Source organism: Elephas maximus, chromosome 4, assembly GCF_024166365.1.
Source record: "Elephas maximus indicus isolate mEleMax1 chromosome 4, mEleMax1 primary haplotype, whole genome shotgun sequence".
Classification (NCBI taxonomy): domain Eukaryota; kingdom Metazoa; phylum Chordata; class Mammalia; order Proboscidea; family Elephantidae; genus Elephas; species Elephas maximus.
Genome location: NC_064822.1, coordinates 85,859,577 through 85,931,665, shown reverse-complemented (window position 1 = coordinate 85,931,665; position 72,089 = coordinate 85,859,577). Strand labels below are relative to the sequence as shown.

The window sequence follows — 72,089 nt, the reverse complement described above, 5'->3', positions numbered from 1 at the left end:
CAATCCAAATCCCAATGACTTTCTTTAATGAGATGGAGAAATAAATCACCAACTTTATACGGAATGGAAAGAGGCCGCGGATAAATAAGGCATTTACTGAAAAAGAAGAACAAAGTGGGAGGCCTTACTTTACCTGATTTTAGAACCTATTATACCACCACAGTAGTCAAAACAGCCTGGTACTGGTACAATAACAGATACATGGACCAATGGCACAGAATTGAGAATCCAGACATAAATCCATCCACATATGAGCAGCTGATATTTGACAAAGGCCCCAAAACAGGTAAATGGGGAAAAGATAGTCTTTTTAAAAAAAAATAATTTTTATTGTGCTTTAAGTGAAAGTTTACAAATCAAGTCAGTCTCACACACAAAAACCCATATACACCTTTGCTACACACTCCCAGTTACTCTCCTCCTAATGAGACAGCCTGCTCTCTCCCTCCACTCTCTCTTTTCATGTCCTTTTCGCCAGCTTCTAACCCCCTTCACCCTCTTGTCTCCCCTCCAGGCAGGAGATGCCAACATAGTCTCAAGTGTCCACCTGATCCAAGAAGCTTACTCCTCACCAGCATCCCTCTCCAACCCGTTGTCCAGTTCAATCCCTGTCTGAAGAGTTGGCTTCGGGAATGGTTCTTGTCCTGGTTCAATAGAAGGTCTGGGGGCCATGACCACCGGCGTCCTTCCAGTATCAGTCAGACCATTAAGTCTGGTCTTATGAGAATTTGGGGTCTGCATCCCACTGCTCTCCTGCTCTCTCAGGGGTTCTCTGTTGTGTTCCCTGTCAGGGCAGTCATCGGTTGTAGCCGGGCACCATCTAGTTCTTCTGGTCTCAGGATGATGTAGTCACTGGTTCATGTGGCCCTTTCAAAGACAGTCTTTTTAACAAATGGTGCTGGCATAACTGGATATCCATCTGCAAAAAAATGAAACAAGACCCATACCTCACTCCATGCACAAAAATGAGCTCAAAATGGATCAAAGACCTAAATATAAAATCTAAAATGATAAAGATCATGGAAGAGAAAATCGGAGCAATGTTAGGAGCTCTAATACATGGCATAAACAGTACACAAAACATTATTAAGAATGCAGAAGAAAAACTAGATAACTGGAAGCTCCTAAAAATCAAACACCTATGCTCATCTAAAGACTTCACCAAAAGAGTAAAAAGACTACCTACAGACGGGGAAAAAGTTTTTAGCTATGACATTTCTGATCAGCATCTGATCTCTAAAATCTACATGATACTGCAAAAACTCAACTACAAAAAGACCAATAACCCTATTAAAAAATGGGCAAAAGATATGAATAGACACTTCACTAAAGAAGACATTCAAGTAGCTAACAGATACATGAGGAAATGTTCACGATCGTTAGCCGTTAGAGAAATGCAGATCAAAACTACAATGAGATTTCATCTCACTCCAACAAGGCTGGCATTAATCCAAAAAACACAAAATAATAAATGTTGGAGAGGCTGTGGAGAGATTGGAACACTTATACACTGCTGGTGGGAATGTCAAATGGTACAACCACTTTGGATATCAATTTGGCTCTTCCTTAAAAAGCTAGAAATAGAACTACCATACAACCCAGAAATCCCACTCCTCGGAATATATCCTAGAGAAGTAAGAGCCTTTACACGAACAGATATATGCACACCCATGGTTATTGTAGCACTGTTACAACAGCAAAAAGATGGAAGCAACCAAGGTGCCCATCAATGGATGAATGAATAAATATATTATGGTATATTCACACAATGGAATACTACGCATCGATAAAGAACAGTGAGGAATCTGTGAAACATTTCATGACATGGAGGAACCTGGAAGGCATTATGCTGAGTGAAATTAGTCAGTTGCAAAAGGATAAATATTGTATAAGACCACTATTATAAGATCTTGGGAAATAGTTTTAACTGAGAAGAAAACATTCATTTGTTGTTATGAGAGGAGGGAGGGAAGGAGGGTGGGAGAGGGATATTCACTAATTAGGTGGTAGATAAGAACTACTTTAGGTGAAGGGAAAGACAGCACACAATACAGGGGAGGTCAGCACAACTGGACTAAACCAAAAGCAGTTTGCTGAATAAACTGAATACTTCGAAAGCCAGTGTAGCGGGGGTAGGGGTTCGGAGACCATGATTTCAGGGGACATCTAAGTCAATTGGCATAATAAAATCTATTAAGAAAACATTCTGCATCCCACTTTGAAGTGTGGCGTCTGGGGTCTTAAACACTAGCAAGCAGCCATCTAAGATGCATCAATTGGTCTCAACCCACCTGGATCAAAGGAGAATGAACACCAAGGACACAAGGTAATTACAAGCCCAAGAGAGCGGAAGAACTAGATGGTTCCCAACTACAACCGATGACTGCTCTGACAGGGAGCACAACAGAGAACCCCTGAGAGAGCAGGAGAGCAGTGGGATGCAGACCCCAAATTCTCACAAAAATACCAGACTTAATGGTCTGACTGATACTGGAAGGACTTCAGTGGTCATGGCCCCCAGACCTTCTATTGAACCAGGACAGGAACCATTTCCGAAGCCAACTCTTCAGACATGGATTGGACTGGACAATGGTTTGGACAGGGATGCTGGTGAGGAGTAAGCTTCTTGGATCAGGTGGACACTTGAGACTATGTTGGCATCTCCTGCCTGCAGGGGAGATGAGAGAGTAGGGGGGTTAGAAGCTGGCGATATGGACAGGAGAAGAGAGAGTGCAGGGAGAGAGCAGGCTGTCTCATTAGGGGGAAAGTAATTGGGAGTATGTAGCAAGGTGTATATAAGTTTTTATGTGAGAGACTGACTTGATTTGTAAACTTTCAGTTAAAGCACAATAAGAACTATATATTAAAAAAAAAAAGCATGGTCTTTGGAGTCAGACTTCCCAGCTTTGCCACTACCTTTGTGACCTTGAGCAATTTATTTAACTTCTCTATCTGTCTCTAAAACAGAGATATTAATAATACCTACTTCATAAAGCTGTTAGGAAGATTAAGATAATTAATACTTGTAAAGCAGTACAACACTGCCTGACACACAGTAAGCGCTTAAGTGTTTGCTTTTTTTAAAAAATATATCAAGTGTATCAATATGTATTAATCAAGTGCTGTTTTAGATGCTGAAAATGCAATAGTGAACATGGTGCTTTTATTCCAGTGAGGGTGACAGAAAAACGAATAAACAACACAGTATAAAATTCAGTGTCATGAAATAATAAGCATGGGATAAAAATAAAACGATGAGAATGATTTTTTGCTTAGAATAGTTAGGAAAGGCCTCTATGAGGAGATGGTAAATTGGCAAAGACCTGAATGGAGTTAGGAAATAAACCATGTGACTATCTACAGGGCAGAGTATTCTAGGCAAAGGAAATAGCATATGCAAAGGTACTGAGGCAGGAGCATGCTTGGATATTCCAGAGATGGTCAAGAATGTCAGTCTGGCTCAAGAAAGGCATTAAGAAAAAAATGTTAGGAAATGAGACTGGAGAAGTAGACAGCAGTCATATCACACTAGGCCTTGTAGGCCATGATAAGGACTCTGGATTTTGTTTAAGAGTAGTTGCTATGGATTGAATCGTATCCCCCCAAAATGTGTCTCAATGTGCCTAGGCCATGATTCCCAGTATTATGTGGTGGTCCACCATTTTGTGTTCTGATGTGATTATCCTGTATGTTGTAAATTCTAACCTTTATGATGTTAATGAGGCAGGATTAGAGGCAGTTATGTTAATAAGGCATGATTCAATCTACAGAATTAGGTTATATCTTCAGTCACTGTCTTTTGAGATATAAAAGAGAGAAGCAAGCAGAGAGGAGAGGGACCCCATGCCACTAAGAAAGGAATGCTGGAAGCAGAGCTTGTCCTTTGGACCCAGGGTCCCTGCCCCTAGGCAAGGGGAAGATTGATAACAAGTACCTTCTGCCCCCAAACCAACAGAAAGAGAAAGGCCTCCCTAGAACCGGTGCCCTGAATTTGATGTCTAGCCTTCTAAACTGTGAGAGATTAAATTTCTGTTTGTTAAAGCCATCCATCTGTGGTATTTCTGTTATAACAGCACTAGGTAACTAAGATGGTAATGATAAGCCACTGGAGAGAGTTGAACAGTGGAGTTATGTTACCTGATTTATGTTGTAGAAGGATCGTGAGGGTAAGAGAGAAAGCAGGGAGGGTTGTGAGGAGGCTATAGCAGTACTCCAGGTGAGAGACGATGGTGCCTTAGGCTGAGTGGTATGAGTGGAAGTGTGAAGATGTTGGATTTGAAGGTGGATGTTATAAGTCTTGTCAGATTGGACATGAGGTGTGAGAGGAAGAGGAATCACTAAAGTATTCACTGTGAGCAGCTGGGGAGAATGGTGATGGCCTTCGCTGAAATGAGGATCACTCAGGAAGGAACTGGAGAGTATTCAAAAGTTTGCTCTGAACATATTAATTTTGAAATGCCAATTAGACATCCAAATCCAGTGGGCAGTAGCATTAAGATTTTATAGCAGTGGGCCATTAGTCGAAATAGTGAATGCAGCAAGCACTTCCTAAGATAGGCTTGAGGCGGTGCTTATAGGGCCCATATGGTTTCCAAGGAGTGGGTGGCAGATTTGAACTCAATAGCAATAAGTTTTTTGTTTGTTGTTATGGCTTCTGAGGTCAAAGGATTAGGGCAAGGATAAATCATTTAACCATCCTAAGCCTTTTGTTTTTGTCTGCAAGGTAAGGAAGATATACTTAATAATAGGAATAAGAGCTAATAATTACTGAATGTTTTTCTATATACCAACCAAAACCAAACCCAGTGCTGTCAAGTTGATTCCAACTCATAGCAACCCTATAGGACAGAGTAGAACCACCCCATAGAGTTTCCAAGGAGCGCCTGGCAGATTTGAACTGCCGACCCTTTGGTTAGCAGCTGTAGCACTTAACCACTACGCCACCAGGGTTTCCTGTTTTTCTATATAACAGGTTTTATATTAATCATTTTATAAGCATTGTCTCATTGAACCTTTCCAATAACTCTGGGAGACAGTTACAATAACTCTGGGACCCAAGAGAAGTCAAGTAACTTCTGGGTCACAGAGTTCTTAAGTGGTTAAGGAACAGGGACCAGGATTCGAATCCAGTTGGCCTGACTGCTACACTGTTCTTCTTCCTGCTCTCACACTCTATTGCTCTAGGGTAAAAAGTCATACCTCACACGTATGTTAACATACTACAAAGCACTCTTGAGAAGCACTGGCATGTTTAATTCAAATGGCCTTAAGGCAGCAGCAGTTTGCCAATGTCAAATGGTGTGATAGGCTGAATGATGGCCCCCCAAAGATTCCACGTCCTAATTCTAGAAACTTGTGAATGTTACCTTATATGGAAAAAGGGACTTATGATTAAGGTTTGATTACGCTGGGTATCTTGAGATGATGAAATAGTTCTGGATTATCCAAGTGGATCTAATGCAATCATAAGGATTCTTACAAGAGAGAAGGCGATGTGAAGACAAAAGCTGAGAGAGATTTAAAGATATTAGCTTCTGGCTTTCAGGATGGAGGAAGTGGCCATGAGGCAGGAAATGCAAGATATACAGCTGTAGAAGTTGGAAAAGGGAAGGAAACAGATTCTACCCTAGAGCCTGCAGAAGGAACCAGTGCTGCCCACAGTTTGACATCAGCCCAGGGAAATTAATTTTGGACTTCTGGCCTCCAGAACTATCAGAGAGTATCCTGTGTTGTTTTAAGCCACCAAGTTTCTGGTCATTTGTTACAGCAGTCGTAGGAAACTGATACAAGTTGGGTCGTATAGTGGCCAAGGACGCTACTAGATGAGGACGTTCTGAGGGAGATCTAGAATTGGAGAGGTGGTGGAAATCCCTAGAACATATTCAAGGATAGGATAGTCTGTGAGAAATGGCTAAGAAGTGACCTCAAGCTGAGGATGGCTATAATTTCTAGCAGATCACAGAAGGAAGTGCCTTGAGAAAGGTCAGGACCTGTTTTCTCGCTATTAAAGATAGTGTTGAGTCTGATGGTCTGGCCTGACTTTCTTCAAAGTTGAGGACTGATATGCTTCCAACAGGTGAGATTGGGAGCAAGATATTTTGGAGGTTATATTAATGAGGTGGGAGTAGCGTAGGGTGTGTCTTGAATCAATCTCTTTCGAGATATAAAGGAAATTAAACAAGTAATCGAGGGGAGCAGAGATGGGGGAAGAGAGATGCCAGGTTAAGTAACGGCAGCACCTACCGTAGGGCTCCATTAAATTTTGTACCATGTGTATATAAGTTTTTGTATGAGAGACTGACTTGATTTGTAAACTTTCACTTAAAGCACAATAAAAAAAGAAGTTTGTACCTTGTTCGCTCTTAGAAAGTGTGGCTCACAAGCAAGAAAATATGCATATTCTCCACATACATGCATTTCCTCAAAATTGATCTAGATCTCTAAATGAAATAAAGCCCTGAAAGAAGAAACACTTCCACCCAAGCTTAAAGGGATTAAAGAGGGTAACCAGATGTAGGGAGTGGCTCTGATTCTAAGGAAACTCATGCCATTTTTCACAGATATCCAGGCTCATGAGCATCCTGCCCTATAGCAGTGAAAACGTCAATGTTAGCAATTACAAGTTACCACTGTACCTAATTTATCACTAGCTCTGGGATAACTGCAAACATGTGCAATAATAATTTAGTTTTAATTAACCACTGTGTAACCAATTGAAATACCATTAGTTTTCAAACATTACTCAACCAGTACTCAACCATTTTAAAACAGGATAATTTAAATTTCCTAAAGTTAGATCTTATAAAGGCTGCTTGCCAAAAAACTGGGAGTATTGCTTGGTTTGCTTCCAAGAAAAGCATTAGCCACAGAATGACATTATATAGCATTGTAGAACTCTGAGAGCTACAAATACCCTTATTTTGAGTGACATTAAATCAGAACTTAATGATTTTTGGTCCATAGTCGAGAGGATTTACAAAGCAGATATGAGATACAATATGATTTTTAACTTTTTTCTGATGATAAAAACAGTGTATGTCATTGTAGAATATTTAGGAATGCAGAAAGTGTAAAATAAGAAAACACAATATAACCACCTGGGTATAGAACTATTAGCATCTTAGTTCATTTTTAAATGTGTATTTTATTTCCAGACTTTAAATGTATATATACCAATGTCTGTGTGTTTTCTTTTTTCAAAATTCATGTGATACTGAAGAAAAAAGAATACAACCTAAATTTTCATTATATCATGAAGATTTTCCCAGGTCATTAAATATTCTTCGAAAATCTAACTTTATTTACTATATCATATGGATTTACCATAATTTGTTAATGATTTCCCATTATTAGATATTTAAACTGTTTCCAAGACTCAGTAAAGAATCTGGTACTTAAATGTTTGTGAAAGCTTCTGATTATTCCACTAGCTAAATTCTTAAAATTACGGAGTCAGAGGATAAGCATTTTAAAGGTTCTGATACAGAAATGTTAAACAGTTTACATTCCCACCACACATTTACCCTTTCGGAGTATTATCTTGTTTAAATTAAAAAATAAGACTCAAGTACAAACAAAAAGACCCCATCCTCCCTTATCTGTCCAGTGATCTAAAGAACATAACAGTCTGACTTTGTGCTCCTCTACTCCCACATATACACCCCAATGGCTCCTCATTGTCTACAGCTGCTATACCAAAGAATTTGCACCTCGCAGGCTGCTCTGATCATTTGATGGTAGCTTCTAGAGTTCTGTCATGGGTAAAGAAAAAAATAATGGCAGCTCTCATTCTGTGTGTTTGGTTTTTCTAATCCATAGAATAAAAACCAAACTCTTGCTCACGTTTCCATCTTTATTTCCTGGTATCCCTTGCCTCTCTCTTTACAGGAAACAACTTTAAGCCCCGTCCCACATCACACTATTTCTGTAGTCTGTGCTTTTGCTAAGGAGTTATCCCTACATGGAATGCCCATCCCCCATCTGCCACCCATACCTCCCTCTCATGGCTAACTTCGTCTTGTCTTTCCAGACTCAGGCCAGAATGCCCATATCCTAAGAAATCTTTATTGATCCCCACCTCCTCAGTCATGGTTGAGTGAAGTTTCCTTTCTCTATGCTCCCTCTGAACTCCAAGCTTTCCTCTAACACTGAAGCTATACTTTGTCTATTTATGCATCTGCCTTCCCCACTAGATTGTCGGTTACTCCAAGGTAGAACCCATTTTCTATTCAACCCTGAATGAATACCTGTGGCTATCCTACTACAAAAAAAAAAAAAACCTGGCACAAAATACGTTCTTAAAAAGGATTGCTTAATAAACAAATGAGTGAATGAATTAAAGATGGCTGCAAATTCTTTGTCACTCTCTCCACCTAGCGGTGAGGTCTATTTCTTCACCTCTTTAAATATGCTGGGCCTGCAACTGCTTTGACCAATAGAATATGGTAGAAGTGACTCCTTGCTAGTTCTGGGTCTAACCTTAAAGAGAACTGGTAACTTCTAATTCTTCGCTCTTGGAACTCAACTGCCAACCTGTGAGGAAGCCCAGGAAGCCACATTGTTATGGATCAAATTGCGTCCCCCCAAAATATGTGTTGTAAATCCTAACCTCTATGCCTGTGGTTTTAATGCCATTTGGGAATAGGTTGCCTTAGTTATGTTAATGAGGCGGGAGTAGTGTAGGGTGTGTCTTGAGTCAATTTCTTTTGATATATAAAAGGATTAAACAAGCAAGCGAGGGAAGCAGAGATGGGGGAAGAGAAATGCCAAACCAATGACGATCACTCAGGAGCAGGAGTTCAAAGAGAAAAGGACCTTCCTCCAGATCAGAGACAGAGAAAGCCTTCTCCTAGAGTCAGCACCCTGAATTTGGACTTCTATGAGTCGGAATCGACTTGTCGGCAATGGTTTTTTTTTAAAACTGTGAGAGAATAAATTTCAGTTTGTTAAGGCCGTCCACTTGTGGTATTTCTGTTATAGCAGCACTGGATAACTAAGACACCATGAAAAGTTATTGTGGAGGATTTTTGTCACCCTTGGCCAACGGTTCTACCTAGCTACAGCTGACATTCAGTACCAAACTGCCTGCCAAGTGAATGAGCCATCCTAGAAGTGGATCCTCCAATACCAGTCAAGCCACCCCAGATAACACTAAGTGGACCTGTGATAAGCTGTGTCCACTGATTCTTGACCAAATTAGTAAGACATAAATAAATAAATGATTGCTATTATTTTAAGTCACAAAGTTTTAGGATGGTTTGTTGCACAGAATTAGATAAAACAAATGGTGTGTCTCAGTTGGCTAAAATCAGAACCTTTGATTGTGACCTTTCCCCCTTTGTTGATTACCTTGCTTTCTTTCACTTAACTTCTTTGTATTTAAATATTCTCTTGTTCATCTTTTGATGAAATGCCTGGGTGGTTAATTTGGATGAATTCTCAAAATCAGAAAATGATGTGGAAATAGACACACATTTTATATACATAGTTTCCCACTTTTCAGCAATACAATAATCCTTTTTCATCAAAAAGATATACCTTTTAAAAGATTTATCCAAAAACATACCAGGGTATCCTTTGATGCAACAAACAGGAATTTATTAAAAAGGAAATGTAAAGGTATGCAAGAACTCATGTGCCTCTGACCAATCTGTCTTATTCAGGATAGGTGGAGACTGGCTGAGTTTCCTAACTCAGTAAATGGACTTCTTTATAAAAGGTAATCTGTCCAATGAATCCAGCCACTTCAAAGCTGGGAGTGCCAACAGTCCCACTTCTGTCTTTTTGAAGCACTCCAGCATTCCAAGCTCTTGGAGCTGATAAGATATTCCATGCCATAAGACCTTAATAGGATAAAAACTTCCCTCTATTCAGAATTGATTTTAAAATTCTGACTTGCAAAAAAAAATTCTTTTATCAACAATGGTTAGTAAATTCAATATCACTTCAGGTCTGAATAAAAAAAAGAATATTAATAATTCATTTTAATTGTTTGTATATATTTAGCACATCATTTGACAATTTCACATGCCTGCTATTTTAGAGAACAGTAAAGCTTTGAACTAAGAATCCATTTGCCTTAAATCCAAGATAAGTTTGGACATATGTCTGTAAGTCTACTCTTTGCTCTTAGGGGGAAGGAGATTCTTTAGAATCAGCCCTATTCACATGTTTGTAGTAAGCCACCTTTCTGAGTCTTCCTTTAAACACAGATGAACACCTCCCACCCCCCTCCCCCGACAACTGTTTCCCCCTTCTAGGAGAAATATAGAATTTATTTTTCAGGTGAAGATCTTCACTCTAAGCTGAAAATTCACATTACTATACCTTTAGCAATGTTAGCTCATTCATTCATTCAAGCAACAAGTACTTTTTTGAGCACCTGCTGTATTTCAGGCACTGTTCTGGTCACTTTAGATGGATGCAGCCATGAACCAAAGAGACAAGGTGTATAGGACAGAATAGAACTGCCCCATAGGGTTTCCAAGGAGCAGCTGGTAGATTCGAACTGCTGACCTTTTGGCTAGCAGCCTGAGCTTTTAACCACTATGTCACCAGGGCTCCAGTGGAAGGAAATACACACCAACAACTTGGTGCCTTCTTGGGGACTAGGAGGAAGTCAAAGTGTAGGGGACTCCTCTAAAAGGCATGGCCTGTGGAGTCCAAAAACAATGTTAACTGATATCCAATTTTAAGTTTGTTCCCAGTGTGGCTAATCCCTTATGTTATCCTGAAGGGTTAAGTCAAATTTGTTACACCACTAAAGCCTTATAGGAAGCACTTCAGGAAATAGAGAAACTAGTTGGGTCCATAATTAAGCAAAGCTTTGTGAGACCAGAGAAGCAACTGCTGCACAACAAAGGGTGAACTACAGTCCAATCTGAGATGGCTACAAAAACCAGGATTATGTGGGAGTCCTCGAAATGTTTAGAGACAGAATCTGTAGTGATGCATGTTACATTCATTCACCCAACAAACATTCATTGGACTTCTGCCATACACCATGTGTCATGTCAGTATTGGGGATGCAATGCTGAGCAAAAAGGAGGCTGGCCCCTGCTCTCGGGAATTTCATTGTTATTCAACCAGGAGGATATTTGAAGGTTGCTGTTGTTGTCTGAACATTTAAAAAATTTGACCCCAGAAAGCTGAATTGGGGACACAAGACTGAGTAGAAAGTGTGATAGTTTGCCAAATGTTTGTTGTCTACTCTCTTCCAGGCACTGCACTAGGTGCTGGTGTTCAGCAGCAGCATTCCCCTTGCTCCTCCCCTCTTTCTTTAGCTTCCTCTTCACTGCTCCGTGGAATCTTTAGACACAGCATATCCCACAACCAAAATAATTTCTTCGATTGATGTGTTTTATTTGGAAGTTGTCTCATATATTAGTATCAGATACCATATACTCAATTACTCAGCAATGTCGTCTGAAATAACCCCAAATTAATGCCTAAATGCCCCCTCTCCTTGGCTTCTATTTAAAACTGTACCACTGCACAAAAATACATAGCACAGTGGCTGGGACAAAGCAGATATTCATTCATTCGTACATAACATTAATCGAGCACTTACTATGTACCAGACATTGGGATAGGCACTGACTAAATACTAGTTTCCTTTTGTTTACTAAATGTGTGTTGTACATTCGCTTGCCTATTATGGCAGTGAGTTTAGTGTGCAGTAAAAGAGTCTTGGTAAAAAGAAATAAAACTCTGATATATAGTCTCATTCTAATTTAGCCAAAGAAAGAATTACTGCAGTTCAAAGTTTCAGAAAGGTTATGCCTCTTCAGGATCTTAGGAGAACACATTTCTAGCTCTTCTTAAATTTGAATTTCCCTTCAGGTATAGTTCCAGTCTTATTTCTTTTCTTGCCTTCTCCTCTGATCTGTTGTGGATAGGCAGTCACTCACTATTAAATTTGGTCAGCTGCACACCATTTGTGATACTTATCTCCAAATAAAAGTTAGATGTGTAATTTACATCTACCTTGTAACAGCTTCTGGGAATGAGTGTCTAGGTCATCACTTGTGGACCTAGTTGATAGGACTTAGCTCCCTTTTCTTTTGCAAATGGACACCATGACATTTTGGAGAAGGGAGCACAATGTGGTGAAACACCACAACTTTGGGGCCAGGTCTGGCTTTGAGTCCCCACTGTTGCATTTACAGCCTGTGTGAACACAGGCCAGTCACTCGATCTTTTTCAGCTGCAAACCATAGTTGTTTTTTAGTGCTCTCATGAAAGCTAGAGATAATCTTTGTCCGGCAAACACTACGCACTTAACTCATGGGAGATGTTACTATTTTCCTGGTCATCCTTAGTAATCCACATAATCTCTTCGATCTATTTATATATGCTTCTGGCATTTCCACTTTTGCCTTTTTTAAAATCTGCTATGAATGTACTTATATATATATAAACCTAGTGTTCGCCAAATGTAGGGGGGAAAACCAATTAAGATTGCATTGCATAAAAGTGAATGTGCTGAAATTCAAGCTGTGAGATATTAAACAGATTAAGTACCATGGGCTGTTGGTGAGGTCATAAACCTAAAATAATTTGGCTGAGCTAACCCAGACTAGCACAAACAGACTTCTGGGTTGGCACATAGCACAAAAGGTAGTTCTCCTTATGCCCAAATATAGATGTTGACTCATACAGTCTGGGTTAAACATCTGAGGGACAAAGTGATATCATCCAAGAAGGCAGGATGACATCATTCTGCAAATGTTTCTTGTCTGTCTAGTTTTTGGTATTAGACCTTTCTGGCTGTTTCTCATGATTTTCATCAGTTGCTCTTAAGTATTCTTCTTGAGAGAGGCAACATTGTCTCCTGCCTATCTTTAAGTTTCCTGTATGTTATAAATATTTTTCCATGTCTGACAGAGTATTTGGTTTCCACCCTGCTTGTTCTATTGAAAATGGTCTTAACAGAGCCACTAAAAATAGTCTGGTTGCCCAATCCAGTAGACTCTTTTTTGTTTTCTTCCCACTGGAACTGTCTACACTGTTTTGGCACTGTCGATCACCTCCTCTTCCTTGCCCCTCTCTTTCTTTGCCTCCCTATACACATGTCATGATTCTCTTGATTCTGAAGACCCCTTCTTATGAGACTTCTTCAGTTGTTTCTCTTCCTCAACTTGCTTATAGATGTTCTCCAGAGCTATAAAGTTCTGGACCTTTTCTTTGTCCACAAACCCTCTTGGCGAGCCCATCTCCTGGCTTCCCCACTCTCACTGCCTACAATGACCTTCCTCAAACCCAAACCTATTCAGGTCATTGCCCTAACCAAGAACCTTCAATTGTCTCTGTTCCATTCAGTATAAAGCCTACACACTCTTAGGAGACTGTTCAACCCTTCATAACCTGGTCCTACCAAATCTTTTGAGCTTAATCTCCCACCACTGAGGTTTTCTGTCTCTGCTCATGCTGTTCTTTTATCCCATTGCCCTTTGCCTACGAAAGTCCTACAAATCTTTCAAAACCCAATTCAAATGTCAATTATTTTGTGAACTCTTCTTTAGCACCTTCCTCTTTGACACCCTGGCAGAGTTAGTGGATTCCTCTGAGTTTCCATAACATTTTTTTCCATACCACCAGTGTACATCTCACCACATTTTATTACTATCTGTTCTACACTTAATTGTTTCTTCCCCTAGATGGAGACTTCTTGAGATCAGTGACCTTATAGTCTTTGTCTTATTATTATCCCCACTACTCAGATTCGTGTCTTGCAGATAATTACATACTTAACAAATGTTTCTTAATTTGAACTGAAGCTATTTCTCAAAGATCAGTCTTCTAATAAGGCCCAGTTGCTTCACTACTTAAAACACAAGAGGGAGAGAAAAGTATAATCTCTGCCATATTTAGGCACATTTAGGTATTGGGTAACGGGTGTAGGCTGGAAGGGTTTTAAGGTGTCTAATAGCAAAAGCCTAGATTGCCTTGAAGAGATTGTTGGTAGAATTATGGATATCAAAGGCAGCTCTGGTGAGGGCTCAGGAGGAAATGAGGAGAGCTACAGAGAAAGTTACTATCTAGAGAACACACATGGTGCCAGCAACAGAGTGTTGCTAGAAATCAGATGTTTAATGTGCTACTGGTGAGGTTTTAAAAGAAAATGATGAATATATGATTGGACAATAAAGGAATGGCAATGCTTTTATGCAGTGGCAAAGAACTTGTCTAAATTATGTTCAGATATTTGGTGGAAGGTAGAACTTGTAAGTGATGAACTTGGATATCTGGCTAATGAGATTTCTAAGCAAGATCTTAAAGCATGGTTTCTCCTTGCTGCTTATAGTATAACATGAGAAGAAAGAGAGGGATTTAAAAATGAACTGTGCAAAATGAAAACAAAACTTAAAGATTTGTAAAATTCTGTTATACTTACTAAGGACACGTGCCCTAGAGTTTTCACCAAGGACGTGGCTACACAATCTTTTGCTAAAGAGATGAAGCCTGTGACTGATGAATCTAACCAACTACCACAGCAGAAAACCATCAGCTTAGACTGAAGGGGACAGAGAAAGGATGAAAGGAGAGAATGCTGCCTGCCTCTTGGAATTCCACAGGCAGGAAAAAGGCCGAAGAAGCTATATCCATTGTCCTCCAAGAAGAGAAAAGGACCATCCCTGGAGCACCTTGGAGATCAGCAGAACTGTTGGAAGGAGCGTGGAAGGCAGAACCTTCTTGATTTTAAAGGGTGGAACCATTGCCTGCTGGGTTTCAAAGAGTGGAGCTGTGGCCTCCTAGGTTTCAAAGAGAAAGATCTTCAGCAACTTGGTTCTGGACTGTGGGGCTGCCGTTTCCAAGTACCAGAGGATGGGACTGCTGCCCAAAACTGAGGCAGTAGGATTACCATGCCCAAGGGGCAGAAGAATGGCATGTGCTGGGGCTGACAGGGTGGGGTTGCCACTCAGATGGACTTAGAAAATCAGGCCACCCAAAGCCGAGGGAGCAGAGTTGCCATCCCAGTAGGCCTGGAATGTGGAGCTGAAGCCCAGGGCCAAGGGTCCTCCACCCAGAATCCAGAGAGCATAGCTAACACCCAGAGTCTGGAGGGCAGGGCCATTACCTAGATGGTTTCAGAGAACAGAGAATTATTTTCAAGCCTTGAGAGCTAATGTAGTTTGTTCTGTTGGGTCTTGGACTTGTTTTGTACCGATTATCCCTTCTCTCCCTCCAGTTTTTGCTCTTTTAATGGAATAGTCTATGTTGTGCCTATTCCACCATCCTATTTTGTAAACAGATAACTTGTAGTCTAGATTTCATAGGTTCACAGATGAAGAGGAATTTTGGCCCAGGATGGAATATGCCTAAAGTCTCATCCATATTTGGTTTACATGATTCAGAAGATGAGATTTTAGACTTGGAGTTGATTTAAGACTTCTGCCATGTTGTGATGGGGTGAATGTGTTTTACATGTGGGAAGACATGAATTTTGGGGAGCCGAAGGGTGGAATGTTGTGGATTGAATTTTGTCATATATTGTATTGAATTGTGTCATAATATTGAGCAATAGTATAGGTATGTCAAGCACTATGATTATGGATTATCTCATTTAATCGATAAGGTCAGAACTATTATTATTCTCGTTTTATAGATGAGGAAACTGAAGGGCAAAATGTTAAGTAACTTCCTAAAGTCACAGACATACTGAGCAGTGAGCTATGAGTCAAATGCTGAGGTCTGACTCTAGTGAATTTAGACGATATAGAGATTTTTAGAGATAGGTTTGATATCAGTTACCATTACTCCTTTATGAAATCTTAGTTACCTAGTAGTGCCATAACAAAAAATACCACAAAAGCGTGGCTTTATAGAACGTAAATTTGTTTCTCACAGTGCTAGAGGCAAAAAGCCCAAATTAGGGTCTTTGCCATGTCAGTTCCTTCTGTAGTCTCTCCTAGTTTCTGGTGGCTCCCAACAATCCTTGAGGCTCCTTTGCTGCTTATAGATGCATCTGCCTCTGGGATCACATGGTGTCATCTTCCGCCTGTGTGCGTCTCTGTGTCTGTTCTGCCCTTTTTATGAGACAGCACTCATAAGTTTAGGACACACCCTATTTGGGTATGGCCTCATTAACATAACATAAGAAAACTCGTATTTCCAAACAAGGTCAGCTTTACAGGCATAGGAGTTAGGACTTCAGCATAACTTTTAGGGGGACACAATTCAATCCATAGCAACCCAACAGTCATGTGGCGAAGGGAATGGCCAGTCAGGTCTCACTTTTTGCTTATGTATTTTCTCCCAGTCCAGTCTTAAGTACTGAGTCTGTATCAGTTTATCTGTAGAAGACTTTATTTCTTTCTGAAGCAGAAAAGGTAGTTTAGAGATGTCAAAGAAGTTAAATGATATGGCTGCACAGTTTCTTGTCAAACTTCAGCTTGTAAATATCTGTGGATAATTGGAGGCTGTACTTCAAGTTTTTTAGGTCCTTCACGGTGAGTCTGAGTGCATCTTAGCAGGAACAATTCTCCCTTTGTCTAGATCTCTCCTCCACCTTCCCAGGGGATCTCTGCATAATGGGTCCAGGGGACTCTAGTATAAGCTTGTCAAGCACTGCCATGCAATACTTCATTTAAATGGACATTTCTTTCCTAGGCTGACATTTCTCTGTTACTTTTTCCAGCCTCTACCAGAGATAGCAAAAATTCTCCCATATTGTTTTTGAAGAGGAGCCAAAAGATTTATTACTTATGCAACCTAACCCGTTCTCAGCAGAAATCTTGAAAACAGTGTGTCTTTCTACTTCCAAGATAGACTATTTGCACCTTTTTTTCCCCAGTTGCTGATTCTTATGCTCCTGGCATGATTGGTCTGCTCCTGTGAAACGTGGCTTCCTATATTGTATCTCCAAGAATGTTACCTTCTGTCAAACACATCACTTAAAAACCACCCACTGCCGTCAAGTCGATCCCAACTCGTAGCGACCCTAAAGGACAGAGTAGAACTGCCCCATAGAGTTTCCAAGGAGCGCCTAGCGGATTCAAACTACCAACCTATTGGTTAGTAGCCATATCACTTAACCACTACACCACCAGGGTTTCCATATCACTTAGAGGTTGTCATTTAAAATAGAGTTGCAATAATTATTAAAAGCAATAGTGCATTCTGTTAGCTAAAATTGCATTAAAAAATCTTAGATGAATAAATCATTAGCAATGATAGTATGGCAAAACACAAAACATTTGACAACACCCTATATTGCTGACAATGTTGGAAAACAGACACTCTCATATATTGCTGGTGGGAGTACAAATTGACATAGTTTTTCATACAGATAAGTTTTGTAATATCTATTGAAATTACAAATGCATTCACAGGTGGTTAATAGGTGGTTCATTGTAACATTGTTTTGTAATAGCAAAAAATTGGAAACAACCTAAATATCCATCAATAAGGTGTGTACAATGCAAACCTAAGAAAGATTGGGAAAGTTCTATTGGTGATATAGAATGATCTCTAAACTATAAGTGGGGAAAAAAAGCAAAGTATGTAAAGTATGGCATAATTTTATATAAAAGAGGGAAAATAATACACACACAAGTAAGCGTATGTGTGTATATATACTGTCACATGCTGTTAAACATCTAACACCTGGCTTCCCAAATGTAGTTCTATGTATGTTGGTTGACAAGTAAGATTCAAGTGAAAAAAATGGAGACATATTCCGGAGCTTCACTGGTTTGTCCATGGTGTGAGTGACTACTTTGCTGAATCAGATAATAATTTCAAATACTGGAAAAAATATTTCCACAATTTTTTATCCTGTTCACAACGTAAGGTTACGTACATGAAAACCTTTTAGGTTTAATTTCATTATTAGATTTTATCCATCAGTTATCTTAAGTCCGGAAACCCTGGTGACATAGTGGTTAAGTGCTACAGCTGCTAACCAAAAGGTTGGCAGCTCAAATCCACGAGGCACTCCTTGGAAACTCTATGGGGCAGTTCTACTCAGTCCTATAGGGTCGCTATAAGTTGATATCAACTTGATGGCAATGGGTTGGGTATCTGAAGTCCAGACAATCGACAAAACAAAAAATCAAGCCTGATTTGTATCATTTTCTGATTTCTGGGTGGAAATACTTCTACCAAGGCCAATTTTAAACTATCAGTGCAACATCACAGTGTACAGAGTTGAGAAGAGACACACACGCCTATATGCACATCCTCAGTATTTCTGCCATAGTGATATAGTAAACATAAATCATCTCAGGAACACAGGTGATAGTAAAATAATTAGGAAGTGGCAAATTTGAGTATTTATTACCATTTTTAATATAACTTATCTAATTGTAGGCTTGTTTTATTTCTCAAGAACAGCGAAGTCTAGTAACCAGCTCTAAAATTCCTGCAAATTTAACAATTGGCTCTGTGAGTTGGTATCAGCTGGCTCCAGCATGCCACTATATATATAATCAGACAGGGTCCCAGCAGAAAACAGAAAGCACACTTTAATAAAAATCTAAAGAAAATTCAATGAAGGGACTATCTGCAAATGTGTGAGCAAGGTTAAGGAAACAAAAAAAGATGCTTACAAATCTGTGAATGTACTAAAGCCATTGAACACTTTAATTGGGTGAATTGTATGGCATGCGAATTATATCTCAATAAAGAGTTTTTTAAAAAGAAAGAGAAATGCCCAGGCTGATGGTAATTGCTCCCTGCTGTTGCTTGTTCCCGGGGGCCTCATGGCTAGCCCTGGTGGCACAGTGGTTGAAGCACTTGGCTGCCAACCAAGGGTTTGAATCCACCAGCTGTTCCAAGGCAGAAAGATGTGGCATCTGCTTCTGTAAAAATATTTGTTGTTGTTAGATGCCATTAAGTCAGTTCCCATTCATAGTGACCCTACCTATGTACAACAGAACGAAACACTGCCAGGTCCTAACGTCGCCCTCACAATCTTCGCTATATTTAAGCCCATTGTTACACCCGCTGTGTCAGTCCATCTCATTGAGGGTCTTTCTCTTTTTCGATTATCTCTACTTTACCAAGCATGATGTACTTCTGCAGGGACTCGTCCCTCCTGATAACATGTTCAAAGAACATGCGATGAAGTCTCATCATCTTTGATTCTGAGGAGCATTCTGGGTGTACTTCTTCCAAGACAGATTTGTTCATTCTTCTGGCAGTCCATGGCCTATTCAATATTCTTTGCCAACACTATAATTCTTCTTCAGTCTTCCTTATTCATTGTCCAGTTTTCCCATGCATATGAGGCAATTGAAAATGTCACGGCTTGGATCAGGCGTACCGTAGTCCTTAAAGTGACATCTTTGCTTTTTAACACTTTAAAGAGGGCTTTTGCAGCAGATTTGCTCAAAGTAATGAGTCTTTTGATTTCTTGACTGCTGCTTCCATGGGTGTTGATTGTGGATCCAAGTAAAATGGGATCCTTCACAACTTCAATCTTTTCTCCGTTTATCATGATACTGCTTATCGGTCAGGATTTTTGTTTTCTATCTGTTGAGGCATGACCCATACTGAAGGCTGTAGTCTTTGATCTTCTTCAGTAAATGCTTCAAGTCCTCTTCATTTTCAGCAAGCAAGGTTGTGTCATCTGCATATCGCAGGTCATTAACGAGTTTTTCTCCAATCCTGATGCCATGTTCTTCTTCATATAGTCCAGTTTCTCAGGTTATTTGCTCAGTATATAGATTGAAAAGGTATGGGGAAAGGATATAACCTTTCCTGATACAGATAATCATCTTTCTGATATTCTGATATTCTCTGCTTTCAGCCAAGATCCATCTGACATCAGCAGTGATATCCCTTGTTCCATGTCCTCATCTGAATCCGTCTTGAATTCTGGCAGTTTCCTGTCGGTGTACTGCTGCAACCATTTTTTAATTATCTTCAGCAAAATTTTACTTGCATGTGATATTGATGATATGGTTCAATAATTTCTGCATTCTGTTGGACCACCTTTCTTTGGAATGGGTACAGATACGGATCTTTTCCAGTCTTTTGGCCAGGTAGCTGTCTTCCAGATTTCTTGCCATAGACGAGGGTTCCCATAGTTGCATCCCTTTGTTGAAACACCTCAATTGGTTTTCTGTCAATTCCTGGAGACTTGGTTTTCACCAGTGCCTTCAGTGCAGTTTGGACTTGTAAAGATTTATAACATTGGAAACCATACGGGCAGTTCTACTCTGTCCTATAGGGTTGCGATGAGTCAGAATCAACTCGATAGCAGTGGGTTTGGTTTTTTGTAGGTCTTATGGGGCAAGGTGAGGCAACAGTGTTACCAGATCCCTGTGAGAGATGGAGATCCAGAAGAGGCCTACACAGCAAGAACTGTAGTCATAGAGGGAACTTAGCTACCGCCCTAATTATAGCTCTAAAGCAGAGGAAGCTGGGAAATAGCCAAACTTCTGTCCTCTCCTGCCCTTTAATCTCCTATTAGTCAAATTCAGCTGTTAGCTAGAAGGCAAGAAAACCTGGGTGGTGCACTCATAGGGGCCAGCCCCCTAAGGCACAGAGCAGATCCATAAGTGGTAGATAATGAATCCGGAGGACAAACCGGATAATCAGCACACACACACATAGATATACATACACATATATTTGCATGTATGCATGTGTGTCAAATACACACATATGTAAGTATTTACATATATTCACAGTATATGCATAGAAATATCTGCAGAAAAAAAAAAAAGAAATTGATAGCCCTGGTTAGCTCCAGGGAAGGAGAAAGAGACCAAGATACTTGAACAGTGTCTACCATGCAGAGGTACCTATTTCTTTCTTTTTCTTTTCTTTTTTAATTGTACTTTAGATGAAGATTTACAGAACCAACTAGCTTCTCATTAAACAGTACACATATTGTTTCATGACACTAGTTAACAACCCTATGACATGTCGACAATCTCGCTTCTCGACCTTAGGTTCCCCATTACCAGCTTTCCTGTCCCCTCCTGCCTTCTAGTCCTTGCCCCTGGGCTAGTGTGCTCTTTTAGTCCTGTTTTGTTTCATGGGCCTGTCTGATCGTTGGCTGAAGGATGAACCTCAGGAATAACTTCGTCACTGAGCTAAAAGAGTGCCCAGGGGCTATACTCGCGGGATTTCTGCAGTCTCTGTCAGGCCAGTAAGTCTGATCATTTTTTTTGTGAGTCAGAATTTTGTTCTACATTTTTCTCCAGCTCTGTCCGGGACCCTCTGTTGTGATCCCTGTTAGAGCAGTCAGTAGTGGTAGCCGGGCACCATCTAGTTGTACTGGACTCAGTCTGGTGGAGGGCGTGGTAGTTGTGGTCTTTTGCACTAATCTTTCCCTTGTATCTTTAGTTTTCTTCACTCTCCCTTGCTCCCGAAGGGTGAGACCAGTGGTGTACCTTAGATGGCCACTCCAGGCTTTTAAGACCCCAGACCTACTCACCAAAGTAGAATGTAGAACATTTTCCTTATAAACTATGTTATGCCAGTTGAGCTAGATGTTCCTCAAGTCCATGGTTCCCACAGCAGAGATACCTATTTCTGATTTCCACAAAGGCCCCCTAATAGGCCAGCTCAGGCCTGGTTGTTGTAAGGATTTAAAAGAGATCACATATGCAAAGCACTTAGTAAGTGATACGTTAGCTTCTCTTGCATTCTGTTGTCTCCAAGTCCTTCAGTTACTCAAATCTTGAGCTGAAAATAAAAATCAGAACCCAAGCCCTGCTGAAAAAGTGGTCACAGCAGGAAGGGTATGTCTCTGATAGAATCTGCTTCCCCCCAAACCACTGCTGTGGAGTGGATTCCGACTCATACTGACCCTATAGGACAGAGGAAGCCCACAGGGTTTCCAAGGCTGTAAGTCTTTACAGAAGCTGACTGCCACATCAGTCTCCCAAGGAGCTGCTCTGGATTATAACCGCCAAACTTTCAATTAGCAGCTGAGCGCTTTAACTACTTGTGCCACCAGGGCTCCATCTGCTTCCCCCATTAGACTGTAAACACCACTAGGGCAGGAACCTGTCTCAATCACCCCTGGGTGTTCCTGGCACTTAGTAGCACTTAATATTTGCTGAATGAATGAAAGGATCATTTTACTTTTTATTTTTTAAGTAAAAGCAATAAAAGTATCCGAAAATTTTTGTTTGGAGCCTTTCTTCAGAGTCTTCTGATATGTCTGTTTCAGTTTGTCAGCACTCAAACCGAGTCTTGTTTTTTTTTTTTTTTTTCCAGTTTTGAGGCCACTTAGATTTACAGAGGGTAAATCTAGGTCAGCGTTCAGAGTATGTTGCTTCAACTCTTAAATTTAGAGGAGAGAATCCTCAAATAGTGAAATCAAGGAGTAATAGCCCCACAGATTCTCCAAACTCATCTCTTCATCACGTTTACCATGTAATCATACTACATCTTTGGTCCCTGTGGAAGTGAAACTAAACTGCCCATTCATGCCCTGTTGTTCAAGCTTAAGTCTGATTTCTTTCGAGTTTTTCAGCTGGCCTTTGTTTCTTTATTTTCTTTTAGGCTACATAGGATGAGCCTGGTTCTTTAAATTAGGCATGTGGACTACACAGGTTGGTGTGGGTAACTACTAGAACAGGCAGAAATAGCCGGTAGAGATAAGTTTTTGCTGTAGAACCCTCTCCTTGTCCTATCCAGACTCCTTCCCCTTCTGAACTACGCACTGGACAACCAGACCACACAGGTGTGCTAATTGCAGCATAGGTAAATTCCATAACAGTCCTCTATGGTGATGAAGGCAGGTGCAGCTGAGATATCTTTGCATCTCCAAACTTTCAGTGGAATCTAGCAAAATAACCTTTTCAGCTCAACTTTTATCAATTTAATTTCCCTGTAGTTGTCTCTGGTTTAGTATAATTGGTCTGAACTAGCTCTAAAATATGACATGACAGGATAAAACCTGATATGCCTGACTCCTGGTAGTCACTTATTTCACCTGCGCTCCTTCTGTTGTATTGCCTGGATGAATTCCTCTCTTCCTCCTAGTTTGCCAGTGACTGGGCTTACTCACTTGTCAGAACTATATTTTACAGGCCGTGCTGATAATCTAAACAGCATTAAGAACCTGAAGCCCTGTGGCTGTAACAGGAACTCTAGCAAAATTCCCCATAGAAGGGCCACCTCAGTGAGGATCAGAAGAGGCCATTGTTCTTCCTCAGAACAACTAATCTCTCTTGATAAATATGCCTGATGCAACCCCCAGAGACTTCTGAAGAGTTCTCTCTTTGGAGCATTCCTTTATTGCACCTAGTATGTTTCCTTGTCCCAGAGGGCCAGGTCTTTGACTGCTTTTTAGCTTCCTGTTCTCTCTCTCTTTTTTTTTTTTTATTGTGCTTTAAGTGAAAGCTCATGATTCAAGTCAGTTTCTCATACAAAAACTTATACACGCATTGTTCTGTGACCCTTAGCTGCTCTCCCTGTAATGCGACAGCACACTCCTCCTCTCCACCCTGTATTTCCCGTGTCCATTCAACCAGCTCCTGTCCCCCCTCTGCCTGCTCATCTCACCTCCAGACAGGAGCTGCCCACATAGTCTTATGTACCTACTTGAGCTAAGAAGCACACTCCTCACCAGTATCATTTTATATCTTATAGTCCAGTCTAATATTTGTCTGAAGAGTTGGCTTCGAGAATGGTAGCTTCCTGTTTTGAGGTTGAAAATGGTTTACATGCTAAGTTGCTAACAAAGGTTAGAGTTTAAGTCCAATCAGAGACGTCTTGGAAGAAAGGCCTGGTGATCTACTTTCAAAAAACCAGCCATCGAAAACCCTGTGGAGTACAGTTCTACTCTAACACACATGGTGTCACCGTGAGTCAAAATTGACTCCAAGGCAACTGGCTTTACTGTTACTGATTTTTAGCCCTTCTTTGGTATGGCTTTGTTTCTCCTCAGGCCAAGTTGCATGTTTCCTCCAATCTCACCTGCGACCCTTGTGGTTCTTCCTGCAATCTCCTTTGTAGGCATTCAACAGATTCTGAAGTAAGATCCTTGAAAAAATGTTAACTGCTACTGTTTTCTCTCCTTCTGACCACAATGGGGATTTGTCTTTCCTCTCTCATACTAAGGAGCCCTGGTTGCGCACTGATTAAGAGCTTAGCTGCTAACCAAAAGGTTGGCAGTTCGAATCCACCAGCTACTTCTTGGAAACCCTACAGGGCAGTTCTACTGTCCTATCGGGACACTATGAGTTGAAATCGATTCAATGGCAACAGGTTTGGTTTTGGTTTCTCTCATACTAAGAATCATAAATCTAAATGTCACAATGAATATGTACATTGACAAAGTGATAAATTAGTACATTTAAAATGTACAAATTTGAGGGAAGTCAGTGGATTTCTGTTCTTCCATAGATCTGAGAAACCAGAAATTTCTGACTCTCATCGAATCAACTGTTAGCCAATTAATTTACACCTTTTTTCCAATGACTGAACATATTTCTTTCAACCATGCTCACTCTTGAAACCATCCTCTATAGCTAACTTGCTTCTTTTCTTCCTCAGAGGAATTCCCCACTGGACTGTTGAAAATTTTATGTCTTGTTTCCCTTGACTCTGGTCACAGATTTAGAAAAAAATGTTCTGAATAAAAGATGACCCAGTTTTCCAGAGCGAATAAAATTTTCTTCACCTATAGTGGAAATCTTACAGTGTAATTTTTTCCAAAGCCATAAGATGGTGGGAAAAGGGTATGTTTTTCCCTTATTTAAAAATATTAAATAAAAGGTATAAAAGATGTAAAAAGTTCTACTTAAAATAACTACCAACCAACAATCAGTGGAGAAAACCCATAAAACTAAAAAGTAAAGTTAAAAAAAAAAAAGGCAAAGTGTCTTTCTCTTGTAATTTAATTTCTCTATTTATTCTAAATCTTATACTCTAAAGATATTTTATTAACCAGTGTTACTAGGTTAGGAAAATACTTTACTCAAGAAAATGGATGGTCCTTTACTGTCATATAAGAAGAGAAAAATATTTTAGGAAAACATAAAAATAGGAGCTCAGAATAGAAATTATTAAATCCTTCAATTGCTGTAAGGAATTTACCAGATTGTTTTTTCCTGAAACACTAGGAGTTTTTCATATTCTTTCTGATATGCTGTCCCCCTTAAATTTATTGATTATTTCCTGCTGCTAATTCCACAAGAAATATTTTTTAGATGTTTTCATGTGGTGCCTAGGAAGTTAACTCCAATTTTTTTTTTCTACTGCTCCCCATTCCAGGAATCCACTCTAATTAATCACACTTAAAATGTTTTGTTCATCCATTTATTTATTTTATTCAACAAATAGTTATTGAGTGCCTACTCTGTTTCAGCAATGAGATTAGCTCTAGAGGTACCACGGTAAGCATAGATAGACACAGTTCCTACTCTTACGGAACTGATAGTTGAATGGAGTATTCAGATGTTAATTAAATAATCATTATGAGCTAAGGTTCGTGTTATGAAAAAAGAACACAGTCCTACAGATCTCACAGCATAGGAACTTAACATAGACTAAACAAGAGGGCTTCTCTAAGGGGACAAACAAGCAAAACATCACGAACCAAAATTAGGCTAGATCTCTATAGCTCAAGATTCAATACCCTTTCATAGTAACATTGTGATAAGCCAAACAACCAACCTATCTATTCACTCTAAAGATAAGCAAAACAAAATCTCATCTTGACTCCCGTTTCCCATCAAAAATCTTTCTTCTCATCTGATGGGAAATGCTTATCATCTCCCGTTTAAGTATTACATTTTTTCAAGTTTCTTTTCTGGCTATTCCCATGAATTACCTAAGTGAAAGAATAGAGAAAAAAAAAAATCCCAGCATTTCTTTATGATATTACTTCCCTGCCAAATGCATTACACTTTTGAAATATTTTCTATATAAAAAGGAGATGTTTTATGGATTCTTATCTGCAAAAAATATCGCATGAATATTATTATTATGGATTCACAATTTATTCTTTCTCTCTTCTTAGAAAATCTTTAGCTGTATATCAAAATACTCCTCACTTATGTTTCATTGAATGAATCACCCAGCTGAGTCTTCGGTGAGAATGCAACCTGGGTAAAAGTTCATCAATTTTGTTAATGTTTTCGAAGACGCAAATTTTGTTTGGTTTCATTGATTTTACTCTACTGTTTTTCTGTTTTCTATTTCATTGATTTCTGCTCTAATCTGTATTATTCCCTTCTTTCTGCTTGCTTTGGCCTAAATCAATGGAATTTGTATACCCGGTCCTTGTTTTTGTTTTAAATCCTGTCTTCTTAAGGGTAGTCAGTCAATGATTGGTTAGATTCCTACACTTAAAAGAAATGAACAAAATTTGTAGGTTTAGGGTGGAGTAAATTAAAAAAAAAAAAAATTTTTTTTTTTAATTGGGAAATGTTCTAAGTTTGGAGTCATAAGACCTGTCACAGACAGGCTCTGATCAACGGACAATTACCTTCTCTGAACCTCAGTTTACTCCAAGGGATAAGTTATTTAATTTATAAATAATTATAAAGTAGGATAACACCTAACCAAATCAAACCAAACCCATTGCCATTGAGGCGATTCCAACTCATAGAGACCCTTAGGATAGAGAAGAACTACCCCATAGTGTTTCCAAGGAGAGTCTGGTAGATGTAAACTGCTGACCTTTTTGTTAGCAGCCAAACACTTAACCACTGTGCCACCATTTATTATTTATGTAAGCCACATAACCTATGAGGTAGGTCATTATTATTATTATTTTATTGATACAGTAACTGAGACACAGAGTGGAGATATGACTTAACCAAGGCCACACAGCTTATAAGTGGTATAGCCAACGTTCAGACTTGAAGCCTGTGCTCTAAACCATTATGCTTTGTATTTTTCAAATGGTAAATAGTTGCTAAAAGGTAATATATCAATAATATTTTGGCCAAAAAGATCTTGCTGCAACAATCAGGAGGCGACACAGTAAGATTCCGCCTTTCCTGAGGTCCACTTATGCCTGCTGAACCAACCTAAAGGTGACGCTTCTGATATTCTCAGTGGTTGCATCTAACTCCCAACAAAATCGTGAGAGTAAAATTCAACGCTGAATCACCATACAAGTCCAGGATTCTGTATAGCGTGCTTCAGTTTGCAACTATTCCTTTGTTTTGCCTTAGCCAAACTGGGGGGGGCGGGGGGAAGGCTGACATTGAACTTGCCTGTCAAATCTGAAAAGTCCTCCCTGAATCCCTACGTATCAACCATTGTTGGAAAACGTACAAACCAAGGGAATTAAGTCTAATCCCTCTAATAAATAGAGTTTCAGCCAGGGTTAGGGAAAATTCTCTTCCAGCAGTGCTGTTAGGAAGAAGAGAGATTTACTGTACTCTTTTTTTTTTTTTTGCATTATTTGCTGAAGCATTTAGAATGAGCCTCTGTCAGAGACAGCACACAATGTAAAGACTAAGCTTAACTCTCTTCTAAACTTACAGCGTATATTCACTCTCTTTTTGGATTCTTCCCCCTATTTGGCAAGGACTTGCCTTGAATAAATAATTTCTTCATTGTGTGTTGAAAACAATAACTTTAAGATCCTAGATATGACCGTGGTGTCTAGGGATTTTCTTAAAATTTTAGCTCTGGTGTAAGAAAATTGTCACTTCAGAAAAATCTTCCAATTTTAGCCAATTCTGGGTATGAACAGTGAATACGATCAGAGTACACAGTTTGAACAATCCCGAGAAAGAAATTATTTTCTTCCACTTGCAGTAGGGTTATGTGAATTATAAGAGTCATCAATATTGTCAGAATCCTTCTTGCCATGATTAAACAATTAAGGTAAAGTATCAAGTCCTAACAGACTACAAACATTAAGAGGAAAGAGTTTTGTTTTTAAATATTTAAACACTAATTGTAGTATCAGTTCCATCAGCATTTGATTTGAACATCGTCTCCTTTTCCCTATACCCTTACCAATCCTAGCAAAGTGAAAATATCATACTGTCTTATCTTCCTTCTGAGGCAGTTCTCAGACTTTTTGATCTAATGGTCCCTTTACCATCTTAAAAATTATCAAGGACTTCAAAGAGCTTTTGGCTATGTGGATTATATCTATCAATATTTACTGTATCATAAATTAGAACTGAAAATTTGTTAAAGTATTGATTTATTTTACAATAAAAATAATAAACCTATTGTATATAAGTAGGAATAACATATGTTATAGAAATTAACTACATTTCTAAAACGAAAACAATTAGATGAGAAATTTTTTGCAAATCTTTTAAACCTGGCTTAACAGAAAACACCTGTGTTTTCATATATACTTCTGCATTCACACCAATTTATGTTGTTTTGGTTGATGTATATGAATAAAATCTGGATATGAAGTTGGAACAGGGAGGAATAATTTAATAGCCTTTTCAAATAATTGTGGATTCTTTGCTACTACAGTAAGAATTGACAAGTAGTAATCTCCTAAAGATTATTTATAATGTGGAATTTAAAACCATTATTGATGAAACTTTCTTCCTGTGTTACATTTCTATCTATTGCACTTTGAATGAATATTTTACCCATGAATGATTTTGTAATATCATGCATTGGCCATTTAGGGGAAAAAAATTCACTGATGTATTTAAATCTTCCAACTGTTGACACATTTTATTAAACGATACTTTCAAAAACCAAAATCATTAATATCATTGTTGATTTCATTAGAAACCAATGACACAAGGAAAATACTAGCCCAAAGGACTAAAGGACCAAATGAACCAGAGACTCTACCAGCCTGAGACCAGAAGAACTAGATGTTGCCCGGCTACACCAATGACCGCCCTGACAGGGAACACAACAGAAAGACCTGGACAGAGCAGGAGAAAAATGTAGAACAGAACTCATATTCACGTAAAAAGACTAGACTTAATGGTCTGAAAGAGACAGGAGGAATCATTGAAACTCTGGCCCCTGCATGCTCCATTAACCCAGAACTGAAACTATTCCTGAAGCCCACTCTTCAGACAAAGATTAGATAGACCTATAAAACAATCTTCTCTCTTGAGAAGGACATCATGCTTGGTAAAGTAGAGGGTCAGCGAAAAAAAGGAAGACCCTCAATGAGATGCATTTACACAGTGGCTGAAACATTGGGCTCAAGCATAACAACGATTTTGAGGATGGCGCAGGACCAGGAAGCGTTTCATTCTGCTGTACGTAGGGTCGCTATGAGTTGGAACCAACTGGATGGCACCTAACAGCAATAACAACATAAAACAAAAAATAATACATGAGGAACATGCTTCTTAGTTCGATCAAATCTGTAAGACCAACTGGGCAGCTCCTGTCCAAAAGCAGAATGAGAAGGCAGAAAGGGACAGGAATTGGTTGAATGGACACAGGGAACCTGGGGTGGAAAGGGGGAGTGTGTTATCACTTTGTGGGGATTGCAACAAATGTCACAAAACAATATGTATATAAATTTTTTAATGAGAAATTAACTTAAGCTGTAAACTTTCACCTAAAGCACAATAAAAAGAAAAAGAAGAAGAAAGAAAGATACCATCAGAAAAGTCTTAAAGTATTTGGAAGCTATCAAGCTTATGGGGCAGGTATATGTTTTCCAAAATTCTAATTTACCTGAAAACTTAAACTTTATCATTGGCAACAAAAACTGTCAGTTTTGTCCTTTGAAGTGACAGTCTTACATAGTTCATTTTTGAGACAATGTCTCCCAAGTTACTTAAGTCTGAACAATCATAGTTTATCTCTCAGTCATTAGTAAATGATGTTTCATGAAAAGAATTTAAAAAAGCAGCTAGTTCGGCTCACAACTCAAAAAACTGTGCAAGTTCTTTTTCCTTGATACAACTGTCATACTCGGATATGCAGCAGAAGCACTTTGTACATACTTCATGTAGTTGTCATGCAAAATAATAAAAGATGTGTTGGGTACTCAAGGGTCAAGATTTAATAAAATTAATTTTTACTGCTTCATCAAAGATACTAAGTGAAATAGACTTTTTTCCCCTGTGAATATGTGATGATAAAGAATATAATGACTAGTTTCGTTCCAGTGCCTTGATTCAATCTAATACTCCAGCAGTTTTATCTATGATGTACACACAAAGACTTGTATATGAAGGTTGACGGGAGATTTATTCATAATAGCCCAAACCTGGAAACAGCTCAAATGTCCACCAACAGGTGAATGGATAAACAAATTGCATGGTGGGTACATCCATTAAATATAATACTGTTCACCAATAAGAAGGAATGAACTATTGATACACTCAACAACATGGATAAATTTCAAAGTCGTTATACTTAATGAAAGAAGCCAGACAAAAAAAGAGTGCATACTGTATTATTCCATTTATATAAAGTTCTAGAAGATGTAAACCAAACTATAGTGACAGAAATCAGATCAGCAATTACCTAAGGACAGGGGTGGAAGGAGGGATAAATTACAAAGGAGACTTTTAGGGTTGATGAAAATGATTATAACCTTGCTTCTAGTAGTAGTTTCATGGATTATATATACACACACATCAAAATTTATCAAATCTTACACTATACGCCAATAAGCAGCTTATTGTACATCAATTTTACCTCAATAAATTTATTTAAAAAAAAAAGTACTATAGAACACGATGGTTGTTGTGTTAAATTAGATGCAATTAATCAAATACAATCAAAAGAAACCATGGGTGAGTGATTAAAAGCCTGAGAGCATCTTCCCCAGTAAAAAGTCACGACCCCTTTCTTGTTTCTGGACCTAAGACAGCTTTTAGATTCAGAATCCACTGACTGAAGAAAAGGCTGGTGCTCCAAGAGAGAAACCCTAAAACACCATAGCAAGTGTTTATGGTAATGATTCATGATTCTCCCAGACCTTCCACGTAGGAACCTACAGACATTTACTCAGGTAACAGTACACAGGGGAAAGAGGAATATCGAGGCTTTCTGAGGATTGTTGAATGTACGGCATGATTTGACATCAATATCTGAGAATCTGAAACGTTATCATGGCCCCCTTGTTACAGTGGTGGTATGGGTAGTTGTTGTTAGGTGCCATCAAGTTGGTTCTGAATCGTAGCGACCCCATGTACGACAGAACAAAACACTGCCTGGTATGGAGGTATGGGTGCCAGATAATAAATGGGGTCCTAACAAAGATTCCACTCAAAGTAGGTCCACTGGTTCCATGACCCATCCAGTGATCATTTCATTAGTCACTGAACTTTGTAGTTAGCAGAACCCCCACATTGGTTTTTTAACCATGGAATAAGAGCTATGGAATTAGGAAAAGCCAAATGGAAGCTCTAAAATTGCCTCTTCCTACCCTGCCCATCACATTCAAATTTAATTTACCAGTCTGTTCCCTACACAAACCAGATGTATCCTGGACTACTACACATGCATAAACTAATTTATCCTTCATAACAACTCCATGAAGTAATTACTAGTATTATTCCCATCTTACAGTTGCAGAGACATAAGTAACTTGTCCAAGGACACACAACTAATAAGAGTCAGTGCCTAGGCAGAGTGGCAATTGAGTATATACTACTAATCACATTTTACACTGTCTTTCCATACAGGGTTGTTCTTCAACTAAAAAGTGGCAGATTTCTGGTGCGTGGCCTTTCCAATACACACACATACACATGCACAAAGGAAATAATTTATCATCCAGATAAAGTGCTCACACAACTTCCTTAGTGGTTGATGCTAACCTTAACAACTCTCTATGGGGAGCCTAAAAGTCTCATACTATGAAGTTGTGTCTAATATCCTTTTGTTCTCAGTTGAAAATAAACATTTAGACATCATTACTGGCTCCAGGAGGACACTAGTTCAAATCAGAATCATAAGACTAGGTTTGAGTGGGTTCCAGAGGAATTTTAACTTCTGGCTACTGCTACCAAACTAGCTTACCCTCTGGGGGCATCTCTGGGTTACAAAACAGCCTATCCAACCACTTCCTAGTACAGAACCAAAGTTCAAGTTCAAACTGCCCTCTTGTGGTGAAATATTGCTATCTGGTCTCAGAAGCACCAACCTGCAGCATCAATGCCTTATTGGAGCTGTCTCATTTCTTCTGGCAATCCGTAGGAAAAAGAGGGAACCCTAAATAGGCATGAGGAGCAGGGACACAATAGCAGGTAGTTCACCTTTCTAAATTCTAGTTACTCTTAGACTTTTGAGAAGGAGTACAGGGACCGTGTGGGTCAGTCATGTGGAGGAAGATTAGACAACTTCTTCTAGCAATATCGCTGATGGCTCTAATTCAAACGCAAATGAAATAATATAGCTATGCTGCTGGTGGTGCAACAGTTAAGCACTGGGCTGCTAACCAAAATTTAGGAAGCTCAAACCCACCTAGCGGATCTGTGGAATAAAGACCTGGAGATCTGCCCCCATAAAAGTTACAGTACTTCTACTCTGTCATACAGGGTCGCTATGAGTCCAAATCAATTCCATAGCACACAACAACAACAACCTGCTTGAAAACACGCCACTTTATAACTTACAACTGAAAACGTGACCTTTAAATATAGTTTACATTAACTATTGAGTTTCATTAATTACCTACCTTCTAGTCCAAGAAAAAGAACATTACCTGAAGAGTGCCTCTGGACATCCAAGCAGTCAATGAACACATGAAAAGATGTTCATGATCATTAGCCATTAGAGAGATACAAATCAAAGCTATAATGGGATACATCCTTGTTGTTATTGTTGTTGTTAGGTGCTGTCGAGTCGGTTCTGACTCAAAGCGACCCTATGCACAACAGAACAAAACATTGCCTGGTCCTCCGCCATCCGTACAATCGTCGTTATGCTTGAGCTCATTGTTGCAGCCACTGTGTCAATCCACCTCGTTGAGGGTCTTCTTTTCCACTGACCCTGTACTCTGCCAAGCATGATGTCTTTCTCCAGGGACTGATCCCTCCTGACAACATGGCCAAAGTAAGACGCAGTCTCGCCATCCTTGCTTCTAAGAAGCATTCTGGTTGTACTTCTTCTAAGACAGATTTGTTCGTTCTTTAGGCAGTCCATGATATATTCAATATTCTTCGCCAACACCACAATTCAAAGGTGTCAACTCTTCTTCCGTCTTCCTTATTCATTGTTCAGCTTTCACATGCATATGATGCGATTGAAAATACCATGGCTTAGGTCAGGCGCACCTTAGTCCTCAGGGTGACATCTTTGCTTTTCAACACTTTGAACAGGCCCTTTGCAGCAGATTTACCCAATGCAATGTGTCTTTTGATTTCTTGACTGCTGCTTCCATGGCTATTGATTGTGGATCCAAGCAAAATGAAATCCTTGACAACTTCAATCTTTTCTCCGTTTATCATGATGTTGCTCATTGGTCCAGTTGTGAGGATTTTTGTTTTCTTTATGTTGAGGTGTAATCCATACTGAAGGCTGTGGTCTTTGCTCTTCATTAGTAAGTGCTTCAAGCCCTCTTCACTTTCAGGAGGAAAGGTGGTGTCATCTGCATAAGTATGTGAAGAAGAACGGGGCATGATACAACCTTACCCTGGCTAAAATGGCACTGATTAAAAAATAATAATAATAATAAATGTTGGTGAGGATGTGGGGAAATTGGAACTTTTATTCATTGCTAGTAGGACTATAAAATAGTACAACCCTATAGCAACCCTATAGGATAGAGCAGAACTGCCCCATAGGGTTTCCAAGGAGCTGCTGGTGGATTCGAATTGTCAGCTTTTTGGTTAGCAGCCAAGCTGTTAAACACTGTGCCATCAGGGCTACAGAAATATCTATAAAAAAAAAAAAATAGGTATGTGTAAATACAAATATGTGGTTGCAGCCACATACCGTATTTTAATGCAAATAAACTGCTCCTTCCCTGTGTGAGATATTTTTACAAGTTTCACATGTTGCTGTAAAAAAAATTATCATAGAGCACAGACAGAAATACCTCATGGTGGGAGGGAGCAGTTGGCAAACAAATGTAGAAGGTATGCGTTATTTGCCTAAAAATATGGTATATTCATTGAAGACAAAAATACAGATACTCCTCAGACATAAACAAACAACTTCAGACATTGGTTTTCTAGGTTTGAAGGCTTAGGACCATTGTCTTATGGGACAACTCAGTCAATTGGCATAACATAGTTCACAAAAATCATGATCTGCATCCTGAAGAAGTGAGTATTATCTGTGAATGGCCATCTAAGACACAGCTATGGGTATCTACTTGCCAGGAGCAAAATAGAAAGAAGGCAACCAAAAGAAATGAGTCTACATGAGCCACAACCTCATCTACCCTGAGACCAGAAGACTAGATTGCGTCCAGCTACCACCACTGAGTGTTCTGATTGAGGTCACAATAGTTGGTCCCAGATAGAATGGGAGAAAAATATGGAGCAGAACTCAAATTCCTATTAAGAAAAAAAGCCAGACAAACTGGAACAACAGAGAACAGAGAATTCCCTGAGACTATTGCCGTAAGACACTCTTTAAACCTAGAACTGAGCTTATTCCCCGAGATCACCTTTTAGCGAAAGAGCAGAGTGGTACACAAAATAAAGAATATTCCCCATAATATTGGTGCCCTGCATAAAAAACCTTGATCTCAGTAGGAGACCAAAAGATCAACAATTACTCAAGAGCAAAGACGAAAAGATAAGTATAGGGAAACTAGAGTACTGGAAAGGGAACAAAACTGAACAGAAAGAGAATCTTGACACGCTGATAAATGTAACTAATGTCACTGAACAATTTGTATGGAAATTATCAAATGGGAACCTAACTTGTTATGTAAACTTTCACCAAAAAGTCAATATTCTTTAAAAAATAAAATAAATAAAAAGGGCATCTGTGCCCTTTCCTCCCTGATGGTATTCACTTCGTTCCCATCAGAGGTCATCGTTACCCTGGATTTTGTCTTCAGTATCTCCTTGCTTTTGAGCTTTGCAAACATATAATTATAAATCTGCCCTTACCATTTGTACATGGATCCTCAAAAAGTTGAACATAGAGCTACCATATGACCCAGATATTCATTCCATTCTTAGGTGTATACCTAAGACTTGAAAGCAGTGACATGAAGACACATGTACAACAATATTCATCACAGCACTTCTTGCAATAGCCAAAAGGTGGAACAACAAAAATGTCAATCAGCAGATGAATGAATAAACAAAATGTGGTATACACACACCATGAAATATAACTCAGCCAATAAGAGAAATAAAGTCCTAATACATGTCACAAAATGGATGAACCTCGGAAGTATTATGCTGTGTGAAATTAGTCAGTTCCAAAAGGACAAATACTGTATGATCTCACTTATATTAAGTAATACAATACATAGAAACCCAAAATTATCAGTGATTTTAAGGGATGGGAGGGAGGAGAAAAGAGGAGTTTTTATTTAGGGGGCAATGAGTTTATGTTAATGGTGGTAGAATAATTTGGAAAAGGGTAGTGCGAATGGTTGTACAACTTGAAGAATGTAATCAATGTCACTGAATTATACATGTAGAAATTGTTGAATTGGGGTATGTTTTGTTGTGTACATTTTCACCAAAGTTTTAAAGATACGTAAATCTGATACATAGGAAAAAATAGAGTACATGGAAACACATATACCACATATCCAAATGTAAAAGTTTATAAATTAAGCTAGCAAAATGTTAGTAATAAAAATAATAAAAAGTATGGACTGTCCTCCTGCCTTGAAAAGTGAACATTCCAAATGACCTAGAAAGCCAGATTCAAGATTCTGTGATTACCAATAACTTTGAGCAGTTGTTAAACTTAATTGCCCATTTTATTTCCTCTACTATAAAATGGTTGGTAAGTACTTTGTGATTTTTCTAATGGACTTTTTCTTAATCGAGTCATAGGAGGATTTTACATATTCTAAATACTAATTCTTTGTCCAGTTAAAAGTGTTGCAAATACCAGATTGGGTTTACATTTTCATTCTCTTTATGGAGTCTTTTGACAAATAAAAGATCTTAATTTTAATGTAGTTCAATCTATGAATTGTTTGAAACAGTGCCTGACACATATTGTTTCTTGTAATTTTTATTTTCCTTTATGATTTGAACATTTTCTTTCTTGTTTTGAAAAATTCTTTTCTATCTTGAAGTCATAAAGATATTCTTCAGATAATGTGCAGAGATAAAAATAGGCCAATGGAAGAGAATGGAAAGACCAAAACCAAATTCACACACATATGAAAATTCGATTTGTGACAGAGATGACTTGCAAATCATTGGGGAAAAGAATAGAAATGGTGCTGAAACAATTGGTTATATATATGCTGTCATAATTACTATTAAAGCAAGCTCCATCCTTCTGTTTATCCTTCCTCAAGAGTACTGTGATGGTTAAGGTTGTGTGTCATCTTGGCTAGGCCATGATTCTCAGTGGTTTGGAAGTTATGGTGTAGTTTGGTAGCTATGTAATGATATAGTCACCTCAATAAATGAGATCTGATATAATGTAATCACCTCCACGATGGAATCTGTTATCAGCAGCTGGTCAGTTGATAGGGAGTTTTCTTGGGGGTGTGGCCTGCATCCCATATAAATGGACTTTGGCAAAGCTTTTTGGCTTTTGCTTGTGTTGGATCCTGCAGCTGGCTCCTGTTCATCTGATCTCTGGTTCCTGGGACTTGAGCTAGCAGCTTACCTGCTGATCTTGAGCTCACCAGCCCCTACAGCTACGTGAGTCAGGAGAAGCCTTCAGCCTGAGCCACGGACTTGGGACTTTCTAGCCTCTACAACCACGTGAGCCATTTCCTTGATATAAATCTCTCTCTCTATATATTTATATGCGTCACTGGTTTTGCTTCTCTAGAGAACCTAGCCTAAGACAAGTATCTTGATTACTCTTGGCCCTTTGCACTTCCAGATAAATTTTAGAAACAACATATCAAGTTTTACAGAAATGGAAGCTTAAATTGTGTTACACCTATACATCAGTTAAGGAAAATGAAGTTCTTTACAATATTAACCCTTCTGTTCCATAAAGATGGTATTACTGTTCATTTATTTAGGCTTTAAAAATGTTTTTTAAACCTTTTCATAATTGCTTTGTTATGTTTATCCATAGATGTCTTACATATGTATTGTTTTTATTCCTCGAAACCTTATTTTTTATACTACTGAAAACACTATTTTTTTAATAGTTTTTTTCCTACCATTTGTTACTGGTGTATATTGCACATTGTTTTTATATCCAACAACCTTCCCAAAATTTATCTTGATTTTCTCCCTGTGTAGTTTTACCCGTAAGTAATAAGAACTTTGTTTCCTTCATTTATGTTATAATTTTTATTTCTTTTTAAGCTTAAATGAGTTGGTTAGGACCACCAGCACAAAGATGAGTAGATATGGTTATAGCAGGCCTCCCATCTTGTTCCCAAGCTTAAAAGGAATCCATTTGACCTTTTCATAGGATGTTTGCTGTAGTTTTGCAAAATACCTTTTATATTAAAAAAAAAAGTTGTTTCTCCTTTGCATGAATTTTTTCATAAATGGATGTTGAAGTTTATTTTTACTTTTGTTGCATCAAGTTAGATGATTACATGATTCTGTTTCCAATCTGTTAATGTGGCAAATTACATTACCATATTTAATCAAATCAAAGATTCTATCAGCTATAAAACACAACATTATTTTATGTTCCAACAGGAAAGTGGGGCGGTGGGGAGTTGCCCGTTGAATATTCCAATTTATGTGTTTAAGAAAAAAAAGGGATCTTAGAATTGATAAAAAATACAAGGTCTCCTCCAGAAAGATGGCAGCATGAGCACTTCTACGATCTCATCCCCTCACATGTTCACCAATGAAAACAACCAGAAATCAGCAGATTCAACTCTGTAAGGTCTCTGAAAAGCAACTGGAGGTTTCCAACAATTAAGCAAATGCTGATAAAAATATTCATAATTTTGCTACCCAAAGGTAACCACTGATAACTTCTCATTATAGTTCTTTTTTTTTTAACTACATAAACGTATTTCTTAAATGAGAGCAAAATGAACATACTGTTTTTAAAGCTCTGTTCATATTACCACATAGCGTATGTTGTTGTTAGTGCTGTTGAGTTGGCAACCCCTTGCACAACCCCATGCACAACGGGATCAGACCATTGTGATCCATAGGTCTTTCTTTGGTGATTTTTTAGAAGCAGATCCCCAGGCGTTTCTTCCTAGTTTGGAAGCTCCGCTGAAACCTGTTCAGTAACAGCAATACATAAGCCTCCACTGATGGACGGGTGGTGGCTGCGCTTAAGATGTGCTGGTTGGGAATTGATCCCAGGTCTCCTTCGTGGAAGGGAAAAATTCTACCACTGAACCACCACACAGTGTTTTGCATGTTTTAAATATTTCTCTAATCAGTTGTTTTCACGTGGTGCCCTTCAGGTTTTTATAGGTGGAAGGTAAGGGAATGACTGAGCAGCGCTCTGGACACACACTCCCACATACCCTGAGTGGTTCTGCTTTTATCTGATTTACATAAGTTTTTAAAACAGATTTTGTTAAAATGGTTTTCAGCTAAAAATCTATGAAAACCATTTTTTCTAAAATATTGTTTCTAATGGCTATAAGTAGTATATCCCAATGTATTCAGACATTCTTCTATTATTTAATATTTGGATTGTGTCCAATTTTTCCTGTAGTAAGTAATGCTACGGTAAACAGCATTTTGAATAAAATGTGACTATTTTTGACAATTTTTATGCAGTATTTATGAACTTGAATTAAGTAGGATGCTATTTTTTTCTGTTCTGAAACAGTTTTTTTAAAATAGGAATTATCTGAGTCTTGACTTAGGGTTACCTAAGTTCTACCAATAAAACTATCTGCTACTCATGGATTTCTGTTAACACTTTGAATTTCTTCTATGATTTCATCATTTCAACAGTTAACTGCCTATTATGTGTTAGGCACTATTCTAGGTGCTGAGAATACAGTAGAGAAAAAAGGAGATAAAATCCCCCCAATACCCATCAAGAGCTAGGAGACAGACAATAATAGGTAAAGATGTGATAATTACTAAACGAAACAAAAAAAAAAAAAAAAAGAAGGGGATATGGAGAATCGGATGATGAGTTGCACTCAGGTCAGGAACGGTCTCTGTGAGGTCACATTTGAGTAAAGATCTGAAGGAGGTCCAAGGAAGTGGGATCATGGGGTTATCGGGGCACAAGCATTCCAAGTGGAGAGAACATCTAGGGCAAAGAGATAAGTGTGCCTGGTATGTTCAACTGTAGGCAAAGACCTGCCAACTAAAGGCAAAACAGATGAGGGCAGCAAAGTAACAAGGTGCCAGATTACACAGGACCTTATAGGCCATTTTAAGAACTTTAACTGCTACTCTGAGTGAAATGAATAGCCATTTGAGTGTTTTAAGCAGAAGATCAATTATTCTGTTGAGAGTCCAGTTCTAAGGCTTTAGGCCTATCTCTCTACTAAGACTTGCCATTGATCAAACTGGAGTTGAAGATCAAGGTGTACTAAGCTGGGATAAAAACTGGCCTAATGAAGGGAGAGTGGTTTTCATATAGGCAGCTACTTCTAAGAGGCATCAGCTTTGAAAGGTCTGTTCATGAGCTTCTCCTTCATATTCACACTTTGGTGGCCATGTGTGCACAGCTTCAGACTTTATTACAGGCTCCCACTTGTCCATCCACGCCATTGCTTTAGGATGATGCAGTTAGTGTTTTACTGATCCTCTGACTTTCTCCTTCCAGTCTTTAACTTCTCCAGCTCCTTCCACCTTTTGTGTAAACTCTAATTCCTTTATCACATCTCTTATTCCTGTAATATTTGCTGTAACTGTTTTCTCACAGCTAAGCTCTCACTGATAGTTTTGGTACCAGAAGTAGTAACAGGGACATAGAACTTTAAGGATGAGAAACTGGAATTCTCTGATCTGACTATATTAAAAGGTATTAATATCCCAATTACTGTGATAAATGGAGCAATTACAGCCCATGGTAAAAGTTACTTATCACTTGTAATCACTTGTTTTGTTAGTATTTGTATCTAAGGGTAACTTGCACTAAATGAGAAGTGCCAAAACATCGCTGGTATATAGAGAATGGTAGTCTAAGACTCAAGGAGAAAGAAATGCTGGCGTGAATTTATTATGTATGACCTGTTCACTCAAACTCTATATCTGCTGGAAGGGCTCAGAGGACATTCTTTTCATCAGCACTTTCAAACAAAATCACCGGCAAGAGGAGTAATACCATCTTTGAAAGATTCTGTAATGGCTGTTACTGAAGGTTAGGAATGATAGTAAAAGACACTCCCATTAAAACTGGCCCTTTAAATTCAATGGATATGATGGGAGATGGATTGGGAGGAGAAAAGTGGAAAGACTTAACCTCCAGAGACAAAGTGAGTTTGGCTAACATAATGGACAGCAGCGCCAAAGCAGTAATCAAAATGGTTTCACCTACAAAAAATTTTGGTGTTAATTTACTGATCATGGTGTCCCTAGAAGTTGAGAACAAGGCTTCTAAAATCTTGATTTATATAATGAAACAATAAGAGGCTTGACTTTAATCACCATAATAGAGTCACAGCCCCTTATCCAATTTCTAGACTAAAGGCAGGTCACAGAACCAAAGACCCTCCAGTGAAGAAGTTGAGTTCCCTTGACAAAAGACCCTGCTAGACTGCCAAAACTATGCAAAGATCTTCTTCCTAGCTTTATCCAAAAGGATCTGCAGTCATTTATTAGGGTGACTGTACATAAGGAAAGTGAAATACTTACTTTTGGGGATTTGGGGCAGTAGCTGTCACTAATTCCTGGGGACCCAAGAAGCTCTATAGGTTACTAGTCAGAGCAGAGGCTTAGAATGATCAAGTATTAATGGCATTTTGGTTCAGGTTCATCCCATAGTGAGTAGGGTGGTTTCCTGAACCATTTCATGGTTACTGTAGATCTAGTCAATAAAAGTCTGACTTTAATCACAATACAGTCACAACCCCAATTTCTAGATTTTATATGGATTTAATATAACATATATATTTTCTTTTATATATTTATATATGGCAACAATCATAGCCCTGATCAGAGATGGTCCCAAAGGATAAGTATGAAGGGACATCATTCCAGTGTGCAGAGAAGTGGTATTTTTGGTTGTCTACTGTGGACTCATCTGTCAGGATGCCGTACTGGGGTGGCTTGTGTGTTGCTGTGATGCCAGAAGCTGTGCCATCAGTACTTCAAATACCAGCAGGGTCACCCATGATGAACAGATTTCAGCAGAGCTTTCAGACTAAGACACATTAGGAAGAAGGGCCTGGCGATCAACTTCTAAAAGAACTGACCAGTGAAAACCTTATGAATAGCAGCAGAACATTGTCTGATACAGTGCTGGAAGATGAGCCCCTCGAGTTGGAAGGCACTCAAAATACAACTGGGGAAGAGCTGCCTCCTCAAAGTAGAGTCGACCTTAATGGAGCAAAGCTTTCAAGACCTTCATTTGCTGATGTGGCATGTCGTAAAATAAGAAACAGCTGCAAACATCCATTAATAATTGGAACATGGAATGTACAAAGTATGAATCTAGAAAAATTTCAAGTTACCAAAAATGAAACGAACACTTAAAAGACAGTAACACAGACATTAGTGGGCTGAAATGGACTGGTATTGGAGATTCTGAATCAGACAATCATATGGTCTTACTACACTGGGAATGACAAATTGAAGAGGAATGGCATTGTGCTCATTGTCAAAAAGATCTATCCTGAAGTACAATGTTGTCAGTGACAGGATAATACCCATACGCCTATAAGGAAGACCAGTTAATATGACTATTATTCAAATTTATACATCAACTACCAAGGCCAAAGATGAAGAAATTGAAGATTTTTACCAACTTCTGTAGTGAAATTGATCAAACATGGAATCAAGATGAACTGATAACTGGAGTTGGAATGTGAAAGTTGGAAACAGAGAAGGATCAGTGGTTGGAAAATAATGGCCTTGGGGACAGAAACGACGCTGGCGACTGCATGATCAAATTTTGCAAGACCAACAACCTGTTCATTGAAAATACCTTTTTCAACAATATAAACAGCGACTATACACACGGACCTCACCAGATGGAATATACAGGAATCAAATCGACTACATCTGTGGAAAGAGATGATGGAGAAGCTCAATATCATCAGTCAGAACAAGGCCAGGGGCCAACTGAGGAACTGATCATCAGTTGCTCATATGCAAGTTGAGATGTTTCAACAAATGGATGCAACACTGTAAGTGCTCACTCATCTATACCAAGAAATCTGGAAGACAGCTACCTGGCCAACTGACTGGAAGAGATTCATATGCGTGCCCATTCCCAAGAAAGGTGATCCAACTGAACGCAGAAATTATCGAACAATATCATTAATATCACATGCATGTAAAATTTTGCTAAAGATAATCCAAAAACAGTTGCAGCAGGACTTTGACAGGGAACTGACAGAAATTCAAGCAGGATTCAGAAGATGGCATGGAAGAAGGGTTATCACTGCTGATGTCATATGGATCTTAGCTGAAAGTAGAGAATACTAGGAAGACGTTTACCTGTGTTTATTGACTATGCAAAGGCATTCAACTGTGTGGATCATAACAAATTACGGATAACATTGCAAAGAATGGGAATTCCAGAACACTTAATTGTGCTCATGAGGGACCTGTACATAGATCAAGAGGCAGTCGTTAGAACAGAACAAGGGGATACTGAGTGGTTTAAAATCAGGAAAGGTGTGCATCAGGCTTGTATCCTTTCACCATACTCATTTGATCTGTATGCTGAGCAAACAATCCAAGAAGCCAGACTAAATGAAGCATGGGGCATGAGGATTGGAGGAAGACTCACTAACAACCTGCATCACCGTCTCCCCGTAGGCAATGTATATACCTCTATATAGCTGCTTTCAATATTTTTTATCTTTTCAGAAATTTGATTATGAAATGTGTGTGTGGATTTCTTTGTTCAGGGTTTGCTGAGTTTCTTGAATCCTGAGTTCATGTCTCTCACTATAATTTCCACATGCTTTTTTCAGCCCAGCACTTTCACCTTATTAGGTTTTCTTACCATCCCATATGTCCCTAGGGCTCTGTTAATTTGTATTGATTTATTGTTATTAATACTGGATAATTTCTATTCATCTATCTTCAATTTCTCTCACTTCTCTATCCTTCCTCTGCTATTGAGCCGACCCAGTGAGTTTCTTATCTCACTTACTGTATATTTTAGTTCTAAAATTTCCATTTGTTTCTTCTATTTCTTTGCTGAGACTATCTTTCTATTCAAGAGTGCTCACCCTTCCCATTGGAGCATTTTTTGTTTGTTTGTTTTTAAAATTGTACTTTAGGTGAAAGTTTACAGAACTAGCTTCTCATTAAACAATTAGTATACATATTGTTCTGTGACATTGTTTACCAACCCCATGACATGTCAACTCTCTCCCCTATTACTAGCTTTCCTATCCCCTCCTGCCTTCTAGTCCTTGCCCTGGGCTGGTGTGCCCCTTGAGTCTTGTTTTCTTTCATGGGTCTGTCTAATCTTTGGCTGAAGGGTGAACCTCAGGAGTGACTTCCTCAATGAAATGAAGGGTGTCTGGGGCCCATACTCTCAGGGTTTCTCTAGTCTCTGTTAGGCCAGTAAGTCTGATCTTTTTTTTACAAGTTAAAATTTTGTTCTACATTTTTCTCTGGCTCTGTCCGGGACCCTCTATTGTGATCCCTTGTCAGAGCAGTCAGTGGTGGTAGCCAGGTACCATCTAGTTGTGCTGCACTCAGTCTGGTGGAGGCTGTGGTAGTTGTGGTCCATTAGTTCTCTGAACTAATCTTTCCCTTGTGTCTTTGGTTTTCTTCATTCTCCCTTGCCAGTGGAGTATTTTTATATTGAAGTCTTTGTCAGATAATTCCAACATCTGTGTCTTCTTGGTATTGGCATTTGTTGTCTTTTCCTATGAGTTAACAACTCCAGTTGTTTGCTGAGCAATTTTGGATTATATCCAGGACATTTTGAGTATATGAGTTTCTAAGATCTTGTTTAAATCCTACGTAGCATTTTTTTCTTTTTGTCTTAGAAGGCAATTGACTCACTTGGATTCAGGCCACAATTTCCAGCCTGCTACTGTGGGCTGTATTTCCAATCAGTGTCTGTTCTCAAAATCTTCACAGTGCTGTTGGGATCTGTTTTGTGTATGCACCATTCAGGGGCCAGTCTGGGATCTGGCCCGCAATCTCTCCTGTAGTTCATTTCTCAAAATCTGTCTACACTGTTAAGAGTCACATCCACACATGTGGATGAGCAGATGCTCACAAACAATTTTTGTGAGTGGTTTTCCAAAGATCCTCCCTTTTCCACAGTCTGATACTTTCTAGTTCCGTGGGGCTCGCCTTTGCAGTCCTCCAGCCAAAAGTCTGGGATTTTGGTTACCCCACTCTGCTGCACACTTTGAACAAGTGTGGCCATATCTAGAGCCAAAGGGCGGGAGGACAGAGTGAAAAGAAAAAAAAAACGCTTGCTTCACTCTGTTCAGACACAGTGCCTCTGACTGGAAAGTTCCCCTCCTTCTGAGTTTTGGGCTTTTTATTAAGTCTTACTTGATTCTCCTAGCTGAAAATCACTTTTCTTCTCCTCCAATAACTATAAAATAAAGAAGGGTACAGATTCATGTCAAATGTCTTTGATAGTGAAGTGCTTTTTATTAAACTTCAATGACAATACACACAAAAAAATGGAAAGTTCTAAAATTTCTAGGACTAGCCAACAAATTGCTGAAGCTTTTGGAGCCAATACTGGTGCTCCTGAACTCTGAAACAAAGTATTTTTCAAGAACTTGATTATGAAATAAGAGACAGAGGGCTCAGACTATTGTTCTTGAGCTTTCTCCAGGAACTTAAACTCTGGGTAGCAACAGATTGCTGCATATGTACCTCAGAATATTTTGAAAAAATGCAGCCTCAGAAGACAGAACCAGTTACAGTGTGAAACACATTCCAAGTCCAGCTTGCCAGTGGAGATAATCAGTATATTCAAAGCGATCCAAGAATTCGATGAGTAATCATAATTGAGAATGCTGACACAAATGCTAATAACAAGCTGAGGTGGGATGGAGAAAATGGTATCAAAGAAAATGACAGAGGAGAAGTATATTCTCAGCGATAAGGATTGAGAAGTAAAACCAGAAGACAGTACATTCAGGTAAGAGAATGAGAAGCAATCGACTCAAGAAATACACTTCACAGTGATGACAAACAAATTGAGAAAAATAAAAAAGGTAAGCAAGTGAAAAGATAGGAGAAAAATAGTTCAGGATAAAGGAAAATTTTCTCAGAATGGAAATTCCACACACAGAGAAGAGGATTTTTTAGTAGAAAAATGTAGAGATGAATGAGGATAGGCATGAGGTCCTAGAAAAGGAAAAGGTTTGCATAAAAGTGACCTAATCTCTCACCCTGCCACACTAATCCTTTCAGTTTCTTAAAAGCAACAGTTTTAGAAACGTTCCCTGCTCAAAGCTCCAAATTTATACACCACCACCTCTAAACAGACAAAAGGATAGCAAACTAAATTGAAATATCCTGTATCTCTCCACTTAACACCTCTCCTCTGGCTTGAGAGATGTTTTGATTTGTAAATGGACTACAGAAATATGACAAATAAAGACAGAAATTATGTCACAACAGAATTTTATAATGGATCTGTTTAATTATACTACGGCAATGAATGTAGTATCTGCCCCAATAACCTCATTCAGCTAATAAAAATGATGGTATATGATGGCTTAACGCTGGTTCAATCACAATTTTACAAGCTTATTTATCAAGAGTGAAAATAGAAGATGATTAAAAATAGCTACAAAGGTAACACACATTATAGTGCTTAATGTTTTCCTGTAACTGTTGGTTAAGGCTTACATCTAAACCTGATGCAGAATTTTTAGCTGCACTGAAATAGTTCTTTTCCCAGCCACATGGTTATGGTGGCACTATGAGTCTGGAAGAGACTGGCTGTGGGTACCACTTCTTGTCTTCAGCTGTGATTGTGCAATATCAGCAAGTGCACTTTGTATCTTTTCCAGAAGCATATCCCCTCGATAGACAACATCCTCCAGACACGTAGCAGCTTCATGGTTTTCTTCTTCTAGCTTATACAAGCTAGCAGCCTTCATAAAAAACAAATTAAAAATATTTACAGAAATGAAAAATTTGGAGACTAACAGTTGAGAAGGAAAGAAACTGCAGTAGAACTATGACAACTTGTACTTAAGAAGGGACTGCCATAAAGCCTATTATATTAAAAATTTGAGTTAAATACTATGGTTCATAATAACAAATACACACATTCCTTTGTGATGCTCATGCATAGAAAGGTAAAATACATACTGTAACAAACATCTGACTGACGCTAAATAAGAACCGTGTGTGCCTGCTTCGATTTACCTACAAATTCAACTTAAAGACAGACTTAGGAACAGATCTCGTTTGTAAATGCAGGAATGCCTGTACTTCTAAATCTGGGTAAATTTCTGACCATTGTGGACAGATTTTTTCAGAGGGAAAATTTAAAAAAACAGGTAACTTCTAAGAGTTTTCTTTCTGTGAATTATTTTTAAAAAATGGATTTTCATTTAGAGGTCTCTAGATGTCTATATGTGATTCCTTTCTATACTGCTTTTGGATACTACTATTTTACTCCACACCCAGAATGCCATCCTCCTTTTAATTCTCTGCTAGAAAAGGAGACAAATCGAGGAAAAGAGGAGGTTTCCTTACACACTGAGACTGGACAAACATATATGCATATCTGTGTGTATACATGGAAACCCAGGTGGCGTAGTGGTTAAGCACTATGGCTGCTAACCAAAAGGTCAGCAGTTTTAATCCACCAGGCACTCCTTGGAAACTCAATGGGGCAGTTCTACTCTCTGTTCTAGGGCTGCTATGAGCCGGAATCAACTCGACAGCAATGCGTTTGTTTTTTTTGGTTTGGTGTGTATACGTATGAATATACAAACACACACACACACATATTCGGCATAGTCATCTATACCCTACAATGCCTCACAATTAATAAAAACTCTCTTTTTAAAATTTAATCTTAAAGTAACTTTGAATATTATAACAGAAGGTATTAAATCTATCTCTTTTAATTCACAACTCTCTACTACTAACAATGTTCTCAAAGGAAAAGGGATTTTTACCTGTAGAGCGGCTGTAGATTCTTCACTGGGTAAGGAATCAATCAAAACATCTATGTCTTTTGCTGTTCGTGCAATCAGTGCTGCAAAAAGCTGGGCATACTCTAGAGAAAGATATTATTAAAGAAGATATTAAAAAATCTCAAGTTTTTAGAAGCCAAAATTAAATTTTAAGTAATGAAACAGAAAACATCAGATAATATTTTCTGTACCAGGTTTCTAATGATTAAAATTTAATGTTAGCATATAAGCCCTATTACATATATAACTAAGAATTAGCCTTAATATTAACTCAAATTTTGAACTAGCATAATTGTTATTTTGTTTATTAGCACAATATTGCAGTCACTTGAATAAATTTGTAAATGGGATATCTTATTAAGGCCCCTCAAGTAAATTCAGCTAAATTCTATAAAGTCTCCTCTAAGTGAGTGACAATCGGATACTTGAAATGAAGAGAATTATGAGATGTTATGTGAATTGACTTAATTCACTTCTTTTATGACAAATAAAATTTATAGTAATATTCTCAAATAACAATAACATTGCTAGAAAAAGCCATATTAAATAAGTTGAATTTCTCAATAAGTCTCAAAGTATTATGAGATATGTGAAAGTCAACTGAGAGAAGCCAAAAAAAATCTCTATTTACCTTCTGTAGGATTAGCTGGCTGATCTTTGTTAATTGCTGTCTGAATATTACTAAAAGAGGCAGGAGGACCACACTGCTGCAACACTCCAATGGCATTACAAAACTGATCTGCAAGCTTGAGACCAAAGAAAACATGTCAAGGTTAGAAAGGACTTATCAAGTTTAAGGATTTTATTGGTAATGAAAACAGTAATACATTTCTATAATAATGACCTCTGAGCAACGGAATAAAATAGAAAGGAGTAGTTTTCAATACGAGTCCTGGTGGCACAGTGGTTAAGAGCTCAGGCTGCTAACCAAAAGGTCGTCAGTTAGAATCCACCAGCTGTTCCTTTGGAAATCCTACAGGGCAGTTCTACTCTGTCCTGCAGGGTCACTATAAGTCAGAATCAACTTCGATGGCAACAGGTTTTTTTTTTTTTTTTTTTTTAATTTTCGATAAAATAAGCCAGTTATTAACAATGATTAAATGTCTTAATCATGGAAAGAAACTAATTTTGGCATTAATCTAGTTGGTATTAAATCTGACATCAGTTTAGTTGTAGTAGTAAAAATGAAATATAAAATGATCCTTCTTTTCTTCTGAAGGTAATAGAATAAGAGATATATGCCAATACCTATTGCAAGCAACAAAGACATTTTCTCGTTAATGATAGGGGAAGAGCAAATTTGACTGGCAAAATCTAAGCATGGCTCCAGGGTTAATACAAAAGTGTGCGACTTACGTATAAAGTTAATGTTTCCTTTTCTGACACCAGAGAAGTTACAAGGATTAAAAAAAAAAAAAAAGTCAGGAAAAAGACTGCTTCAGAATGCACCTGATGTATTCAGAAATGTATCTGTCCATGACTCAAGTTGTAAATCCCTGGTGCTCTAAAAGTATTTCTTAAGCAGCTTTGAAGAAGATTGAGAATACCAAACCCAAAATAAACACCTACCAACCTCCCTGCCAACTTCTCTTGCTACTCCTAGTCCTGATCTCTCAAACCTCGATCCCTTATTTTTAAGCAATGAATAAACATTTCCACTGAACTTTTTCTCTGCCGTTATTTCCATTACAGAACTTAAAGTCAACTCCTCGAAAAACTGGTTTCTTCTGTTTAATCTCCAATTTGTATTGAGATTCTCTTCAGCCAGTAACTTGAGACTTAGTTTTCCTTCACCTTCAAATCTGCTAATATTACAAATCTTTCCCTCTTTTTTTTTTAATCATGACTGTTGCTGCCTTAGTTCAACTAATTATCTCACACCAGAATTGTTAGAATAGCCTGTTTTCTAATGCTCTGTGTTATTTTACCCTGCTCAAAAATTCTAAGTTCACTGTCCCATGGTCTTCAAGATAAATCTCCAACTCTTCAAGGCTGTTTCAAGGCTTTCAATAACCTAAATCAACTCTACTAATTCATTTTTCACTATTCCCTCATATTTACCTGACTAGTCATAAATTCATTCCTGACTGTTTTTGTTCATCCAGAGCTGCTTTGCTCATGTTTTTGCTATTTGTAACGGAGTAGTAAGTGCTCAGAAGTTGTACAAACCTGGACTCTAATACTACTTCAACCTAAATAGTGTTTTTCATTTTTAAATCGGGAATATCCTCATATCACAATGTTGTTTTGAAAAAAACACACACACACACAAATTCAACACAGTGGCTATATGCTCCATCGTCCAAAAGCTTTCAAGATCCATTTTATTCAACAAACGTGTGTCAAGAGTCAACTATATGTATTTTATACACACCCACACATATATACACACACACACACACACACTAGAGATATAATGAGTAAGACACAGCTTCTGCCCTCATGGAGTTTTCAGGCTAGAGGGTAAAAGAAATGTTAATAATTATACAAATTATCAAACTGGGAAAAATGCTGAGAAGACTCCCTATATTTTAGTTCATATCACTCTATATTCCAATTTCCTTCAGCACTTATGCTAAAGCACTGGATTCATTATAACTCTCTAGCCACATACTGTTTTTGCATCAGTTAAATGTCTGAGTATATGATATCCTTCTAATCAGAACATAAACTCCTTGAGGAATGTCTCTCTGATACAGTGTAATGGTAATGAAAACAACAGTTTATTTACACAGTAAATACTCATACTAGTTAAGTTAACCTAGATGCTTCTCTCCAAAACACCATTATCAGCATGCCTAACCTGGAGTTCACCCATGTGTCTATCAGTTTGTCAGACCACTGTGATGCTGGAAGCTAGGCTACCGATTTTTAAAATACCAGCAGGGTCACCCATGGCAAACAGGTTTCAGCTGAGCTTCCAGACTAAGACAGACTAGGAAGAAGGATTCGATAATCTACTTCTGAAATGATTCAGCCCGTAAAAAACGTATGGATAGCAGCGGAACATTGTTTGATATACTGCCAGAAGATGACCCCTCAGGTTAGAAGGCACTCAAAAGATGACTGGGGAAGAGCTGTCCTCCTCAAAGTAGAGTCGGCCTTAATGACATGGAGTCAAGCTTTCAGGACCTTTGTTTGCTGATGTGGCGTGCCTCAAAATAAGAAGAAATGGCTGCAAACATCCATTAATAATTGGAACTAGGGAAGTCGGAAGTCGTCAAAAATGAACGGAATGCAGAAACATTGATATCCTAGGCATTAGTGAGCTGCAATGGACTAGTATTGGCCATTTTGAATCAGACAATCATATGGTCCACAATGTGGGGAACAACTCGAAGAGGAATGGTGTTGCATTCGTTGTCAAAAAGAACATTTCAAGATCTATCCTGAAGTACAACTCTGTCCGTGATAGGATAACATCCATACACATACAAGGAAGACCAGCTAGTATGACTATTATTCAAATTTACGCACCAACCCCTAAGGCCAAAGATGAAGAAAGAAATTGAAGATTTTTACCAACTTCTGCAGTCTGAAATTAATCAAATATGCAATCAGGATGTATCAATGATTACTGGAGACTGGAATCCAAAAGTTGGAAACAAAGGATTGGCAGTTGGAAGATATGGCCTTGTGATAGAAATGATGCCGGAGATTGCATGATAGAATTTTGCAAGACCAACAACCTATTCATTGAAAATACCTTTTACAACAACATAAACAGCGACTATACACATGGACCTCGCCAGATGGAATACACAGGAATCAAATAGGCTACATCCGTGGGAAGAAACAATGGAAAAGCTCAATAACAACAGTCAGAACAAGGCCAGGGACCGACTGCAGAACAGACCATCAATTGCTCATGGGCAAGTTCAAGTTGAAACTGAAGAAAATTAGAATAAGTCCACGAGAGCCAAAGTACAACCTTGAGTATATCCCACTTAAATTTAGAGACCATCTCAAGAATAGATCTGACGCATTGAACACTAATGACCAAAGACCTGAAGAGTTGTGGAATGACATCAAGACATCATACATGAAGAAAGCAAGAGGTCATTAAAAAGACAGGAAAGAAAGAAAAGGTCAAAATGGGTATCAGAAGAGACTCTGAAACTTGCTCTTGAACATCGAGTAGCTAAAGTGAAAGGAAGAAATGATGAAAAGAGTTGAACAGAAGATTTCAAAGGGCCTCTCGAGAACACAAAGTAAAGTATTATAATGACATGTGCAAAGAACTGGAACTGGAAAACCAAAAGGGAAGAACAGGCTCTGCATTTCTTAAGCTGAAAGAACTGAAGACAAAATTCAAGCCTCGAGTTGCAATACTGAAGGATTCTATGGGGAAGATATTAAACGACGCAGGAAGCATCAGAAGAAGATGCAAAGAATACAGTCACTATACCAAAAAGAACTGGTCAACGTTCAACCATTTTAGGAGGTACCATATCAATGGGAACCAATGGTACTGAAGGAAGAAGTCCAAGGTGCACTGAAGGCACTGGCGAAAACAAGGCTCCAGGAATTGATGGAATACCAATTGAGATGTTTCAACAAACAGATGCAGTGCTGGAAGTACTCACTCGTCTATGCCAAAAAATCTGGAAAACAGCTACCTGGCTAGCTGACTGGAAGACATTCATATTTATGCCTATTCCCAAGAAAGGTGATCCAACCAAATGTGGAAATTACCAAACGATATCATTAATATCAAACGCAAGTAAAGTTTTGCTGAAGGTCATTCAAAAGCAGCTGACAGGGAACTGCCAGAAATTCAAGCCAGATTCAGAAGAGGATGCGGAACCAGGGCTATCACTGCTGATGTCAGATGGATCCTGGCTGAAAGCAGAGAATACCAGAAGGATGTTTACCTGTGTTTTATTGACTGTGCAAAGGCATTCGACTGTGGATAAAATTACGAAGAATGGAAATTCCAAAACACTTAATTGGGCTCATGAGGAACCTGCACACAGATCAAGAGGCAGTCATTTGAACAGAACAAGGGGATACTGTGTGGTTTAAAGTCAGGAAAGGTGTGCATCAAGGTTGTATCCTTTCACCATATCTATTCAATCTCTATGCTGAGCAAATAATCTGAGAAGCTGGACTCTATGAAGAAGGACTGGGCATCAGGACTGGAGGCAGACTCATTAACAACCTGCGTTATGCAGATGACACAACTTTGCTTGCTGGAAGTGAAGAGGACTTGAAGCACTTACTGATGAAGATCATAGACCACAGCCTTCAGTATGGATTACAACTCAACATAAAGAAACAGAGATGTTCACAACTGGGCCAATAAGCAACATCATGATAAACGGAGAAAAGACTGAAGCTGTCAAGGATTTCATTCTACCCGGATGCACAATCAACAGCCATAGAAGCAGCAGTTAAGAAATCAAAAGACACATCGCATTGGGCAAATCTGCTGTAAAAGACTTCTTTCAAGTGCTGAAAAGCAAAGATGTCACCTTGGAGACTATGGTGCGCCTGACCCAAGCCACAGTGTTTTCAATCACCTCCTATGCATGTGAAAGCTGGACGATGAATAAAGAAGGCAGAAGAATAAAAAGAACAGACTTATTGGTGTGACTGAGACTAGAAGAACCCCAGAGGTCATGGTCCCCAGACCTTCTGTTAGCCCAAGACAGGAACCATTCCCAAACCAACTCTTCAGACAGGGATTGGACTGGACTATTGCGTAGAAAATGATACTGGTGAAGAGTGAGCTTCTTTGATCAAGTAGACACATGAGACTATGTGGGCAGGTCCTGTCTGGAGGGAAGATGAAAGGGCAGAGGGGGTCAGAACCTGGTCAAATGGACACGAAAATAGAGTGGAGGGAAGGAGCGTGCTATCTCATTAGGGGGAGAGCAAGTAGGAGTATATAAAAAGGTGTATATAAATTTTTGCGTGAGAGACTGACTTGATTTGTAAGCTTTCACTTAAAGCACAATAAACATTAAAAAAAAAAAAAAGAAAGAAAGAAAGAAGCATGAAGAAGAACTGACGCCTTTGAATTGTGGTGTTGGAGAAGAATATTGAATGAATTTGTTCATTCAAAAGAATGAACAAATCTATCTTGGAAGAAGTACAACCAGAATGCTCCTTCGAAGCAAGAATGGCGAGACTACGTCTCACATACTTTGGACATGTTGTCAGGAAGGATCAAGTCCTTGGAGAAGAACATCATGCTTGAAAAAGTAGGTCAGCGAAAAAGAGGAAGACCTTCAACGAGATGGACTGACACAGTGGCTGCAACAATGGGCTTAAGCATAACAATGATTGTGAGGATAGCAAAGAACTGGGCAGTGTTTCATTCTGTTGTATACAGGGTCGCCATGAGTTGGAACCGACTCAATGGCACCTAACAACAACAACCTGGAGTTAACCCCTTATTCAATTTGTCCTTACTATTCTTCTAGTGGAAACCCCAGTGGAGTAGTGGTTAAGAGTTACGAGTGCTAACCAAAAGGTTGGCAGTTTGAATCCACCAGGTGCTCCTTGGAAACCCTGCGGGGCAGTTCTACTCGGTCCAATAGGGTCACTAGGAGTTGGAATCGACTCAATGGAGTGGGTTTGGTTTTTTTTTTTTTGGTATTATTATTCTAGTTACGTGATATGTATGAATATGCAAAATTTCCCTAAAATAACATCTCTATCCAGCAGCATCATTACAATTGGATTTTGTAAAACCTCAAGAGTATCTTCCTGTGAGAGGATGGCAGGCAGTCCAGACAAGCCACTGCAAAGCAGCATTTACCTTGGTGAATTCATCAAAATTTAGGGACTGACCCTCTCAGTCGTAAAGCTCCAATTTTATTCACAAAGTAGATCAGTTTCTTAGAAAGAGACCCATCTCTTTAAATGTACAAAGACTGCAATGTTAACAAAAATGTCAACAGTGAGGAAAAACTGACAAGGGGAATAGGGTTTCCAGTCAGCATAATCTCTTTCCATAGTCACCTGGGACATGAAATTATAATCAGAAGGACAATGAGAAATACAGCTACCAATGGAAAACTACTTAACTCCTAAAAATAGTAAGTATATGCACTCTTTGGATTGCACATACTTTCCATTTAGGCATAGTAAATAAGAGAAAGAATAATCAGAAAGATCAAAGTAAAGACAGTTACTTGCAAGACTTGATCTTTAATAGACAACAGACTTATTGGAAGAAATAAAGAAGACTTAAGTAAATGGAAAAATATACCTTGAAAAGGAGCCTGGTGGCTTAATGCTTAAACACTTGGCTGCTAACCAAAATACTGGCAGATCAAACCCACCCAGCGGCTCTGCCAGGAAAAACTCTTGGCGATCTGCTTCTGTAGATTACAGCCAAAAAAACCCTATGGGGCAGTTCTATTCTGTCACATGGGGTCATTATGAGTCGGAATTGACTTGATGACACCCAACAAGAACAATATCCCTTGTTCAAGGATTAGAAGATTCAGTACATAAAGATGTTACTTCTGCCCAAGAAGGGCTATAAATTCTGTGCAATCAAAATCTCAACAGGACCCAATGACAGGGCTGCAAGATACATGAAACAAGCTTTAACAGAATTGAAAAGTGAGATAGATACCTCCACAATTATAGCAGGAGACTTCAACACACCACTTTCGGAGAAGGATAGGACTTCCAGAAAGAAGCTCAATAGAGACACGGAAGGCCTAATGGCTACAATCAACCAACTTGATCTCATAGACTTTTACAGTACACTCCACCCAACAGCTGCAAAGTACACTTTTTTTTCTAGTGCACACGGAATATTCTCTAGAAGAGATCACATATTAGGTCATAGAACAAACCTTTGCAGAATCCAAAACATCGAAATATTACAAAGCATCTTCTCAGACCACAAGGCCACAAAAGTGGAAATCAATAACAGAAAAATCAGGGAAAAGAAATCAAATACTTGGAAACTGAACAATACCGTGCTCAAAAAGGACTGGGTTATAGAAGATATTAAGGAGACAATAAAGAAATTCATAGAATGCAACGAGAATGAAAACACCTCCTATCAAAACCTCTGGGACACAGCAAAAGCAGTGCTCAGAGGTCAATTTATATCGATAAATGCACACATACATAAAGAAGAAAGAGCCAAAATCAGACAACTCTCCCTACAACTTGAACAAATAGAAAGCGAGCAACAAAAGAATCCATCAGGCACCAGAAGAAAACAAATAATAAAAATTAGAGCTGAACTAAATGAACTAGGGAACAGAAAAACAATTAAAGAATTAACAAAGCCAAAAGCTGGTTCTTTGAAAAAATTAACAAAATTGATAAACCATTGGCCACACTGACTAAAGAAATACAGGAAACAAATAACCGGAATAAGAAACGAGATGGGCCATATCACAACAGACCCAACTGAAATTAAAAGAATCATGTCAGATTATTATGAAAAATTGTGCTCTAACAAATTTGCAAATCTAGAAGAAATGGATGAATTCCTAGAAAAACACTACCTACCTAAACTAACACAATCAGAAGTAGAACAACTAAATAGACCCATAACAAAACAAGAGATTGAAAAGGTAATCAAAAAACTCCCAACAAAAAAAAGCCCTGGCCAGGATGGCTTCACTGCAGAGTTCTACCAAACTTTCAGAGAAGAGTTAACACCACTACTACTAAAGGTATTTCAAAGCATAGAAAATGATGGAATACTACCTAATTCACTCTATGAAGCCACCATATCCCTGATACCAAAACCAGGTAAAGACACCACAAAAAAAGAAAATTACAGACCTATATCCCTCATAAACATAGATGCAAAAATCCTCAACAAAATTCTAGCCAATAGAATTCAACAACATATCAAAAAAATAATCCACCATGACCAAGTGGGATTTATACCAGGTATGCAAGGCTGGTTTAATATTAGAAAACCATTAATGTCATCTACCATATAAATAAAACAAAAGACAAAAACCACATGATCTTATCAATTGATGCAGAAAAGGCATTTGACAAAGTCCAACACCCATTTACGATAAAAACTCTCAGCAAAATAGGAATTGAAGGAAAATTCCTCAACATAATAAAGGGCATCTATACAAAGCCAACAGCCAACATCACTCTAAACGGAGAGAGCCTGAAAGCATTTCCCTTGAGAACAGGAACCAGACAAGGATGCCCTTTATCACCGCTCTTATTCAACATTGTGCTAGAGGTCCTAGCCAGGGCAATTAGGCTAGACAAAGAAATAAAGGGCATCTGGATTGGCAAGGAGGAAGTAAAATTATCTCTATTTGCAGATAACATGATCTTATACACAGAAAACCCTAAGGAATCCTCCAGAAAACTACTGAAACTAAGAGAAGAGTTTGGCAGAGTCTCAGGTTATAAGATAAACATACAAAAATCACTTGGATTCCTCTACATCAACAAAAAGAACATCGAAGACGAAATCACCAAATCAACACCATTCACAGTAGCCCCCAAGAAGATAAAATACTTAGGAATAAATCTTACCAAAGATGTAAAAGACCTATACAAAGAAAACTACAAAGTCCTAGTGCAAGAAACTAAAAAGGACCTAGTTAAGTGGAAAAACATACCTTGCTCATGGATAGAAAGACTTAACATAGTAAAAATGTCTATTCTACCAAAAGCCATCTATACATACAATGCACTTCCGATCCAAATTCCAATGACATTTTTTAATGTGATGGAGAAACAAATCACCAACTTCATATGGAAGGGAAAGAAGACCTGGATAAGTAAAGCATTACTGAAAAAGAAGAAGAAAGTGGGAGGCCTCACTCTACCTGATTTTAGAACATATTATACAGCTACAGTAGTCAAAACAGCCTGGTACTGGTACAACAACAGGCACATAGACCAATGGAACAGAATTGAGAACCCAGATATAAATCCATCCATAGGAGCAGCTGATATTTGACAAAGGCCCAGTGTCAGTTAATTGGGGAAAAGATAGTCTTTTTAACAAATGGTGCTGGCATAACTGGATATCCATTTGCAAAAAAATGAAACAGGACCCATACCTCACACCATGCACAAAAACTAACTCCAAGTAGATCAAAGACCTAAACATAAAGACTAAAACGATAAAGATCATGGAAGAAAAAATACGGACAACGTTAGGAGCCCTAATACAAGGCATAAACAGAATAGAAAACATTACCAAAAATGACGAAGAGAAACCAGATAACTGGGAGCTCCTAAAAATCAAACACCTATGCTCATCTAAAGACTTCACCAAAAGAGCAAAAAGACCACCTACAGATTGGGAAAAAATTTTCAGCTCTGACATCTCCGACCAGCGCCTGGTCTCTAAAATCTATACGATTCTGTTAAAACTCAACCACAAAAAGACAAACAACCCAATTAAAAAGTGGGCAAAGGATATGAACATGCACTTCACTAAAGAAGATATTCAGGCAGCTAACAGATACATGAGAAAATGCTCTCGATCATTAGCCATTAGAGAAATGCAAATTAAAACTGCGATGAGATTCCATTTCACTTCAACGAGGCTGGCATTAATCCAAAAAACACAAAATAATAAATGTTGGAGAGGCTGCAGAGAGATTGGAACTCTTATATGCTGCTGGTGGGAATGTAAAATGGTACAACCACTTTGGAAATCTATCTGGTGTTTTCTTAAAAAGTTAGAAATAGAACTACCATAAAACCCACTCCTCAGAATATACCCTAGAGAAATAAGAGCCTTTACACGAACAGATATATGCACACCCATGTTTATTGCAGCACTGTTTACAACAGCAAAAAGCTGGATGCAACCAACGTGTCCATCAACGGATAAATGGTTAAATAAATTATGGTATATTCACACAATGGAATACTATGCATCGATAAAGAACAGTGATGAATTGGTGAAACATTTCATAACATGGAGGAACCTGGAAGGCATTATGCTGAGTGAAATCAGTCAGAGGCAAAAGGACAAATATTGTATAAGACCACTATTATAAGATCTTGAGAAACAGTATAAACTGAGAAGAACACATACTTTTGTGGTTACGAGGCGGGGAAGGAGGGAGGGTGGGAGAGGGTTATTTACTGATTAGTTAGTAGATAAGAACTACTTTAGGTGAAGGGAAGGACAATACTCAATACACGAAGGTCAGCTCAAATGGACTGGACCAAAAGCAAAGAAGTTTCTGGGATAAACTGAATGCTTCAAAGGTCAGCGGAGCAAGGGCGGGGGTTTGGGGACTATGGCTTAAGGGGACTTCTAAGTCAATTGGCAAAATAATTCTATTATGAAAACATTCTGCATCCCACTTTGAAATGTGGCGTCTGGGGTCTTAAATGCTAACAAGCGGCCACCTAAGATGCATCAATTAGTCTCAACCCACCTGGATCAAAGGACAATGAAGAACACCAAGGTCACATGATAACTATGAGCCCAAGAGACAGAAAGGGCCACATGAACCAGAGACTTACATCATCCTGAGACCAGATGAACTAGATGGTGACTGGCCACAACCGATGACTGCCCTGACAGGGAGCAAAACAGAGAACCCCTGAGGGAGTAGGACAACAGTGGGATGCAGACCCCAAATTCTCATAAAAAGACCAGACTTAATGGTCTGACTGAGACTAGAAGAATCCCGGCGGTCATGGTCCCCAAACCTTCTGTTGGCCCAGGACAGGAACCATTTCCGAAGACTACTCATCAGACATGGAAGGGACTGGATAATGGGTGGGAGACAGATGCTGACGAAGAGTGAGCTACTTGTATCAGGTGGACACTTGAGACTGTGCTGTCATCTCCTGTCTGGAGGGGAGACAGGAGGGTAGAGAGGGTAGAAACTGGAAAACGGTCATGGAAGGAGAGACTGGAAGGAGGGAGTGAGCTGACTCATTAGGGGGAGAGGAAGTGGGAGTATGTAGTAAAGTGTATATACGTTTATAAAAAAAAAAAAAACCCAACGGGCTGTGGTTTCTTTCTGTAGTGCAATTTGATAAGCTGATTCTAAATTTTATGTAAAAGTACAAAGGTTAAAATACTGGCCAAGACACAACTGACGAATAAGAACAAAGTAAGAGGAAGTGCCCTACCACATATCAAGACTTATTTTCATAAAACCATAGTAATTAAGACAGTATGGTACTGTTCAGGGACAAAGACTGATGGCTCAGAAGAGAGTCTCAAAAGAAACTCATGCATATTTGAACACTCAATATGACAACACTGCTGGACCAAATAGGTATTTATCTGGCGAAAATATGAAATTGGATCCCAATCTCTCACAAAAATTAATTCCAGGTGGATTAAGCTCTAAGCATAAAAGACAAAAGATATTTTTTAGATAATGCTATAAGAAAATACATTCATGATGTTGGGGTAACAAAGAATTTCTTAAGACACAAAAAAGCCTAACCAACAAAGAAAAATACTGATAAATTTTACTACATTCATATTAATAATTTCTATTTATAAAAACATCATAAACAGGCCATAACAGACTAAGAAAAATGGGCAAAAGATTTGAAAGGCACTTGAAGAAAGAGGAGCTCCTCCAGTGGCCAGTAATCCCAGGAAAAGGTACTCACAGCGACCTTAGTCATCAAGGAAACGCAAATTTAAAACACAAGGTACTTTTATGCATCCATCAGAAAGACTAAAATGAAGAACACTGACAATACCAAATGTTGATAAAGATATGGAGTAAAAGAAACTTAACTGCTTGCCGTGCACACTTGTGTACCAGGAGACATCTAGGCATCAACATTCACAGGAGCATTGTTCCTAATTTCTATAAACTAGACACAATCCAAATGCTCAAGAAGGCGGTGGGGGGGGGGGCATGGAATCATAAACTAGATAGTAGACAAGTGTCAACTTTGTTGAAGGGAAGGACAACATACAATATAGAGGAAGTCAGCACAACATGACCAAAGCAAAGGCACAGAAGTTTCCTAGACACATCCAAACACCTTGAGGGACCAAGTTGCTGGGGTTGGGGACCACAGTCTCAGGGGACATCTTGGCCAATTTGCAAAACATAATTCATAAAGAAAATGCCCTACATCACTTTGGTGGGTAGCATCAGGGGTCTTAAAATTTTGCGAGCAGCCATCTGAGATACATCTGTTGGTCCCATTTCGTGAAAACCAAAGACAAAGGAAAATATTAGCCCAAAGGACTAAAGGACCACATGACCCAGAGCTCCAACAGTCTGAGCCCAGAAGAACTAGACAGTGCCCGGTTACCACCACTGACCACCCTGACAGGGATCACAACTGAGAGTCCCAAACAGAATGGGAGAAAAAATTAAAATATAATTGAAATGCATAAAAAAGTCCAGAGTTACTGGTTTGACAGAACTGGAGGAACCCCCAAGACTATGGCTCCCAGATACTCTGCTCAGAACTGAAACCATTCCCAAAGCCCACTTTTCAGACAAAGATTAGATAGGCCTATAAAACAAACAATAACATACACGAGGAACGTGCTCCTTAGTTCAATCAAATATTCGAGACCAAATGGGCAACCCCTGCCCAAAAGCAAGAAGAAAAGGCAGAAAGGGACAGGAACTGAAGGGATGGACACAGGGAACCCGAGGTGGAAAAGGGGAGTGTGCTGTCACATTGTGGGATTCCAACCAATGACACAAAACAATATGTGTATAAATTTTTGAATGAGAAATGAACTTGAGCTGTAAACTTCCACCTAAAGCAAAATAAAATTAAAAAAAAAAAATTGTAACAAAAATGGAACAACCAGAATGGAAATAATGAGAATGCTCACGCATTGTGAAAAAAGTAACCAATGTCACTGAACAATCGGTGTAGAAATTGTTGAATGGGAACCTGAAACTGCTGTGTAAACCTTCACTGAAACACAACAAAATATTAAAAAAAAAAAAAAAAAAGCAGTGGCAATTACAGCATGTTAATAAAATGAAATACTTTAAAGCTATGAAAATGAATGCCACATTATTACGCACACAAAATGTTGGGTGAAAGAAGCCAATCACAAAAGAATACATTTATATATATATACAATTCAAAAAAAAATTAAACTGTTATTTAGGCATGCACGCATAAATGATAAAACAACAAAGAAAAGCAAGTAGATTATCACAAAAGTCAGGGTAGTACTGAGATCAAGAGAGGGAGAAAGCATTTCTGGGATGTTGGTAATGATGTATTTCTTCACCTCATTAATGTTTCACAGGTGTTCACTTTGTAACTGTTCATTAAACTTTACACCCACACTTTTCTGCAAGAATGTTATTTCACCATCAAAAGATGCATTCGTCATTGGCAATGGGCCAATGGCCTTCTTCTACTCCAGAAGGGTTATTTATGACTGATTTTTCCTTTTCCAAGCGTTCCTATTTTATTTATGAAAAACCTTCAAACAGGTGAATCTTAAATAGACCTCAAAGGTTCATTACATATCGCTACTGTGATATGTGTAACTCTATATTTATAGCTGTGAAAAATACCTTGAAGTTCATACGTACATCTCATTTTCTTTTTTTTAAATTGGTAATGCACCCAGCCTTCACTTAAAATACAATGCTGAACGTTCATACTGGCTCCATCTTCTCACCCCCCCGTTCGATTAACTACCTATTTTTTTTTTTTAATCTATGATGAGGAGTGGACAAGAGATAGAACAAGACCTTTGGCGTTTAGAAAAGAACTAGAAAAAACACAAACGACTTCACCATCACTCCCAACCCCTGTCACGCCCCCTTCCCCGACTCCAACCTAAAAGTTACTGCAGAAATCCTTTCGGCTAACTTTTAATTAAAGATCCAATCATCAACCGTGGGGGCTCGCCTCGAGTGGTTAGAACTGATCAGTACAAAACGAACAAAATTCTGCTTCTCCCCTTCCCCACCCCCAAAAGAAGACAGCCGATAACCACCACTAACAAGAAAATAAAAATCTTCTCAACGAGAACATGACAGGACTGTGAAACCTAAGACTCAGGCTGCAGTGCAGGAGAAAGGAGAGAGCGTCCACTTCTCCTTAATCTCCAGCAAAAGAAAGGCTCTCGCATCTCTCCGCACTGCCCGACGGGCGGCCTCAGACCTCCCAGGGTTCCCGACGGGGCTTCCCACCGCCCCGAGCGCTTTCTGCTCAGACCTAACTCAGTCCGCTCTCTGCTTCCGCGCTTTGTCTTTCAGGACCCCTGTCTTCTCTTGGTTTACCCCAAAAAAGAGACAGAGACTAATCGAATGAAATTCCTCACCGAGTTCACGGCGTCCTGAAGCTGCGTTAGCCGGTCCGCCATGTTTGTCCCTCACGCAAAGGGACGCTTAAGCAGCTGCTCGTGCGCGATTGGGCTGCTCGAGGACTCGTCGTGGCCAATCACATGGCTGCGTTCTTGGAAGGGGTGGGATCGGGAAGAATTTGCGGGACGAGGAAGAGGAGGAGGATCTGAGACTTAGCTAATGACTGTTTAGTCTGGCTGGTACTGGAGGGAGAGTCTGACTGGAAATATTTTGAGTAACTCGGAGACAGTCCAGGGTTCAATCGTTCTCGTATTAAGTACGTCGTAGGTGTTAAACACTTTACAGAGATTGTTGGATTCTGCGGTTTTTTAGTGATTTTTCCCCCATGTATTCATTTTTTAACATCACCTTGAATGCTTATTTTTATGTTGTCTTTGCTTTCCAAATGGACCACAAAGCATATACGCTGCAAGAAACTCAAGAATACTTAACCCGTTGCCGTGGAGTTGATTCTGACTCATAGCGACACTATAGGACAGAGTACAACTGCCCCATACGGTTTCCAAGGAGCGCCTGGTGGATTGGAGCTGCCAACCTTTTGGTTAGCAGCCGTAGCTCTTAACCACTACGCTACCAGTGTTTCTCAAGAATACTTGGGGGTCAATAATAATAAAACCATTGCAGTTGAGTGTACTCCGACCCATGGCAGCCCCTTGTGGTACAGAGTAGAACCGCTCCATGGGGTTTTTTTGGGAGATAGGATATGATTCTAAACTCAACAAATCCAAATTAAAATTCACTAGGCAATCAGGAAGGACTGGTTTAGGGTGCCTCCTCTCTTGCTTTTGGCCATGGAGGGGGTTACCAAAGTGGAAATTGGGTGCATGCTGTTAGGGAGCTTTAATTGTGTATAGATGTGCTTGGGAGGCTGACACAGGTGAAATGGAAAGTGTCCAAAACAATTAAGTACTGTATTTACTCTGTTAGAAGAGTGTGCGAAGGCAAGTCACTGCTGGCAAGGTGAGAAGGAGGAAGAAAGCATTTGGAGCTAAGAGGTATGGTGTGAGCACGGGGAACTAATAAGCTTTTCTTGTTTGTGTGACAGTGAATAAATGGATGAGGAGCAGGGGAGGGTTGGTGGAGAGGAGAATAGACGTTTCACAGTGTCTAGTAGGAAGGAGGAGTCCCTGGGTAGCCCAAACTGTTTGTGCTGGATGCCTAACCTAACAGCTTGAACCTCTCCAGTGGCACTGTGGACAAAAGGCCTAGCTATCTGCTTGCATAAAGATTGCAACCAAACAAACCCTATAGAACAGTTTAACAAATGGGGTCACCATAAGGCAGAATTGACTCAATGGCAATGGGTTTGAATTTTAGTTGGAAAAGCACAAGGGTCTTGTATTTATCCAAGAGTGAGCTGAGTTGGGCCTAGACTAGGATGTTGACCCTCGTAAAAGAAGAAAGAAAGGCTAAAACGTATTTTTAAAGGAAAAGTTAATATAGACTGATGACTGGTTGGATATAGGTGAATGAATGAGAGAGCCCACTAAAGGAGAATAGAAAGTTTTGCAGCCCCATTGATGAGAACTCGGGTGCCTAGGGTAGAGGAGCTACTTCAGAATAACCCATATTCTTTGAAGGCTTAGAACCATAACCTCATGGAACAACTCAGTTAATTGGTGTAACAGAGTTCACAAAAATCATGATCTGCACCCTAGTGAGGTGAGTAGCATCTGGGGACTTAAAAGCCTGCAAGTGGCCATCTAAGATATAACTGCAGTCTCTGCTCACCAGGAGCAGAATAGTAAGGCAACCAAAAGCTCAGAGAGGAAACAAGTCTACATAAGCCACAACCTCATCTAACTAGAGACCAGAAGAACTAGATGGTGCTGGGCTACCACCACTGACCTGATCAGGGTTATAATACTTGGTCCTGGATAGAATGGGAGAAAAAATGGAGCAGAACTCAAATTCTTATTAAAACAAAAAAGTCAGACCTACTAAAACAGCAGAGGGCTCCTTGAGACTATTGCCCTGAGACATTCTTTAAACCTAGAACTGAGCCTATTCTGAGATCACCTTTTAGCAAAATAGCAGAGTGGCACACAAAATACAGAGTACCAGAAATGTATAAACAGAAGACAATTAGAGCATGTTCTCTTTAGATATATTGTAGTAAATGTAACTAATGTCACTGAACAATGTGTGGAAATTATCAAATGGAAACCTAACTTGCTGCATAAACTTTGACCAAAAACTCAAAAAAAAATTATTAAAAAAAAAACTATATTATGATACAGCTTCTGTCCTGTTGTAGGACAACATGTCCTGCTCAAACACACCATAACTGTATGACAATGCTCCACATTTGTGTAGCGCTCACAGGTTGCACTCAATTTCTAGGTAGCCAGGAGGCCATTAGGAAAAGGGCACCAATAACTAATACAGATTGCTTCATAAACATTACATCCTTTCGATCAGAGCTTGAACACACACTAGCACATAAAAAGTGGCTATTATTCCTTACAAGAATCAGACAGCATACAACAGGAAAAGTTCAATCACGAACAATCACACCTCAAAAGCTGTCTGGGCAGAAATGACAACTCTTCCTTGCACACCCCACTTTGTGCCATGGATGAGGGGCTTAAATGGGACTGTACCTACTGCCAGTCTTTTGGCAGTGGACTGTAGGGTTGCTATGAGTCAGAATCGACTTTACAACAATGGGTTTTGGTGTTTTTTAAGCTTATGCTATGTGTGCTCCCCCTCACCCCACACATCTGTCAATTTGTTGTACTGTGGGGACTTGCATGTTGCTATGATGCTGGGAGCTATGCCACCAGCAGGGTCACCCATCGCGGACAGGTTTCAGCTGAACTTCCAGACTAAGACAGGAAGGAGGCCCCAGCAGTCTACTTCTGAAAAGAATTAGCCAGTGAAAGCCTTATGAATAGCAGCAGAACATTGTCTGATATAGTGCTAGAAGATGAACCCTCAGGTTGGAAGGCACTCAAAATACAAGTAGGGAACTGCCTCTTCAAAGTAGAGTCAACCTTAATGACATGGATGGAGTCAAGCTTTTGGGACCTTCATTTGCTGATGTGGCATGACTCAAAATGAGAAGAAACAGCTGCAAACATCTGTTAATAGTTGGAACCTGGAATGTATGAAGTATAATCTAGGAAATTTGAAAATCATCACAAATGAAATGGAGCACGTAAACATTGATATTATAGGCATTAGCGAACTGAAATGGACTAATATTGGACGTTTTGAATAGGACAGTCATATAGCCTACTATGCTGGGAACTTGAAGAGGAATAGCGTTGCAGTCATTATCAAAAACAACATTTCAACATCCAGGGAGCCACCATGGTGCTAAAGACAGAAGCACCATGCTGTCCCTACACAGCAAAGACCTGAAAAACTAAGTAAAACAGAGACAAACATCAATCCCAGAACCCTAAGCATCAAGTGAAGGAATAAAGAGCTGAACCATGCCCTGAATGAAATAAGAAACTGGCAGAGAACAAAGAGTGACGAGAGCTACACAGTGGAGGTCCCCTATCGCTAACGTGGCGCAAATTTGCCATCTTGGACCCCTGAACTACGAAGAATGGCAGACAGGGAGTACTGGAAGGCACGAGAAGCTCCCAGCAGGAGACAGAGCACCTGGTACCCAGCAATACATGCTTTCCCACTCCCCTCCCTTCTTCCCTCTGCTCTACCTCTGCTGCTTCCTGGCAGGCTGCAGTTGCTTGGCTGGGGAGATGCCGGCTTCTTGCTGCTTGTACTTGCCCTGCCCACACCAGCCAGCTCTTTCAGTGCCATTTTTTTGTTGCTGTTCTTGGTTTTGGGGGCTTCTTTTGCATTTTTTTCTCTCTCTCCTTTCCTTTCCTTTCTCCAGAACACATGGCTTTTGTGCCATTTCTGCTCCTTCTAAATGGGCTGTGCAACACCACTTGGACAAGGAACCCCTTCCCTGGTCCATGCCAACAAACTAGAGGGCTCCCTTGGGGCATTTTTTTTCTTTTCTTGGTTCCTTGTCTCTTTCTACCTCCCTTTTTTTCCATTCTCCTAGACATCTGGTGCCGTGTGCCATTTCTGCTCCTTCTTGATGAGCTGTTCAGTGCCTCTTGGCTAGAGATCCCCTTTCCTGGTGTGCACCACCACATCAGTGGGCTCCCTTGGGGTGTTTCTTTCTTTCTTTTTTCTCTTCTTGGTTTCTTGTCTCTCTCTACCTCCCTTACCCTTCTCCTGAACACCTGGTACTGTGTGCCATCTCTGCTCCTTCTTGATGGGCTGTGCAGTGCTGCTCAGCTGGGGACCCACTTCTGGTGGACTCCCTTGGGGCTTTTTTTTTTCTCAGTTTCTTGTCTCTCTCTACCTTCCTTCTTCTTCCTCCCAACCACCTGATGTTTTCTTTTTTTCTCTTGGTTTCTTGTCTCTCTCTATCATCATTCCTTTCCTTTCTCCTGACCACCTGGCCATGTGTGCCTTTCTCTCTCTCTTTTTTAAAATCTAGTTTCTTATCTCTCTCTCCCTTCCTTCCTTTCCTTTCTCCTGCCCACCTAGCTGTCTGTGCCATATCTGTCCCTTCTTGATGGGCTGTGCCACATTGCCTGGCTACGAAGCCAATGGCACACAGCTTCCCTGGGTCTGTGCCACTCCAACGGCAGGCTCCCTTAGCATTTTTTTTTGGCTTGTCTTTCTCCTCTTTCTCTTCTTTCCCACACCCACTTAGCTCCACACATCACATCCTCTCCCCTCTCTCCTGCCTATCTGCACCATGCACTGAGCATTACATCCCCGAGTAGCACAGGTACTGTCTCCTGAAACATGTCCTGCACCGCCCCCCACCCCTGCCCTGTCTCCCCCAGTATGTGCCACAAATGACCTATCCAAGCCCCTCCCCATTTGCTGGACCTGCCCTGCTGCACCATAGCTGAGCGACTGGCCCTGCCCTTTGGACAAGGTTGTGAGAAGTATTTTGCCTACAGATGAGCAAACAAGAAAGAACATCCAGCCCACCTGCTCAGACATAACCAAATAAAAAAGCAGGATGAAATAAAAAATCTGCAATCAATAAATGAATAAAATAATTACCAAATGTCCTGAAGATAGCACACAATATCAAAACATATTTTAAGAAGGTCAGGACCATTCCAGTAAAAAAAAAATTAAACACCAGATGACCTTCCAGCAGAAGAAAAGGCATTGGAACTACCTGTTAGGGAATTCAAATCTCTGGTATAAAGAGCTATCCAAGAGATGAAGGAAAAAGCAGAAAGAAATGAGGAAAAAATAGACAAACTCATGGAAATTAAGAACAAAATTATGGAAAAGACAAAACAGTGGAAGAATTCCAGAAAATAATACAGGAACAAAATGTCAAAATAAAGTCACAACTAGAAAACATACAAAAACAGCAACTAGAAATCCAAAAGATAAACATTTCAGAAACATTGTCATTATGAAGATTTGAGAAGCAGGTTTGAAACAATGCAAGACAGGATTGATGAAACTGAAAACAAATCCTTGGATACCACTTTGTTTGAGGAAATATCAGAGAAAAGAACAAAGAAAAATGAAGAAACCCTGAGAATGATGTGGACTACAATCAAAAGCAAAAATTTGCAAGTGATCGGAGTTCCAGAATGGGGAGAAAGTGGAAACTACAGAGAGGATCATTGAAGAATTGCTAACAGAATACTTCCCTAATATCATGAAAGATGAAAAGCTAACCAACCAAGCTTAATGAACCCCATATAGGATAGACCCCAAAAGAAAATCACCAAGGCATATCATAATCACACTTTCTAAAACCAAAGACTGAGATAGTATCCTGAGAGCAGCTCGAGAAAAACAAAAAGTCACATACAGAGGGGAAACAACAAGACTAAGCACTGATTACTTGGCAGAAACTCTGCAGGCAAAAAGGCAATGGGATGGAATATATAAAACCTTGAAAGAAAAAGATTGCCAGCAAAGAATAACATATCCTGCAAACCTCTCACTCAAATATGACAGCGAAATTAGGACATTTCCAGATAAACAGAAATTAAGGGAACATGTAAAAACCAAACCACACTTACAAGAATTATTACAGGGAGTCCTTACATTAAGGAACGAACAACATCAGACAACAGCCTGAATCTAGGACGCAAGACCGCATCAGCCAGATACCAACCTAGGTAATGAACTTTGAAGGTTGAAACAAAACTAAAAGATTTACAACAGGGAACCAGAGAGGTTAATCTGTAAATGATAACAACGTCAGGAAAAAAAAAAAAAAAAAGAGGGAAAACCAGGTATAGGTAGGTATAGAGCTTTCCAGTGGAGAGGAAGGCAAAGCAACACCAAGTAATAAAAGACTGGTTCAAAGTTAGGAAGATAAGGGTAAATTTCAAGGTAACCACAAAGTTAACAAACCTACTTGTCAAAGTGAAGAAAAACAAAGTCCCACTAAACACAAAATCTACAAAAATGGAAGAAGAAGAGCAACAACAAAAAATCCACAAACAAGGAATTCAGCACAGGAGAGTAAGAGGAACAAAGAAAACATCAGCACCACAAAAAAAGCACTATACAATGACAGCAATAAAGTCACACCTATCAACAATTACACTAAACGTAAATGGCCTAAAAAAAAAAAAAAAAACCACTGCCATTGAGTCAAATCCAACTCATAGTGTCCCTACAGGACAGAGTAGAACTACCCCCATAGGATTTCCAAGGAGCACCTGATGGTTTCTAACTGCTGACCTTTTGGTTAGCAGCCATAGCTCTTAACCACTATGCCACCAGGGTTTCCAAATGGCCTAAATGTACCTATAAAGAGACAGAGAGTGACAGAATAGATTAAACAAACAAAAACAGAACCCATCAATATGCTGTCTACCAGAGACACACCTTAGAAAACAAAGACAAAAATTTATTAAAAATCAAAGGATGGAAAAAAATATATCAAGCAAATGGCTACCCAAACGGAGCAGGAGTGGCAATACTACCTTAGGTAAAATAGACTTTAAAACAAAATCCATCATAAAAGAGAAAGAAGGACATCATATAATGATTAAAGGGAAAATCCATCATGAAGACATAACCATAATAAATATCCATGCATCCGATGGCAGGGCTCCAAAATACATAAAACAAGCTCTAACAGAACTGAAAAGAGAAATTGACTGTTCCACAAAAATAGTAGAAGACTTCAACACAGCACTCTCAGTAAAGCACGGAACATCTAGAAAGAAACTCAACAAAGATTTAAAGGCTACAATCAGCTAACTTGACCTCATAGACATATATAGAACACTCCACTCAACAGCTGCAAAGTATACTTTCTTTTTCAATGCACATGGAATTTCTCCAGAATAGACTACATCTTAGGCCACAAAGCAACCCTCAACAAAATCCAAAACATTGAGATAGTACAAAGCATCTTCTCTGATCAGAAAGCCATCAAAGTAGAAATTAACAACAGAAAGAGAAAGGAAAAAAAAAAATCAAATACATTGACACTGAATCACATCTTGCTTAAATACCACTGGGTAATAGAAGAAGTCAAAGAAGGAATGAAAAATTCCTAGAATCAGACGAGAGTGACAACACACCATACCAAAACTTTTGGGACAAAGACAGTGCTCAGAGGTCAATTTATAGCAATAGATGCACACATCAAAAAAGAAGAAAGGAACGAAAATCAAAACATCAGCTACACAACTTGAACAAATATAAGAGCAAAAGAAGTCCACAGCCACCAGAAGAAAGGAAATAATAAAGATCAAATCAGAAATAAATGAAATAGAGAATAGAAAAACAATAGAAAGAATCAACAAAATCAAAAGTTGGTTCTTTGAAAGGATCAACAAAATTGACAAACCTTTGGTCAAACTGACAAAAGAAAAACAGGAGAGGATGCAAATAATCCAAAAAAGAAACGAAATGGGAGACATTAAAACTGACCCAACTAAAATAAAAAGGATCATAACAGAGTACTATGAAAAATGGTACTCCAACAAATTTGAAATGGACAGATTTCTAAAAACACAGTACCTACCCAAACTAACACAAACTGAAGTTGAAAATCTGAACAGATCCATAACAAGAGAAGAGATTGAAAAGGCAATTAAAAAAAAAACAAAACCCTGGCCCAGATCGCTTCACTGAAGAATTCTCTTAAACATTCAGAGAAGAGCTTACACCAGTACTATTCAAACTATTTCAGAACATAGAAAAGGAAGCAATACTTCCAAATTCATTCTGTGAAGCCAGCATAACCCTGATACCAAAACCAGGCAAAGACACCACAAAAAAAAACCCAAAATTATGGACCAATATCTCTCATGAATATAGATGCAAAAGTTCTCGGCAAAATTTTAACCAATATTATTCAGCATCATATGAAAAAATAATACAGTATGACTGAGTGGGATTCATACCAGGTATGCAAGGATAGTTCAACATCAGAAAATCTATCCACATAATCCACCACATAAATAGAATAAAAGAATCACATGATCATCTCAATCAACGCAGAAAAGGCATTTGACAAAATCCAACACCCATTCCTGATAAAAACTTCCAATAAAATAGGTAAAGAAGGGAAATTCCTCAGCATGATAAAGTAAATCTATACAAAACCAACAGCCGCATCATTCTTAATTAAGAAAGGCTAAAAACATTCCTCCTGAAAACAGTAACATGACAAGGATACCTTTTGTCACCACTCCTATTTAACATTGTGCTAGAAGTACCAGCTAGAGTAATAAGGCAAAATAAATAAATAAATAAAATAAAATAAATAAAGGGCATCCAAATTGGTAACAAAGAAGTAAAACTGTCCCTATTTGTGGATGATGTGATACTATACATGGAAAACCCAAAAGACACCATGAGGAAACTACTGGAACTGATACAAAGATTTAGCAGAATAGCAGGATGTAAGATAAACATACAAAAATCAGTTGGGTTCCTATATGCCAATAAAGAGAATGACAAAAAGGAAATCAGGAAAACAATACCCTTTATAATAGCCCCTAAAAAAATAATTTACTTAGGAATGAGTCTAACTAGGAATGCAAAAGACCTATACAAAGAAAACTACAAAACGCTATTGCAAGAAACCAAAAGAGAATTACATAAATAGAGGAATGTACCATGCTCATGGATAGGTAGACTCAACATTGTGAAAATGTCAATTCTACCCAAAGCAGTCTACAAATACAATGCAATTCCAATCCAAATACCAACAGCTTTCTTTAAAGAGATGGAAAAGCTAATCATTAACTTTATATGGAAAAGAAAGAGGCCCCAGATAAGTAAAATGCTGTTGAAGAAGAAGGGAAAAATAGGAGGACTCACACTACTGACCTCAGAACCTACTATACAGCTATGGTAGTCAAAACAGCCTGGTACTGGTACAACGACAGACACATTGACCAATGGAAAAGAATTGAGAACCCAGATGTAAATCCATCCATCTATGGTCACCTGATCTTTGACAAGGACCCAAAGTTCATCAAATGAGGAAAAGACAGCCTTTTTAAAAAATGGTGCCAGCAAAACTGGATATCCATCTGCAAAAAAAAAAAAAAAAAAATGAAAACAGGATCCATACCTCACACCATACACAAAAACTAATTCAAAAATGGATCAAAGACCTAAATATAAAACCAAAAACTATAATGATCACAGAAAAAAAAAATTAGGATCAACACTAC

The 72,089-nt window shown here is 38.9% G+C and overlaps 1 protein-coding gene across 1 annotated transcript; it reads right to left on the bottom strand.

The window, feature by feature from the left end:
- Positions 1-39,924: 39,924 nt before the first annotated feature.
- Positions 39,925-62,453, bottom strand: MED21 (mediator complex subunit 21). The gene is made up of 4 exons (XM_049882719.1): positions 62,379-62,453; positions 47,790-47,904; positions 47,141-47,241; positions 39,925-46,102 (listed from the first exon to the last, which is right to left on the bottom strand). The coding sequence occupies exons 1-4, from the start codon at positions 62,418-62,420 to the stop codon at positions 45,926-45,928; spliced, it is 435 nt and encodes a 144-aa protein (XP_049738676.1). The 5' UTR covers positions 62,421-62,453; the 3' UTR covers positions 39,925-45,925.
- Between the last annotated feature and the right edge of the window lie 9,636 nt (positions 62,454-72,089).

Coding starts and splice junctions, on each gene's coding strand:
- MED21 (XM_049882719.1), bottom strand. CDS start 62,420: ATGGCGGACCGGCTAACGCAGCTTCAGGACGCCGTGAACTCG. Junction 47,905..62,378: donor TTCAGGACGCCGTGAACTCG/GTGAGGAATTTC, acceptor TTTGGTCTCAAG/CTTGCAGATCAGTTTTGTAA. Junction 47,242..47,789: donor GCCAGCTAATCCTACAGAAG/GTAAATAGAGAT, acceptor ATCTTTCTCTAG/AGTATGCCCAGCTTTTTGCA.